This window comes from Drosophila pseudoobscura, chromosome X, assembly GCF_009870125.1.
Source record: "Drosophila pseudoobscura strain MV-25-SWS-2005 chromosome X, UCI_Dpse_MV25, whole genome shotgun sequence".
NCBI lineage: Eukaryota > Metazoa > Arthropoda > Insecta > Diptera > Drosophilidae > Drosophila > Drosophila pseudoobscura.
The window spans coordinates 10191358-10259455 of record NC_046683.1 but is presented as its reverse complement, the minus strand read 5'-3'; the positions used below and the strand labels follow the sequence as shown (position 1 = coordinate 10259455).

Here is a 68098-nt window from a genome sequence, read left to right as displayed (position 1 = left end):
TTACTGGAAAACAACCCCTAAACAAGCTTTAAAGATAATATGAATTAACCACTCCCGCACTCGCTCTCGCTCCTGCTCCCGCCAGCTTCTTTGACACGCTGTGAAGTTGCAAAAACCATCAAAAGCGCACAAATCAAATCAAAACACTAAAGAACTTTGCCTAAACAAGTTGTGGATAAGATAAGAGAGTTGGATTCTTTAATTTAGAAACTGTTTGCAGCGCACGGAAGATCGGATCTGGCCCCTGGGAGAGGGCAAAGATCAAGTGTGAGAAAAACGTCCGTGATGGATGATTGATGACGTGCATTGGGTTTAACGATGACGACCACACAGGCGCAGGAGGAGAATGCAAAAAGTCGAGATAAGATATCAAATGTATGGAGTACATGGAATGTTTGGAAGGCCAATGGCCAATGAAAATCCATCATCAGGGTATACGTATTTTTCCCGCTGAGTCAAGTGTTGTTCTGTTGGTTCTGGAAGCTTCTCGGCTTTCAGTTTTGGGCTCAGTTTTCAAATTGAATATCGTCTGTCAGAACAGAAAGAAACTCTTTTATGAAGCGGCCGGCCTTGTCTTAGACTGTCGAATTATCAGCACAATTCTATGGCCCTCTACTCTCTCCCATTACCCATAAGTGGGTTGTCGTAAAAATAACAATCTGCCGTCCATGGGCTGGCCGGGACGGGCCGGGCCGGGCCGGTCTCGTATCGGTTTCCTTTCCCATTAGCCGATAAGCCAAAGTCTGACGATCGCTGATTCCGCGCGATTCCGTCGATTGACACTTGCACCAGTGGTTCGGTGGTCGGAGACGTTGCGGATTATAAAAGTGTCAATTAAAATCATATTTGGCTTTATTGCAGAGCACATATTAGCTGCCACGAGATCTGGCCAGCACCGCCGCCTTTTTAATCTGTCTTAAAGCAGTTCAAGAAGAGTTCATAAATCGAGTTCCATTTATGGCGATTCGCCAGCCACTAAATATTTAAAGCCGAACAATCGTCTGATCAAGTAAGTTATTTAGATGGCACTTTAGTGGAATAGTTGCCCCAATTAAGGGAACGATTTCAATTGTCTTTTATTACAAATTGAAAGACTTAACTGGCAGTTAAAGTGGCAATCGATCCATGCAAATTGTTTTGTAACGATGGAAATTTGTGCAAACAAGAGACCCGGACCCTACCCGGTTAATATTTCAAGAGCTGTACGGGAGGGGGGGTGGAGCCGGAATGATAAAATAAAGACATTTCCTGGGCACTTTAATCTTACAAATGGCCAATCAATCGATGACACCTCAGCAAGGAGGTGTGCTGTGGGGAAGGGGGGGCCGTCACGCGAGGCGTTAAACATTTAATTGATTTTGTTGTTAGTTAAATATTTATAACAACACTGGCATGTCTCTTTATTTGCAGTACACCACCCATCATCGCTGTCATCATCTGAGACCCGAGAGCGATCCAGAGAAGGCTCCAGTGAAGGCAGCCTTAGAAGCATTTTCCGATACGCCACAGTCAATTAGAACAGTCGCCACCACGACGTCGCCGCCGAAAGCTTTTCTGTTGTCAGCCGAGCACTTGGACGACGCCAGCGCCGACGATCGCGGGCGTGTCTACAAGCTGAGGAAGAAGAAATACCCCAGCGGCGGGCCTCACATCACATAGATACCGAAGAGGAGATAGGAGGAGCAGAGGAGTTTGGACGCTGGAGCGAGTGGAGTGAGAAGATCGAGAGAGAGAGAGAGAACGAGAGATAGAACGAGGGAGTAAGACAGAGAGAAAGAGAAAGAGAGAGAGAGAGAGCTCTGCCAAGATGCCGGTGCAGTCCCCCATCGAGATCAGCAATCGAGCCATCGAGCATATTGATGATGTGGATCCCCTCGAATACCACGGCCATTGGGAGCCGGTGGGTGTGGCCCGTGTCCAAAACACGGGCACCTCGGCCATGGTGACTTTCAGCAAGCGAAAACAGCAGCCGTATATCATTGGCGGTGCCTTGGATACGAACATGTATGTCTTCGAGCAGTTGCACTTCCATTGGTCGGACTCGGACGAGTCGGGCTGCGAGCACACACTGGAGGGCATGAAGTACTCGATGGAAGCGCATGCCGTCCACTACAATGCCAAGTACAAGGACTTTGGCGAGGCCAAGAACAAACCGGACGGCCTCGCTGTGGTGGCCTTCTTCATTCAGGCATGCGGCGAAAAGGATTGTCCCGAATTCAAAAAGATCACCGAGGGCATACGCATTGTCCAAAAGATAAGCACGAGCGCATCGCTGGATTCCGGTGAGTCTCCACTCAATATTCCCCCCCACGATATATCGTGTAAAACTAACCAAAGATTGAATCGTTTCTACAGATTGCCTCTCGTGGATTGGTCTGCAGGAGCTGAGCAAACACTATTACACATACAAGGGCTCGCTGACAACGGCGCCGTACTTTGAGAGCGTCACATGGATTATCTACCGCACACCGATCTATGTGTCGCGGGGTCAGGTGAGTGAGGGTCTCCGTCCTGATAGTCGTATCTCTATTGTTATATGATTCCCTTCTCTGTTTCGTTTCGACAGGTGAGCGTCTTTCGCAACTTGCAATCGTGTCCCAAAGATGAATCCAAAAAGATAGTCAACAATTATCGCGAGATCCAGCGACCGCACAAGGATCCAGAGATCTTCTTTGCCCGCAACACAAACCTAAAGTCCAAATTATGATGTGCTTGCTGTGTGGCGATCGATCCGTACTCTCCGTCAAACGTCACACATTGCCACACCGAAACCCCGAAACCAAAACCGGAACCGAAACGATTCGCATTTCTGTTTTTTGTTTCTGTTTCTGTTTTTCCTCGGTCATCGGTCATTCCTTTTGTGAATCGTAATTAAACTTCAACTATATTTTATATATACATATATATGATCTATTGATGGTTGTCGTGTCTGTAAGCTGCTATATATACATATATATATATTTTTTTTTTTTGAATATTGTTTTGATTGTTATTTTGCCTCACTTGTACATAGCGTTATAAAAATAGTGGATATATATCAAGTAATTACAATTACGATACGTGTATGGATAAATCATTATAGTCGGAACACGCGGTTGCCTTGCATTAGATATTTCAGAGAAATATTTATCACACTCACACACACACACACACACACAAACACATACACAACTACTTAAGACATCTTCTATCTATCCTATTATCTACATGTATCTATCCATCTATCGATCTTCTAAAAAAGACAGAGAGATTGTGACATACGAAAATTAATATAAAACAACAAGAAACATCCTTACATTTAGGGGGAAAAACGCAAATGTCTTTTTTGTACGCAATAACTGAATTTACTAAATATCTAATTAAAAATATATATGTAGTTATATATAATTGTCATAGGATGTTAAGATCGCAAGTTTTTTCGAAGTACGTCCTCTCTTTCTTTTTTGCCACTTCTTTCTCTTTCCCTCTGGGGTTTCGGTTGCGTCATTCCAGAAGCAGCGGCACCAAATGCTCTATAAACCATGCCTTGGATATGGCCAAGTGATCGCCTTCGATGCCCAGGAACTGTAGCTTTCCCTCTCGGAGCATACGGTCCAGGCCAAGCTGAAACGAAAGAGGAGCAAATCAGTGGGAAGCAGTGGAAAAAAGATCGGCCTGAATGCCTCACATCTTGATACACTTTGCTCTCGTTGAACGGCTGGATGACCCGATCCTGTCCGGACGTATAGAACTGAAACCACTGTGACTCTTTTGGCTGGACAATCGTGTCATTGAGGAACATAACCATAACGAATCTGTGGAAGATTAGGGTTAGAATAGGGGTGCTCTCCACAGCGCTCCAGATCGATTACTCACTTTTTCAGCTTGTTTAGGTTCTCGACGTAGTTCTCGTTCAGATACAATTCGTTGTTGATGTCGGCCAGGAAGGTGCTGCCGAGACGGTACTGGTTCTCGTGCAGCGGATCGTGCCAGTAGGTGGCCTGAACCAGTTCGGCCTGCACCCATCTGCCCGGGGGGGAGTATCAAGAGATTAGCTAGAGACCACAAGTGGAGCTTCAGCACTCACTCCTCGTAGGCGGCCACATTGAGAAGGCGGCTTATGTACTCGCAGGAGGTGGCTGTCAGCGTTGGGCACATGGGCAGGCCAAAGACGCCCTGGTGCTGGCCGCCGAGCGTGATCAGCGTGCGCATGGGCGGTTCGGGGCAGCGCTGGGCGACCGCACGCAGAAATTGGCCGCCCTGCGAGAAGCCAATGGCATTGTAACCCTCGGCCAGACGCTCGTCCTGGGCCAAATGCTTGCAGACATACTCCACCTGCTCGTTGGGATGGATGAAGAACCCGCTCTCGTAGTCCAGCACCACGTTGCCGCCGATCTTCAGCGAACGGACGTACGTCCCATTCACATGCTCCTCAATCAGCGTCTTGATGGCACCCAAACTGAAGGGCAGGCAACAAGTATCGCCCATGCCGTGCCATAGCACCACGGGCAGAGTGCTCCCTGTTTTCGTCCCAAAGCCTACCACGAAATAGACAGCAGCTAAAAACACACTAAACACTGCGGCTTTTTTGAGTCCGATATTCAGCTGAATAATGTTGAAGTTTATTATTCTTGGTCGCACCATTTTGCAATTCAAAACAAAGCAAACATGAATTAGAGGTGTCAAACCATGGATTGCACTATCGATAGTATCGATGTTTTTGCTACTATTCATGATACTATCGAGCTCTTATCGGTCGTTGCCCCATCTCTACTTTGATTTTGAAAAGTGCAGTGGTGTTAACCGAAAAACTAGAATATCCCTTTATTCATTCATCAGAACATATAGCCAACTCATTGCGAAAGGTTCTGGTTAAGTGGGTGTTGTTGTAACACACAATGCGAGTGCCATGGTAAGGCATGTGACAATCTTCAAAAACGACACCTACACCTACGCCCACGTCGTAAATTTAGCGGTGTTGAACTGCTTCAGCCAAGAAAATTTGAAGTTAGGGCTGACAAAGTGCAAACGCATGATTACCTTTTTTAAAAGTAGCACGAACGCATATAAATTGTTCAAGGTTCAAAGGTTGACAGGCAGGTCTGCTCTTTTTGCAAGAGAATAAAAAGGCTTTTGATATTTGAAGATCGCTAAGCAATCAATAACCCTGCCACCATATAAGATAACCTATATAAAAAAAGGATTTATTTAATGTTGCGTGAATAAAAGCCTTTAAAAGACTTTTCTAATGAGCCCGTCACTATCGTTCGTATCGCATTTTTGTATCATTCCAAACTATCAAGTGGCGTTACTATCGATTGGTGCGCGCCAAATAGAAATTGTTTGAAATTGAATGAGCGAAAAGGATTTAAATGCAATTTATTTGCCGGTTAAAAATACAAAAATGTGTAATTTATGCTGTGTACATGTGAACGTTTGTTTTATAAAATGCCAAGGAAAAACTCCATTAAAAGTTGCCTCCGATACTTCGTGGTACGGGATCGTACTACTTTTGGGCTATCTTTAGCCGTTGCCCACACGGCTTCGTCTTTTCGTCAATGCCTTGGGCAGCTGCGTCGGTCCCAGAATCCAACAACAATAAACACAACCGTTGTCGAGGCGCAGATTAAACTTACTTTTCGGTCCAAGATTCCAATGATAAAGTATGAACACAGTCCTTGGCGACGCGCAAATGGCGGTTCTGAGAAAGCAAAAAAAAAGTCGTTGGGCATGGTAATACTGAATATATAGACGTTTTATCACTTCATGCAAGCGTGCAATTCCATCAGAATTCGCAGAGGTCTCTGGAGTCAACTTCGGCTGGGAAATCTCGTAAAAACTGTTGTTTACTATTTATAAATATTATTTTCTTTTGTGTTGGAAACCCAGGTAAAAATGCACAGGTCTCTTGTGCCTTTTGCGAAGCCCAATTTGTTGGGGCTTTTGAATGTAGGCTGCCAGGATTTGACAGGATGCTAAGGATTTCATCTACCTGAGCATAACAAAAAAATGTATGTCTATTGCAATTTCTATTGATTTCATCACTAGTCTTAGTTGGTCTTTTCCTGCGGCTTTCACATTACAATCTGTAGTCGTTTCTTGTCTTTACTTTCCCGGCCTTGCCTGGCGTTTGATGTTATTATAAAGGTGTGATTTTTAACCATTTAGTAGAACATGAACATATGTCTCTATGAATTGAGCTTTTTAGCCAAACTATTTAGTTTCTTACTCAGACTTGTTGTCCCTGGGATGTGCCACAACGTTTTTATAACAGCCCTACCATTTACAACCTTACCTCTTCAACCAGATCATAGGTATTATATCTTATCTCTTATAACTTCAGTTCGAAATACCCGTGGGATTCCCGTGGCCTATTCCGAGAATATTCCTTCACGTCCTTCACATTTGCCAATTGGTCGTACTCTCATCCGTAAGAATAAGCCACAAAGTGCATAAATAGTACTTTTGACTCTTGCATCCCTTGGATCTCTTGGGGCAGTTATATGTATCAACATTACGATCTGACGGTTGAAAGGAAACATTGCTGCCGTTCGCTTGGAGTCTTTGAATGGTCTTATACCACTATTATGGAGTCTTTGGCCTTAATACCAATACTTTGTCCTTTTAAAAAATGATTTTGATATATTTTTGGCTCTTTGATTGCAGTGGTTCGTCTGTAAGCTTTCATTTTTTGTGTACTTTGGAACGATTTAAAAGCATTAAGGAATTTTATTTAGTTGTAATTGTTAGCAATGTCTAACATGCCTTTGTTTGGGGCCATGGATATCTGCCTAGGAAAGGGATCATTAGTTTGGACTCACATTTGGGCCTCTCGTTCCATTAGGAAGGCTTTTGTCGAGATTCCCGAGCAAAACCGGATCCATATACCCATAACCGTGTGTACGTAGTACTTCAGTTTCCGGGCACGGATATACGACTTACTATAAGTATTATACATATATAGCTAGGTACATCTTTTGGGGTTTATTTTAGACTGCACTTTTATTGCAAAACAAAAACCAACGAACAAAAAATGGAAACAGATGTGAACCAGTGGATAAAATGCACATTAAATGTCCGATATATACACTGCTATACATACATATATATATATATATATGTATATATGCTTATGAGTATCTAGAGCACGCCATTGGCTGGCGCCACCCCCGCTGGCCCCACAGCCAGTCCTGCCCCCTGCTGCTGCTGTTGCTGCTGCTGCTGTTGGAGTTTACTGCTCTGCGAGAAGTCGATGCAGGCACCGGATGTGAGATCGATCTCCTCGGAGTCCGAGCCATCGGAGCCGTCGTCGGAGTTGCTGGCCAGGGCAGCCATCCCGCCCATATCCATTCCGTGCGCGGGCTCCTTGTACAGCTTCAGTTCCGTGTAGGTCTTGGATAGCTTGTCCTGGCTATGGGGATGCCCCTGCCCCTGTCCCTGCCCCGGCTGTTGCTGCTGCTGCTGATGCTGGAATGCCGGATGCATCATGGTGAAGTTGGCCGCATCCCCGCTGGCGCTTAAGTCGCTGCCCGCATGGGAGTCCTTTCCGGCTGAGAGATTCTCGGCCGTTTGGCTCGGCGGACGATTGCTGCCACCTCCTGACTGCGCTCCTGCACCGGCCAAGACGGGAGGCGTGCCCAGGCTGAGGCAGCGCATCCGCCAGGCATCCTGCAGCAGCTGCAGACGCGCCTGCTTCCGCCATTTGGCGCGACGATTCTGGAACCACACCTGAGGGATACATGGGAGGTTAAACAATAATACTTGGTAATCCTTCAATCAATTATGATTTCTACCTAATATTGTTCTCAAGGATCCTACAAAATCCCAGCATAAAAACTAGTACAATAAATCGTACAATTCCCATGAAATCTTGATATACTGAATCTGCTCTACTATTTGGAATAGTGCTAAAATAATTAACTTTTTCTTGGATCCAAAAAGACAATGTAATAAAATCCTGAATGAAGATCATTTATGGAGAAAATTGCTTTCTCGTAATCTCTATGAAAGTGAAAGGGTGCTCCCTCTCCATAAAGGCAAGTGTTTAGGGGTTCTACTGACATTTCGTAGGATAGGACAACATTATTGGGAGGTTCATTCACCTGAACACGCGCCTCGCTGAGACTGATCCTCAGGGCCACCTCCTCGCGCAGGAACACATCGGGATAGTGGGTCTTCTGGAAGAGGGCCTCCAGCTCCTGCAGCTGTTGCGGCGTGAATGTGGTTCGGTTCCGTCGCTGCCGCCTCCGTCCGAACATGTACTCTGTGAGCAGATCGCCGGGCAGCGGCGATATGAATGGTCCAGCCATAGTTTACTGATTTTTCGGAATACTTTCTTTTGGGTTTTGGACTTTTGGATTTTGGATTTTGTCTGGGGTTCCGGAGAGTCTCTTCTTGATTATCTTTTGGGTTTTTGATGGGTTTTTGGGCCCTTTTTGCACAAACGCGGCACACAGGTGAAAAAAATTTGATGCGAGGACGCACAGTAGTTCAAACTCCCGCCAGTGGGCGACACAACAACAACAACAGCAACAAAAAACGGTAACGGTAATTAATCGAGAAAGAGAGGGAGAGAGTGAGAGAGATTTGAAGGAGTCGGCTGTGTATTCTGCTGAACGTTTGGCCAGCGACTGTTGAAATGCAGTCGGTGGTCTGTGGCTTTTATGAAGCAGAGCAGCGAATGGAACCGGCAGAAGCAGAGGCAGAGGCAGCGACAGGACTCTAGCTAATCTTTCTGTGTGTGTGTGTGTTTGTGTGTGGCGGTTCGATGGTGCGCCTGCGACTCTTCGTTGCATTTGTAGTTGTGATAATTAAGAGAGCTTTCCCCCGAGCCCCCCAGCCACAACTAATTATGTTTGCCATCTCTCTCTCTCGTAAAACACTTGAAACTTCTTCAGAAAAGAAAACTAATTAGAGCGGCATCCTCTTTCTCTCTCTCTCTCTTTCTCGCTCTGGCTCTCTTTAGGTGTGCCAATTAAAATGCGTTTAACGGGATTGCTTGAATGCAATTAACATTTGGGCCTCACATCTCTCTCGCTCTCTGGCTCTCTGGCTGCCCGCCACCACCCACACCGGCATTGCTATCTCCCTCTGGCCTGGGACACGCTGCGCAGCCTCCGAACCAAAAGCTCGCTCATTCGTTCGTGTTCATTCGGCTGCTGCTCTCCTCTTGTTTCTGTGACTGCGTCGGGGGTTTATTGTTTTCTCGTTTTGACTTCGTTAAAATTACGGCACAAGCACAAAAACCTCATAAGCGTTGTTCCGCTATCTGTGTGTGTGTGTGCGTTTGTGTGTGTGTGTCTGTGTGGGAAGAGAAGGCAAGTCCTGTGTGCAGCGGACGTCGTGCTGTTTCATTAGATGAGTTCTGTGCCAGGCACCGTGTCCTTAGGATCAATGAAAAGTGGCAGCATGTCAAAGATTTCCGTCAGTTTTGGGAAACAGGAGAAATGAATGCCAGAATGTTGGAAACCTTCTGTAGAATAAGCTATATATAGGCATCCATGTGAAAGAGTGAGCGAGAAAAAAAACCGAAATTTTCGGTTCCAATACAGGACAAATGGCTATACCTGTTTGGGTCCGATACGATGTAATGAGATTGATAAATCCCAGCGAATCGATTTGGTACGATCGATCTGCAGGGCTGGACTGTCTTTGTTTTTGAACTTTAAAGCTTATCCCAGGCACAGCCGACCGTGGGCACAGATACGAGTACAGCCGAACCATAAAAGTATATTTACCCTTGCCTTGCTCCACTGTGGCGCCTCCCCACCTCCCATCCAAAGTTGTCTTTGTGTTTGGAATGTTGTACCTGTGAATAATAAAATTCAAATCACTTAATGCTACAAGCTGCGGCAGTGGCAGTGCCAGCACCAGTGCTAGAGAGAGAGAGAGAGAGAGAGAAAGAGAGAGACAGGCTTCGGCACTGACGTCGGCAGCAGAACAATAAGGCAACACCCTGTGGCACAGAGGTGGAGTGGCGATGAGAGGGTGGTATGGGGCATAAGAAAATGAGGTTGCCACCACAGCTGATGATGATTATGATGCTGATGTTGCAGCAACAGCAACAGCACCAGCAGCGGAGGGAGTAGCGAAACAATGCAAGCACATCCTTGTCTCTTTTTCTCTGTCTGCGTCTCTCTCTGTGTGTGTGTGTTAAACAAATGAAGGGATGTAATTTTCTCATTTGCATTTGCATTGTATTGTGTTGTGTTGTGTTCGGCTCCGGCACCGGCCCCCATGCCACCTGCCACCTGCCACTGCCACACGCTTTTCCGTTTTACTTTTTGCGCTGCGCTTGCGCTGGAAATTATATTTATTTATTATTTATGAAGAATAGGCGTGGCACTCCTTCCCCACCCCACCATCCACCACCACCTTCGCTTCGTTTCGCTTCGCTGTTTTTGTGTGCGCTTTATTTCATTTTCATTTTCTTCTTTTTGCGCCGAAGCCAATCATAAGCGAGACCAGATGATGTCCTTGTCTCTGTGTGTCTTTGTGTGGGTGGGTGGCTTGTCTCTGTGTGTGTGCGTGTGTGCGTGAGTGTGAGAGGGTTGACCAGGGATAACAAGCAGAACAGGAGCGGGGGCGCTGACAGCGTTGACGAGCGACGACGACTAGCCAGGGAGTGTTGACAGGTTCATTGAAATTATGAAAAAGAGATTACAAAAAAAGCCGGGTTTCTACTTTATGCAGATATCCACTACTTAGAGTTATAGAAGTGATATTTGATGATCTTGTTGCGGATATCTTAAGCGGATTTATGGTTACTGTCCAGACGGTAAGACACCAACTTGAATTGGATAACAAGGGAACTTCAACAAGGAATGGGATAACTCTAAATTTACAAAACTTCTAGGAATGTGCATCTGAAAAATATAGTTAGTACTACATACAGGGGATAGCTAATATTTTTCATACTATTCGGACGGTAAATAATATCAGCTGGCAATAAATAAGATATGTTTCCATATCCTCTCCATAATACATGTATTTTTTTTTAGTAAATTTCTAGATATACATACATATATGTATGTATCTGCATCTGTATATAGTCATTTCCCATAAACAGTACAAGTTAGTAAAAAGTATTTCCATAAATTTCTGCCTCCATATTATTACTAGACCTCGGATTTTGCATATTTTATTCATCAGCATAGTCGTGGGCTCATTATTAATTTTTGTTCAATTGATTTCCTTTGACTATATTTGAAAAGCACTTGGCTGGGGGATCGGAGGATCGGAGGTGCTGCGAGTACGAGTCATCAGAATTTTTCTATCTTAATCCTTTAAAAATATGCAAATATGCAAAATCCGAGGTCTAATTATTACTCATTTGACCGATTGACACAAGTACAATCTCATTAACTTTAAAGTGAATATCTACCAAAAAATTATGTTCTATTTTGTCGGTATTTTTCGCGCACTTTTATAGTCACATTTTCCATTACTATTATCTCCTATAAGAAACACGATACTTGATAAACTTTCTTTCAAAAAGTATCTCTAACTTATTAAACTATCTAAACAAAAGTAAAAGAATATTTTCCTAGTCATTGCAAACGGTATGATTTTTAAATTTTGATCGCAATGCAACGCCAGGAAAAAAGACAAAAGCAGGAAAGTTTTTTTATATTTAATAAATTTAATTGGAAAACTGTTAGCACAAAAACTGGGTTTTTTCGGAATATGTAGAGATTTCGAACCAATTCGCAAAGTCGTTTTTATAAGCCAAGCTCAAAGGACACTTCTGTTTGTGGCAACGTCTCGTCGCAGGTCATATTTCGGCTTGTGTCCTGAAAGACGGGGCATTTTTGTACAATGTACGATGTACAATACATAAGTTCTGCAATCAATTATTTGTTCGTATAAAGAGTCGTCGTTCGTGTCCCGCTCTAGCACTTTCTTCAGCGTGTTCCCTCCTAATAGATCACTTTTTTGGTACAGTCTCCTGCTGTTAACTAACTTGAGTACCTTTTGTAATCCCATATATGTTAATCTAAATATATTTTGGCATTATTTTTGACTGTTCTTTTAGCCCCCTCTTCTCTGTCCCTCTACTGGTCCTTGCTGTGCTTCACTGCCTCTTTGTTTCTGTATGTTTTCTCTTGTTCTTTGGTCTCGCTTCCTGGCATTCCCTCAGCGCCATTTTTAATTTTGTAATTTGATGCTGTCTCTCTGTTGTTGGAATTCATTAGGCAACGCGTTTTCCACCTGAGCATAGGAGTGGGGGAGACGGTGGTGGGGTGGAGTTATCCCCCCACACCCCAGCGGCTGCTTAAATCACCCATCTTCCACCCACTCGGTGCTCTATTCTTTTCCATTCCCATTCCTTCGTTCGCTCTCACTCGCTCGCTCGCTCGCTCGCTGTGTGCACGAGTATGTGTGGGTCCATTGTTTTGTCGCGCTGATTGGTCTTTCACTAGCTTCCTGTACATGTGTGTGTGTGTGGCTGTGACTGTGTGAGGAGTGTGGCTGTTTGTTTGTGTATGTGTGTGTGCTCCATTGTTTAAGCCCTGTCTCGCTCTAGCATTTTGCTGCCGCTGTTAATTATTTATTTTAGCGCGCTCTTCCCCTGCCTACCCCGACCCCTTCCCCCCTCCTTTCCATTGTTGCTGTTTATTTAAGATTTTTTTGATTTAATATGCCTCTCTGCGCCCGAAATACAAAACAAAATGGCGTCTACCGGGCATCATCCGGTGCATAATCATGTGCCGCCCCAAAGTAGGCAATGCTTTTTTGTCTTTTCTGCTATTGATATTACATACTGCCCATACTATCTGTGGTAAGTGTTTATTGAGTTAAGTCTGATGGCTGATGGACATCTTTTTGTGGAATACTTGTTTACGATATATTAAACAAAAAATCAAACATTCCATAGACTGCCGATTTTAGATAGATAGATAGATTTTGTAAGTCAACAAAAAGTATAGTAAAAAGTATCGTGTTACTCAGAGGCCCACCAGATCCTCGATTATCCAATTTTTATTTTTTTGTTAACAATTATTATATAGATAATAATAATATACATTATATGATAAACATAGGAGAGAGAGAGAAAAAGAAAGAAATATTAATTTTTGGGAATATTTCTTGGGGTATTTGCTGGTATATTTTCTGGTCTTCCGGAACTCGAATTTCATCGAGTTCTCCTAACAAAACAGACCTAAGATATTTCCCCGACTACCGAAAGCCTTACCATTTTGAAGATTCATTTAAAAATCTATTGGTATGATGCGGAAGCGGATAGATATCCATCCCACTGACGGACCGGCTGATGGATGTTCCCGAACTTTTACCCAGCCCTACAATCGTTCAAGCGACAAACAAAAAGCAAACAATGAAATTTTGCTGTTTCGTTGCTTCTGTGGGAGAATGATTGTCGCGTCAAAAAGATTTTTGCTCTGTGGGCAGTGGGATGTGGGCTGTGGTTCGTGAGATGTGGGAATGGTTCGGGGTTCTGGGGTTCTGGGGTTCTGATGTTGTTCTGCCGCCAAAGACGCTAGATAATTGGAATTTTTAATTATGATTTGTCAATGCAATGGGGGAAAAAAGGCGAAACAAAAACGGGAAAGGAATAGAATGGAAAGGAGAACAAAACAGAGCAAAGCCCAAGCCCAAGCCCAGAATATGCCGCATATCCTGGCACGGTGGCACGCATAAAACTAGGCGGCCGGGCCGGGCCAACCATCATTATATATTTTTTTTTTTTCATCTGCATCTCTGTTGCATTTTGTAATCATTTTAATTGCCCCAATAATGAGTACAGCTCTCCCCTGCCAGGGCCCCTGCCTCTGCCTCCAAAGGCTGCCTCTTGGCACCAGTCTCGCTTATGAAAATCATTAAGTTAATTACATTTTTTGCACGCGCCCAAATGCAACAACACGAGCGGGACAGAAACAGAAACAGAAGCAGAAGCAGAACCATAAACAGAGGCACAGAAAGAGAGGCAGATGGAGGGGCAAAGAAAAAACACAAAAATTATAATCAGCGCCACACAAAAGCACACGGTGATGCTGCCAGAGTAATGCTCGGGCTTTTTGGATGGGGCATCTGGGGTGGCAGTGGCAGTGTGGCGGTGGCGGTGGCAGTGGCAGTGGCAGTGGAGGCGTGGTCTAGGCGCCTCGAAAACGGGAAAAAATGGAAAAAGCGGAAACGGGATGAGAGAAAATGTTTCTCATAATACTAATTGCATAGTCACAATGTCATTTTCCGGAGCGGTGGGGGGAATGAGCCGCGCGCCGCCGAGCCAGGGTTGCCGCCCATGACAGCTGTCTGTCAGCGGAGACGAAAACGAAACGAAACGGAACGGAATGAAACGAAATGAGATGAGAATGAGAATGGGGGAATGGCTGGAGGAGATGTATGGCGTATAGCGTATAGCGGATGGCGGATGGGAAGATGTGCCAGCCAAAGAGGGAGATGAAAACTGAATTTATGCTGCAAATGCAGCCAAGCAAGAACAACAACAACAACTACGCTAACACGCCAGGCAAGGACTCAACTCTGAGCTGCGCTCGGTGGAGGCACGGTTGCATTTCACAAAAGAAAATGAGTTGGAAAAAAAGTAATTAAAAAAAACACACACAACAAGAGCAGCAAATGCGGCGGGAAGAAAGGCGAGATGCAGAGGGAAGCGGAAAGGACCGCCAGGGCCAAGACAAAGTCAAGATGCGCTAGCGGGAAATTATATCAGGATCAGGACGGAACAAACGGTATGGATCACTGCGAAAGCAGAATCCACCTAAAATGTGAAATTAATAAATAACGAAGTCATGAAACTATGAGCAAAATGGAACAGTTGAAATCGAATGAAAGGCAGGAAGTTGTAAACGAAAATTACGATCAAAGTGGAACGTTTGAAATGAAACAACACGAAACTAACATTGGGAAACGCAGCAATAAGTGCGGAATCATATGCAGAAAAAACCGAATCGAATGGAATGAAACAAAACTAAAGAATTTTCATGGAAATTACTTGCCCAAAAAGGAAAGCCAAATGGTACTATCAGAATAAAACAAGTTGAAAAGCTTCCCCGTTCCTTTGCTTCGCGAGGGGTCTGTCTTAATATCATTGAAAATATACGAAGCTAAAGAAAATATGAGATGATCTGTGAAATGACGCACGAGACTTATACGGAATGAGGGCTACTGTACTTTGCACAGACAATAGAGACAGCGGAATGGAACATATGATCAAGCCAAGTGAATCTTCTGTGGAATATGTAAGAATATGAACGGTGGAAGCATCCGATTGCGTTGCTAGAGAGAGTGATGTCACGGACTCAGTCAATCTAGCATGCAATACTCAACTATAAGCACTAGCTGCTAGGGCCTTCGACTTGCAAATTAGGGCTGCAGTCCCTTAATATATTGAGTTTTTCTTCTCTCATAAAGTGGCACATTTTTAAAAAATTTTGTTCTGGCCATTTCTTAGCAGTTAGAAGAGCTCTGAGATCCAAAGAGGTGGGCCCTAATGCTCTTTACTTCTCGGTAGGAGTCAAAGGGATTGCCCGCAAAGTGGACAGGGAAGCCGTGGCACACCGGTCAGTAGGTGTTGATGTGTACATTGTATTTATCGCATGTCCGTCTCCCAAGGTTAGCGGAAAGAAGGAAGCGGTTTATCTGAAGAGCCTGAAGAGTCCCCATGCTTTTTTTTTTCATTAAGTTCTAGCTGGATTTGTAGTATCAGTAGCGGCCCTGTCGGCAGCTTCGTTGCCAGGGATCCCTTGGTGGCTGGGGGCTCAGAGAATGAGCCGTGATTTGTGGTGAGCTTTGTAAAGCTGATATTGTCGAGAGACTGTCTGAGCACATTACATAAAGTCCTTTGTGGAGAGATCCTCTTTCGACAATAGTGGTTACGGCGTTGGTGGTGGTCTGGTCTGGTTAAAGGCGGGCTAGAAGCTCAGAACTGCAGGTCTCGCTTTTGCTACAACTGATCTCCTTTTATGTGGATAGGTATCAGAATTGAGCATGGTGTTGAATATTTCCTGTAGTTTTGTTTGTAGATACGTTGGGTTATGATGTTCTACGTGCACCTGGACCTTTCCCTTTTTCACTTGCAACTGCTGCTTCGATTTCTGTTCATTTCAACATCTTGCGGGTAGAAGTCCGGGAGTGTCTGATAGAAGATGTTTTGATGTAAATATTCGGCTGGAATATTTGGCCAGACTTTTGCTACACGGTGGCAACAGGTCACCAGTCCTGAGGCCGTTTGAATTTATTTTAGAGGCGTGGGTGGGAACACCCGCTAATCGCTTAATGTCGGTCCAAACTTTTTTTGAGGTAGATAATGGGTAGATTCAAGAAGTGAAGGTGAGGTGGGAAACGCATGTTCCTAGGTTTTTACAGTGCTTTTCTGTGTGGCTGTCTTGGGGAAATACATAAAAATGTTCCCTTACCTTGCCCAATTGGCTTGGTGAACTTTACAACTCCAAGGTGATCCATCGGTGATTTGGGAAAGCGGAGTGCACATTCTTGGATTTAAGTTCATCGGAGATATTGTGCACCCATATCAACAGATTGCCGTCATGGATAGTGGGGATCGGGACCATGTCGTTGTTAATTAAAGATATTTAGAGCACGATGTACAGCAAAGCACAAGATAGCAGATATGGCATTGGCATTGAGCGCTAATTTGATAAATGCCTTTTGCCTTCCGGCACACGCCTCCCTCCTCAGGCCGCACAAAGAGAGGACTGGGGGCACACACATGTCAGACGAGTGATAACAAAAAATTGGATTCGCCTGGTGGTGTATTGGTTGGAGCTTTGGAAGATAGAGAGTATGCATTTTCTTAAAGCATTCTCGAAAGCATCGACTGTGGGAGTTTTTCCCATACGCGTTTCATTTTCAGCTCTTTTCCACTCATCAATGTGTCCTGTCCAGTCCTGTCCGGCTTTTTGTTGGTGCGGAAATAACAGATTTTCAATTCATTTTGGCAAAATCAATTTTGTAAATTATAATGCACAAAAGAACACAGAAATTCGCACAAATAAATCCTATATCTACATGCATATATCTATATAAATCTCTTTACTTTTTTGCTGATGCTGCATCCTTTGTTGGCCTTTGGGGGTCTCAATGGGAATATACTCGGGGAGCGCCGCAGCGATCCAGGTCGAGAGGTGAGAGAGAGGAGGAGGAGGAGCCACAGAGAGACGCTGGATTCCATTGCTGCATCAATTATATTGATTGCATTGGCATTGCAACAGCTGCAGCCGCCCTGCTGCATCGGAAAAGTGCAATAATGCAAATGCATTTTGCTGGCAGTTTTGATTTTGATTTTGATTTTCGATTGACTGTGCCGATGTGCCGAATTTTATTGGCCAAAACAAAAATTGCCTGGCTGGCCGCTTGCCCCCAAAAAATGTTTAATTCAATTAGCAACTGGAGTCTCTGGTTCGGTCCTCACCCAAGTATTCATACTTTTTGTATCCTTGCATCATTGCATCATTGCGTTTATCCCTTTGATTTGATTTCGGTTCGACTCAACCCCACAGCGACCCCAAATGTTGCCACCGCGTCTATCTGGGGGTGAGGCAAGGCCACTGATCTGACGGAAAAGTAAGTGGCAGCTCGCTGTCCAGAATTGATAAGCTGCTGCCTTGGTTTACCCGAAAGTTCCTCTTAGATCATGCACCAGGGGGCACTCAAGGTACTTGTCTTACGATGAGGTCCTTTGCCTCTCGAAGAGCCAATGAAACCCTTAAGAAAGGGCGTTAAATGGCCAGACATTTCTGATGCTGTGTTGGCATTGGGACTCAAACGGAATGCCTTGGAAATTTCCATCCAATGCTGTAGACTCGTTTTTGACTCTTGATCCAGAATCATCAAAGCATCACAGGCGGCTACTAATTCCCCGGATTAAGATCCTCTAATAAAATTCCATTTTAGATATATCATTTCCTCTTTACTTTGGGTTTACTTAAAGGCGGACTGATCATAAGATTGGATCAACTGTGGTTCAGTTTCTCTTCTTATAGATCATTCCCCTTGGTGCGAATCTGCCAGAAATTTGTCTCATTTTCTATTTCAAAAGTAGAAAATAACTTTTACGTATATCTCCATCTACAGTAACGAAATATATGTTTGTTCCTCTTCTACTATCCCTTTCTCGAGAGACCCCCTTTCAGCTCCTTTGTCCGCCTGTCTCTTGCTCGTCTCGCAAGTTTTCGTCAGGAGACAATGAACAGCGACAGAATTTTTCATTGTTTACCGCGAGTTGAGGCCATAAAACTACTAAACAAAACAGCCACGCCTACACCACCACCACCTCAGAGCACCAACCACCAACAACCACCCATCATCAGCACCACATTTCCATTGTTGCTGCACGCGATGGCTACACGATGGGCATTCCACCGTCGACTTTTGTTTGCCATTCACACTATTTGCAGCGGTGTATTCTTCGTGTGTACGGGGCTTCTCTTTTCCCGAAGGAACCGAGAGCTTCATTTCGGTATTTCGGTGGTATGCCAGTCGTCTCGATATGCTAATATCAGTGTGATACCTGGACACCTGTGTTCTAGTGAAGCATCTGTGCAATGCCTGCCATTCGCCTAAGTACAGTGACGAACACAAGTATTAGGACGACTTTTAAGGGACAATTTATTGTATGCTTTTTTGAGCGTAATTTTATTGAGTGGGAAAGTTCTTTAGTCAGTATATATGTACATACTTATCTAATATTATGATTTATTGTAGCCTATATAATACATTTTGCACCGATGCTTAGATGGAATGCCTGTCGTCTAAAAGAAACATCGGTGGAATGCCTGTCGTGTAACGTCCTACGAGCCAGCATTTTCCACAGGCAGGCAGGCAGGCGGCTCGGAAAATGCAGTCAAGCAAATGCACGCGCCCGCCCCTCCTTCAGTGGTGGGGCGATAGTAGGTGGCTGCTCTGGTGGGATGGGGGATGCTGGGGGGAAGCTGAAGTAAGATGGCTGCGGCAAAAATTAATCAAAACATTGCATAAAGGCAGCAAAAATAATAACAATAACAATGTAGAACGTCAGAGAGAAAGAAGCCAGCGAGAGAGAGAGATGTTGACAGGCGAAAAACCCCACTGCAACACGACCCCCCGCATCCATCCCCCCGTGCAACAGCATTGTGATGATGATGATGATGCCACTGACACAAAAGCAGCAAACAACTGTCGACAAGGATCTCATTTGTTATACTGATTATGTTGGCGCCTTCCAATGAGAGACAGAGACAAAGACACAGACCGGCAGAGAGAGAGAGAGAGCGATAGAGTGAGATAGAGGGATAGTGCGTGGGAAGGGGGAGGAGTATTCACAACAGAATCAGGAATATTCCTCCACAAGCTTCCTTCCTGGCTGTCAATTCGAATCATGGGGAAAGCCGCTGCTCAAAAAGGGGAGCAAATGTTACATTTTCAATGAAAAATTATGATTTGGAAATATATATTCCTTAAATCAAAAAATTATGAAAGAGCTACCACTGATACTCGTTTCGTTCCACGTTTACAAGAGAATGTTCAGGCTTGCGTTTGAAAGTCGCTCCAGAATCTCCTTAATTTTTGTTGAAGAACCACAAGAGAGCTCTCAAAAACCCCTCCAGCCTGAGCACTCTCTTTATTTACATTGTATTTGATCCATCTTTGATCCATAAAAGGAATATTAGGTATGGCTCGTGTATAATTCTACGTTTACGGGTGAATGGCAAATGCGATCGATAGTTGCTCATCTTTGAATGGAGTACCATGGAAGCCATTCGCATGGATCATTAAATTCAAATGATGTCATTTCCATTTCTTTCCTCATATTTCTAGCAGTGTATAAGACCAGGACTGCCGGCAGGTCCCCCTTTTCCTCCTGTACCATCGGCTTGTCATCTGCTTTTGTTTCGTTTTTACTTCTTTTTTTGCCGTGTCTGTTTCAATGTTTCCTATTTCGGTCCCGGTCTCTGTTTCTGTTTTCTCCTCTCAGTGCTGTTGTTCCTTGAGAAAAATGAAATCATAATATGTAATCAGGATTCGGTCGTGTCTCTCTCTCTCTCTCTCCATCTTTCTGTGGCAGTGTGTTTTGTTGTGGGGCAAAGTCATTGTTCCGACAGCTTGGAATGCAAATTCGAAACATAATTGATTGGATAATGTTCAGACCGATGGAAGGACACAAGACACATCCCATCGGGGAACAAGGATAGCCAGCTCCCTAGGAGTATTCGAAGCCTTTTGCTTTTTTATGGATCTCATGGCTATATCTCGTTTGACTTTTAAGAGGCTTAAACCCGTTCAGGACTGGTTATTAATGACCTAATTGCCTAATGGCTCAGATGTGTCTAAAAGGTGTTACCTGGGGTCCATCGATTGCCGTTTCGCTTAAATCTAATTAGATAATTGATCCGAAAACGATGCACAGACACTCCATCGAGTGGGGGTTCTCCGACCGACCTCCATACACATACCGCTCCGATAAGAAATAAATCAAAATGAAATCAAGAAAAATACTCGTAAAGAGAATAAAAAGAAATCAAAGAGCATTCAGAGGGCCTTGAACTTGAACAACAATTGAAATTGTTGGATTATCAAATCAAAAACAAAACAGCAACAACAAACCGAACAAACAGAAATCTGAATAACAAAACACAGAAGTCAAAAAGCAAAAAAAAAACCAGAGGCATGGTAGAGCCAGAGAGGAGGAGGGGACTGAGGACAGGGGACAGGGGCCTGTGGTGGCTGTGGGCAATGTTAGTGCAATTAATTAAAAAGCTAGATTCACACACACCCCACTCATGTACATATGTATGTGTGCATCGGCAGAACAAAAAGGGGGAGAGCCACAGGGGGAACGGAAGCAACCCCTTTTTTTGAGCGAAACGAAGGCCTAGATACCCTTTCATGATACAGTAATCCCACTTTTTATCAAGCAGAAAGAGTATATGATTATAGAGAACTGATTGGTAATATTCTTCTCTCAGAAAATATGAGAATGTTCTATGATCTTTTATTCCATAAGCAGTACACATAGTTACGAGTAGATCCTTTGTATTAAACATTCCAGAGCACTAGAAAAATAATGAAATATCCTTCGACAAAATGGAAACCTTTGAATGTACCTAAAAGAAGATTATGTGGATATATTATCTATTTCTATGTATGAGGATATGTTCTTTAGGCATCCAGACCTACAACCTAATTTCTGTCTTGTGTTCCGTTGAGGAACCCTCTGCACAGGGTATACAAAGAAGAAATGCCACATGTGTGTAAAAAAAAAGGAGGAAAACTTTGCACAAATTAAAAAAAAAAAAAACAACAGCAACAACAACAAACAAGAATGGTCGACTCAACATTCGATTCTATTTTCCTCTCAGTCTCTCTCTCTTTCTCTCTATATATCTATCTCTCTTGCTCGCTTGTGCTTTTACAGTTGTTCTTGCACTGGTTGTTTTGATTCCCTGTAAACGGATGGGTATATTGAGAGAGGGGAAACCAGAGAGAGAAAATAATGTCCCCAATAGAACCCCAGAGATAATAGGACCTAGAAAACCCTATGGGATGGACCAATTTACTGACATCCTATTATTTGTATGTATATTTAGAGAAATTATCTATTTAAATACGGAGATTCATTGTGGAATGTGGACAGTAAAGCATTCCTGAAGGAAATCCCAAAAGGGGGTATTCCACAATCCGCATATACATATACCCCTGTTTTCCATACGATTCCCGACTTGTATTCTGATTGAATTGAAAACATTTTATGCATTTGATTTAATCAAAAGAAAAACAGAATGTGAAGGCCCGCTGCAGCAGTAGAAGCAGGCAGAAAGCAAAGAGCAGAATGCGGTTCGGGTACCGGTTCAGGTTCACCGGCAAAATGCTGGCTGGCTGGCCATGGTGGTGGCAGTCAGTCATTCAAATGAAATGCAAAATGGCATTCATTCATGCAATTTGCATTGTTTGACGGTTCCCGGGGACACAACGTCCGACCCGTGCCCGTGCCTCACTCATCCACTTCCGATCTGTGTGCGACATCAGTGCGACCAGCCCCCTCCTGGCTAAACGCTTCGTCGGGCCACCTGTGCCCATCTGTGCCCACAATGGGAGCACACCACACCATACTACACCACACAGCGATGTGGAGGAGAAGCAGGTGGAGGCGGCAGCGGCAGTGGCAGTGGCAGTGGCAGTGGATGATGATAAAGAAGCAGAAAGCACGCTTCAGCGATTTGGATAAACTTAATTTTTGATTTCATTCCACACAAAAGAGTTCCATCTAAAGACCAATTTATAATGAAATCTACTCTCCTTTCCCTGCAGGGATCACTGTAGGAGCATAAGTGCTCGGATCTCGGAGATCCCTGGATGCCATACCTTGGAGAGAGGTCTCCTCTCTCACCCACCGCTGGCACAATGTTAATTAACTTTTGCTTCAAGTTGGCAGTTTCCACACATATGTGCATATGTATGCTGCAGTCCCTCCCTCTCCCTCTCCGTCTCCCCCTCCCTCCTGCACCTTTCCAGTACTGAGGTCAGCGGCCCTCCACGCCCAACAGTTGGAACTTTTTTGTTAGCATTTTCCCTGCTTTTCCGCCCCTGCCCAACGTTTTTGTGTGTTTTGTGTAATTCATTTGCCGTTTTGCTTGTAATTTGTTACAGTTTTTTAATCTTGCATTGTTCCAAGCAGCAGAATCCTTCAGTCCATGCCCGTCAGACGAAGCCTGAATGAAGGACCCGGACACGGACACGGACACGAACACGGCGACTGACGGACGTGACCAGCGGGCAAGGGGGCAAGGGCAGAGCACAGCAGAGCAGAGCAGAGATGCAGATGTAATCAACATCATAATCATTGGCGACGGGGCCAGCATTTTGCATCTCTCCACATTCGCATCCTCATTGTCCGGAAGCGACAGGAGGAGCCGCCGCAGTTTGCCAGCCTCATCATGATGTTGCCACTTCTGCAGGTCCTACAGCTCCTCCTTCTGGTGTCCGGGTCCTGTCCGAGTTGGGCAAAACTCATTTGGTTCGCATGTGTGTGGAATCACATTCGATAGAGCCTAGAGATGGGTGCGTGAATCGGAATTGAAAGGAAATATAAAAAGCTAATATGTTTATACCCGAACATATAGTACCAGTGATTCATAAAATAAGATACAAATATATATATTCTATATGAAAATACATATATATATGTATATATCCTGATGGTATCTTAATGTCGAGGCCTGTGTGCCTCGAATTATAGATTTTATTTACCTTTGATGGGTTCCGCGTTCACATGTGAATGGCAATGCAACCCCCTTACGAATGATGAGAGAACTGGCAACTATCGTGCATTGTGATGGTGTGCAGCCATCTCAAATCCATATGGCTCGACATGATGTCCTCCCTCCTCTTCTTTATGTGTAATTTTTTTTTTTTTAATTATTATAATTTTACACACATAGAGAGAGAGAGAGAGATGGGGGATGGGGGATGGGGGAGAGAGAGGGGCACATGCTCATGGGCAACAACAATGGACGAAGGCGGCGCTATCGCATAATTCATTTGAAAGGCGCACAAAAGGCGCGCTTGGAAATGGAATTGGAATTCATACACCAACAGAACAGAACAGAACCCCCACAAACAATAATACATATTAATAAAAACGAAAAAAAAACACACACAAAAAACAGAGTTGGAGAGGGTTGTGAGTGATAAAACTATAGTTCTTGTGTTCTATGGCTATGGAATGTGTGAGTGCCGGAATACAATAAAATACGAATAAAAATAAAAAAAAAATAATCATCCACAAACGCAGCAACAGACGAACGAGTACGGACCACCACATTCCACAATTGTTTTTCTTCTTTAACGAGCCATTTTTTGTTCGCTCTCCACTTGTGCGGTGGTCTTATCGATATGATATGCACGGTAGTGTATGGTACAGTGCTTATGTCATATATACCCCCAAAGGCCTCCAACTAGCCCTATAGACTCTTCAATTATCAGAAAGCAATGATATCTATCGTAGGTTTGACAGTATATTTACGATCTTAAGAGCAATTTTAGGCAAGGCTCAGCATGGTCTTCTTAATGTCTATTATCTTTCCGGACAATAAGCTGTGATCATGTTAGATGTAAGCTCACATATGTTCCAATGGCACAATTGGAGCCACAATGGATTACCACCTCAGAAACTGTGGTAAAAGATGCAGAGACACCATATCTCCGATCTCATCTATGTCCAAGCATCCAGAATTCTGTGAAGAAATCTTTCCATACTATTCTGCAGCTTCCAAGCTATGTTGAATCCTGGAATCTTTCGTCGCCACTCTCTGAAGTGCCCCTCTCCGGCCACACCTCTTCGTCCTCCAAGGAACCGCCCAATGCATGCCAGAATGTAGCCACTTTCAAGTTCCTGACACGCCATACGACTGGAAGGAAAAGAAAATAAGCCTGGAGCCACACTGGTTCTTCCCCCTGTGATACTGTATGTAAATATGAAACTAAGGAGGCTACATGGAACACGACCACAGCGCATTGTCAGGAAGATAATGGCCATCACGTCCTCAGGATTTGGAGTATGTTCGACACCACGCAGAGACTCCAACAATGTCATAGGAAAGTTACCGCCAACATTGCCCCCGATTTGGAGTTCCTTCGGAATTGTCCCTTCGGCGGAATGCCCATATTTTGTACTATAGCCTCCAGCCCCCGGTATCGTCTCATATGTGGACATTAGGCCATGGATTTCCTCTCTTATTTCACCTCTTTCGGTATCCGTTTATGTGTAATAAATAATATACGGAGTCAATGAGACGTTGGGCTTTTACTTTTTGTTTTGGATACCAACGCCGAAACCGTCATTCGTTTTCAAACAAAAGATAGCCGCTTACCATATTTTTAATATATAATATTTTATTTATTTATTATGGTACATATATATTTTTATAGAATTGGTATTCTATAAATATTCTCCTGGCATTCTTATTCTTATTTGGGACTATACCATTGTGAGCATTTCGTTAAGCCACATTTTTCTATAATTAATCTACAAATTCTACAATCGATCGATGATTATTATTTTAGTTTAATCTCCGTCTGGGGATCAACAAAGTTATGTGATAAAAGTTGTAGACTAAGCTCCTCCATGGCTCTTTCAACTGAACCAACCTTATGTTCGCTGATAAGCTGAGAAAAACAACGTTTCATTCATAGTTTGTCTTCCATGCAACATTCACAAGAATAGCATTGGGACTAAAGAATTGATATGGTTTGTGGTTTTCATTTTTGTACATACCATATTCGAAATGGATATCGAAATCTGAAATGGTAACTACGGTTTATGGCATGCCAGGCACTCATGGGAATGATCGATCTGCAAGGAAGGGTAGCCCACGCTTCGGTACGTCTTCTTTTCTTTTCTCTTTTTGTTTATCGTCGCTCTCCCCTCTCAATATTTCCGTATGTATGCCTGACATACAGGATGGTGGGGGAGTGCGAGTGGGCTGTCGGCCCTCCCTCGCTGGTGCTCTCTCTCACTCTCGCTTGCTGGAGGAACTCTCTTTCACCCAGTGACCGCGACGCTTTTGTGCAGGGTGTATTTATACGAGGTGAGGCATTGCCGCTAATCGAGTCGAGTATATTTTGTCATCACTCTTTCTCTCTCGCTCTCATGTGTCACATGGCACCACCCACTCACCCAAGAGAAGGAATTTGTTCGATGGGTGAAAATCTCCCCCTACAATCATACACCATTGCTCAGACTATGCCCGTCACCAAACACTCGTGAGTGTGTGCTGCTTGCTGGCTGCTAATACTGCCGATAAGCCCGGCTTTGCAGCATTTTTATACCCGGTACTCAAAGAGTTTAGGGGTATATTTTATTTGTGGTGGAAGTCGATGTGTGTGACACCTAGAAGAAAGCGTTTACGACCCCATAAAGTATATGTATATATTCTTGATCAGCATCAATAGCCGAGTCGATATAGCCATATGTGCTTGTCCATCTGTCTCAGAGACTACAATTTAGCATTATTTCAAAATTTCGCCCCGCCCCCACAAATGACGAAAGTCTGTCGCATGTCTGTAAACCAACAACCCAGAATCGTAAAGAAAAAGCCTATCTACAAGGCTTAGATCGGATCATTATTATAACCATAAGGAACAAATGAAATTTCAGTGGCTACGTAACGCCTTCCACGCGCTTAACCAATTCCTCTCTCTCTCTCTCTAACACTCTTCCTCGTGCAGTGGGCGCCCTCTGACGGAGGGAAGCGAGATAGCAACACACACATACTGACCGAGTATCGGGTATAAATGTAGAGCCGCGGCCCTAGCCTCGGCCCACAACATTCCCGCTCGTTTTTAATTCAGTTTCCAGTCAGCATTCAGTTCTGCGCCCATTTGCTTGTGTGCCGGCCCCCCTAGTGTGTCGCTGCAGCAAGTGAAATTTCACCTACTTTTTTTTCTCTTTTTTTTTTTTGCTTTTTTTGGCTGTCACTATCTCGCTTTGGTGCATATTGTGTATAAAACGAGCAGCATAGCCAGGGAGTACAGTTAGAAAGGAAGATGCGGTTCAGCGGCCACAACCGTTATCCCTGCTCGTCGGCGACAGCGGCGCTGGCATTCTGCGTTTGCCTAGCCCTTGGCGCAGGACCGACGCAGGGCGACGACAGCGCCGAGGCGATCGCCAGCAGCAGCAGGTGTGTTCCCTTCTCCCATATCCCCAAAAATCGATTAAAAGTGCAATCCAAAATCCACATCAAATCAAGTGAAATTGAAACCAAGGCCTCGGAGGAAAAGTGGTTTTTCCAGACAGCTTTCCAGCTTTTCTCTTGTGCAAAAGTGACGATCTAACGATCCCATAAATGAAACCGAAAATGTTTAAGTTTAAAGTGAATTATTTCGGAATAGATGAAAGTGAAATTTCAATCCATTATAAAAAAGTTTGTGGTTTTTTTTGTTAAGTTTTGAAGTCTCTATGCAAACAAAAGGATAAAAAGACATTTTCTTATTGTCCTTTTTGGGTCAAACCTACAAACTCAAACGGAGATAAGGGTAAAAGAATTGAAGATTTCTAGACTTATTATTATATCATTTGACATATGTATGTACATATGTATTTGTATGGTTTGGCTGTCATTATCTCTTATTTGACGAATATGGTGTATAAACCGTTAAAACAGTTAAAAAAGAAGTTGCGGTTCAGCGGCCACAACCTTTATTGCTGCTCGACGCCGACAGCGACAGCGACGCTGGCTGTCTGCATTTGCCTAGCACTTAGCGCAGCGCCGGCGCAGTACGACGACAGCGTCGAAGCGATCGTCATCGGCAGCCGGTGTGTTCCTATTTTCTATAACCGCAAACAGCGATTAAAAGTGCAATCCAAAGTGCAATTGAAACCCAGGCCATGGAGAAAAAGTGGTTTTTCCAGACAGCTTTCCAGTTTTTCTCGTGTGCAATAGTGAAGATCTAATAATCCTATTCAATAAATATTTCATACATCATATTCATTACGTGGAATAGAGAATTCCTGACCTTGAACAAATGGAACAATTCATGCTGAAACGAACTTAAATGCAAGATAAATAAAACTGTTGTTCCCTTAACTTAAGAGATTACTGACAAGATCCCCTTTAAAAGTTGATATTTGTTTTGTATATTTTGATGGGTCTTTGGGCGGCACTACCACGTATCATTATCGAACCGCAAAAGCCATAAAGCTACTAAAAATTACTGATAGAATACAAAAAAATTTAGTAAAAAATGTTCCATTATAGGCAAATATACGATAATACGAGTAGATCCTCTGCAATCTTTGTGGGTCTTTCGAGTGGAACGGAACCGCCTCGAAGAAGCATTTGATAAACTTATCGCCAGAGTCTTCCGCCCGAGAGTACATAAACATATTTCCATATTTCAGAAAGTGGCTCTGCAGCCAAACGGACATCTGTACGTCCGAGGATGATATGGAGGATGGGGCGCAGTATCTGGAGGAGCGATTCGAGAGCCAAAGGGACTGCCGGCTGTCGTGCGGCAAGTATGGATCCATCTGGCCGATGCCAACGGGGGAGGAGTGCAGCCTGTCGCACGAGCGGGTGCACTTTGATCCGTGGAAGGTGCGCTTCCATGTGGTGGCCCCCAGCGAGGTGACCACGCAGTTCCTGCGCGAGACGAACCGCCTGTTTGTGAGCAATCTGCTCAAGGAGTGCACCCGCAACTGCACATTGGCCAGCAGCAAGCAGATCCTCGTGCGGGCCACTGTGAGCAGCGACAGTCTCGTCCTCGATTGGCGCACGGACGAGAGCTACTCGATGGTGCTCCGCACCACGGAGACGGCCACCTTCGTGGACATCCAGGCGGCGACAGTGTACGGAGCGAGGCACTCCTTCGAGACGCTCAGCAACCTGGTGGCGGGGAGCGTGACCAACGGCCTGCTCCTCGTTAGCGCCGCCCGCATCTCCGATCGTCCCGCCTTCCCGCATCGCGGCGTGCTCCTGGACACCTCGCGCAACTTCATACCGCTGCGGTATCTGCGCAGCACCCTCGACGCCATGGCCGCCTCCAAGATGAACGTCCTCCATTGGCATGTGGTGGACACGCACAGCTTCCCGCTTGAGATCACCCGTGTGCCGGAGATGCAGCGCTACGGCGCGTACTCCGCTTCGCAGACCTACTCCCGCACGGATTCCGTCAATCTGGTGAAGTATGCCCGCCTCCGGGGCATCCGCATCCTCATTGAGATCGATGGGCCTTCGCACGCGGGCAACGGGTGGCAGTGGGGCCCGGCGGCGGGCCTGGGTAACATGTCCGTGTGCCTGAATCAGTCGCCCTGGCGGCGCTTCTGCGTGCAGCCGCCGTGCGGTCAGCTGAACCCCCTGAACGATCACATGTACGCGGTGCTGAAGGAGATCCTCGAGGATGTGGCCGAGGTGGGGGCACCAGAGGAGACCGTGCACATGGGCGGCGACGAGGTGTTTCTCCCGTGCTGGAACAACACGGAGGAGATCGTGACGAAGATGCGGGCCCAGGGCTACGATCTCAGCGAGCAGAGCTTCCTCCGGCTGTGGTCGCAATTCCATCAGCGGAATCTTAACGCCTGGGACGACATCAACGAGCGCATGTATCCCAGCATCAAAGAGCCCAAGCCAGTGATCCTCTGGTCCAGCCACCTCACCGTTCCGAAGTACATTGAGACCTTCCTGCCCAAGGAGCGGTTCATCATCCAGACGTGGGTCGACTCCCAGGACCCCCTCAACCGGGACCTGCTGCAACGCGGCTACCGCCTGATTGTTTCCACCAAGAACGCCTGGTATCTGGACCACGGCTTCTGGGGCAGCACCAGCTACTACAACTGGCGCACAGTCTACGCCAGCGGCATGCCGATGGGCAATCACGGCAACCAGGTCCTCGGCGGAGAGGTGTGCATGTGGAGCGAGTTTGTCGATCACAACTCCTTGGGTAAGTGAATGCCCTTAGCGAATCTCCCCCTCAGATCATTCATTTATCCGATCCTTTAGAGTCCCGCATCTGGCCACGAGCTGGTGCGGCCGCCGAACGCCTCTGGTCGAATCCAAAGTCCTCGGCTCTGGTGGCCCAGCGTCGCTTCTATCGCTATCGAGAGCGGCTCCTGGCACGTGGCATCCATGCGGACGCCGTCATCCCCCGCTGGTGTGTCCTACACGAGGGCAGGTGTCTCTAGACAGAGGTCCGGACATGGCCGAACAGCACTGTGTATATATGTTTTCAGTCTACTATCAGTTATGTTATCTCCATCGTTAATTATCCATACAACAACAAAATTCATTCTTAACTAACAAGAATCGAAGTTTTAGATTGATTGTTCGAAGAGGAATCACAATACTCGATATGGGATGCATTAGATCTTAACTTCCTCGTATCTGTATCCAATCTTGGTGTTTCACGCGTCATACGGAGGGGCCCCTCGTTGACGTTATATGCTGCTTTTAATATTTGTCCATTCTTAACCATTTGGAGGGTTGTTATAAATTGAATCCAATGTTTTCCATATCCATTTGTTGGGTTTCATCTTTAAACTCTCCTCTTTGAATTTCCTTTGCGATCTTCTATGATATATTTCTGCGTTTCGGCCAATTCTAATGCTGGTCTTAAAAGCTTGGGATATCAAATGTTTTCATGTTGCAACTTCATTGTTTTGAAAATGGTGCTGGCAATCCACAAACAATTATCCGAATAATCCGAAAATAGGATGATCCCAAGAGATTATTGTCGTATTGTCCGAAACAGCATCAACCATATCAGTGATCAATCGAGAGAGACCCGCTGTAAAAGTAAAATATTCTACAACATGACTTCCACATGCGATTACACTATAGTCCATATAATGGGACACTCTATTTCGTAAAAAAATAATTACATTATATTAGATAGGATATACGATGTGCGATATGATGTGGGGTAGAATATGTAGCCAATAATACTGGGGCCCTTTTTCATTGTCCTCCACCGCCTTTAATCTTTTTGGTGCTCCTTACAATCGAGGCGCTCTATTTAATGTAGTTCTGGTCGATGGCGTGCTTGAAGATGTCGGCCAGACGCTGCTGCTTGGCGGGATCCTTGAAGGGCGTAATGTTCCAGATGTCGGTGAGAATGGCATTCTCCTTGATGGCATCCAGGTCGGCGACCTCTTCGTCCTCCATCATGGTCATGGGCAGCGATTCAATGCCCATGCCGCAGCCGAAGCGTCCAAACTGAACGAGCTCCGCCTTTAGCGAATCCCATGAGATGATCGACTCGGCATTGCCGCCCAGGTCGGTGATCAGGCTCTGGGCACTGTCCAGATATGCACGCAGCAGTTCCTCATAGTGCTTCTCGCGCAGCTCCTGGCTGGTGCACGAGTAGATGAAGAAGCTTAGGTCGAGGGCCAGTGAGGAGCAGCGTGCTAGCTGGAAATCGATGATGATAATGCTCAGTGGCTGGCCCTTATCCCCGTAGCTGGTGAGGAAGTTGGGCGTCCAGCAGTCGCCGTGCCCGAACACGCTCAGCTTCGAGCGCGTGGACACGAGGTCTATCAAATCGTCGAAGAGCGACGGCTGCAGAAAGTTGTTGCCAATCGTCTCGTACTTGGTGTTGGGATAGGTCTTGGAAATGGCGTCCTTGGCGACGTTCTCGGCCAGCCCCAAGAAGCCGGTGTACCACTCGCGGGTGTGCTCCCCGTAGTAGGTCTCTTCCAAAGCCGAGGCGGCCTTCTCGAAGTTCTTCGGGTCCAAGGCATTGAAGGCCAGGGCCACGCCATGATAGCGCCCCAGAGTGCGCATCGTGAGCAGGGCATCCGGCAGAGCAATGTAGTCCTGGCTGCAAGAGATTCTTTCAGTCATCGCTTTAGGCTGCCGGAATGGATGAGACTCACCGAACAGGGGCTTTATAGCCGCGTTGTCCCACATCCTCCAGAACAATGAAATCGTTGATGCCATCGCACAAAGAGGCATAGCACTTGGCGTACTCCACAAAGGGATTATTCGGTTTAGGCTGCCTGGCTTCCTGGAAGGCCTCAATGGCTGGAATGACCTTTGTGTAGAAATGGATCTCGTTCCGGAAGAATATCACAGACCGGAACAGACGACGCCTGTGCAGATTGTCCGGCATGGCCTTGACGATAGTATTCACCTCCAGCTCCACATCCTTGCCATCTGGGCCTGCCTTAACGCCAAAGATGGTGATGCGAAAGACGCGGCTCAAGTAGGCATCGCCCTTCTTGCCGCTGGGACCGAACTTGTACGAGGTGTACTTGGTGCCACCTGCCTTCTGGAAGATTTCGTCCAGCGTCGCCTCCGAGAACTTGGCGGAAATGTCTCCCAATTTCACAGTTGAGCTCATCTTGCCGGCTGATGGGTTAATGTTTCCGCTCCGGGATCTTTATCTGGTATTTGTAGCAAACAATCTGCTCGAAAATGAGATAATATTCAATTGATAAGCGGACAGCACTTGACATTCAGCTTTAATCAGTGAAAAACATCTTCGGCAGCGACGCCTATTCTGGCTGGGTTTGTGTTTGGACACGTCAGTAGTTCCCGATTTACACTCGCAGGCTGCGCCTCTGCCCTCAGCCACTGTGAGCGCTGGCGGAGCGTCGGCGCGGCGTTAACTTACCGGCTTTTATTCAGCGGCTGCTACTGGTTGTTGCTCTCGCGCTGCTTCTGTGTTGTATGGAGTGTTTTTATTCGGAATTCCGTATTTATTGCTCGCCCTTTTGCTTCTGTGGATTGCCTGAGCGAGTGGCTTTCTTTTAAATTGAGCCCAAAATTTGATACGGCTGAATGGAAACCCACCAAATTACGCACGTTGATGCAAATTTTTGTTCAACTGACACTTGTTGGATATAGAGATGCAATTCGTTAGCTACATGCCAGAGTTACTTTCAGCTATTTAGCTATTTAAGATAGCTTCGTTACTGTACGATTGCACATATTTATTGTACATACTGCAAAGATTCACTGTTTATAAGTTGAGTTTGTTTACCCTGTTGCTGATCTATTTTTCAGCTATTTCAATTATGTACCATACCATATCTAGCTTTTTTAAGTATACCTGTATATTTAATATAAATTTTTAGCTCTTTATAGCAACTGTTGCTCTCCTCGCAAAATATTATTATTATATTATTGTTTGGTGCTCAAATCAATAATATATGTTTCATTTAGCTTGCAAATCGTGTTGTTGCTTAGTCATTTTTGTATTTTTTAGCTGTGATAAGCAGTTATTATTGCCCATCACTGCCGAGGGCACTATCGAGCTGATACCATCAATGTCATCCTATTAAATTTTATTTTCAACGGCATATAGAAATCCAATAAAAGCAAGTATTTAGAATAAGCCATTTTAAGTAAAAAATGGATTCATAAATCGTATAAAATTATGTGGGCATGGCAAAATGTTTTACCTAGCTAATAATATTCGACGGAATATCAAAATTGAACAATAGGAACGACTATCCTCTTCCGTTTTTTTTGTTTGACCATTTTCACTAAAACCTTTTTTTACGCAAAATGCAATAAAAACAAGTGTTTAAAACAAACCAGTCAATTAGAAAATAGGTTCATTAATTGGATAAAATTACGTGGGCAAGGCTAAATGTTCTATCTAGCTAAAAATATTCCACGGAATATCAAAATCGAGGAATATGTATAGAACTTAGTAGTAGAACTTAGTCAGTATATTTACGGTATATTTCTGAGGGTAGGACGGTATATTTTAACGATAAATCTGCGGTCACACTGCTCCCTCTCCCCATATTCATATTGCACGTGTGCCGCTCTGGCACTTCAATTTGTTTTCGTTTTTAAAAATCTTTAACCATGACTGCCATGGAGCCTGGAACGAAAAAGAAGCGCATTTCGAAGAAAAACAAATCCGCCTGGCGCAAGACAGACATTCAAGATGTAGAGCAGTTCCTTGAGGATCAGCGCCAAGAGGAGCGCATTGGGTGGGTTCTTGCAGCCCCGAATCTTGGAGTTTTCTTAACTTTTTCCACACAGCACGTTCACAGAAAAGCAGGATGAGGATCTATTCGTGCTGGACTCCACGCCGCTGAAGGCGAAGCCCACTGTGCTGAGCATCAAGCAGAAGCGGAAGCTGAATGCCAAGAAGCCTATGCGCACATTCCAACCCATGGAGAACACATCCAAAGTGCAGGATCCCATTGTCAAGCGGTAGGTGGTGCACCTTTGTTTTGATCCTCCAAATGCAAGTGCGTTCTTTCAGCAATCATGTGAAGCAAAAGAAGAACGGACGCAATATTGAAATGGAGGTGTGTAATCCCACCAAGCCGCGCCATCGACAGGCCAACAGCGATCGGGGCCAGTACTATGTAAAGATGGAGCAGCGCCTGGCCGACAAGAAGAGCAAGAAGACCAACTTTGACAGCGACATTTGGCAGGATGTGGACTTTCGTGACAAGATTCCGGGCCTGAAAGACGAAAAGGGTTGGATCAGCCGCGATCTGGCCCTCCACATAGCCGGCAACGTGGGTAAAAAGTTGGTCAAGACTCATGCCAGTATGCACCACAAGACCATCAAGGGCAAGAAGTTCGTCCCTCCACATCCCGGCATGAGCTACAATCCACCACTGGATGCGCACAAGCAGTTGTTGTCGGAGGTCGTGGAGCGTGAGGAGGGCATCATCAAGAAGGAGCAGCATCTGAAGCGCGTCACCACCAGTATGTTCAGCAAAGTCACACCCGAGCAGCGCGACGAGCGTCGTCTGATGGAGATGAGCGAGGGAGTGGATGAAGATGCGGATGAGAAAGAGGAGGAATCCGAGCAGGAGGAGGATGACCCAAACGATTCGTCGGATAAGGCCTATCGCACAATCAATGCCGCCGTGGAGCGAGACTCAAAGAAGAGCAAACAGGCTCGCCGCAAGGAGCTCAAGCAGAAGGAGCTGCAGCGCAAAACGGAGCTCAAAAAGAAGCTCAAGCAACAGACAGCCGATCTGATCCGGTAAGCCATCTCTCCCCATCCTTTCGCCTTATCTGTTACTAAGTTTAGGCTCCACTCCTCTTTAAGCATAAAATCGATTCGCCATGAACTGGATGACGAGGCCGAGGACCTGAACGACCTAAAGAAGCGTCGCAAGCAGCGGGCGGAGAAGAAGAAGTTCGAGCCGAAGCGCCTGGGGCGACACAAGTTCGAAGAGCCCGATGTGGATGTCAATATGCCCGAGGATCTGGCCGGCAATCTGCGCAACGTGAAACCGGAGAGCAATCTGCTGAAGGACCGCTTCCATCTTCTGCAGAAGAACAACATGCTGCCCACAACGGTGGCCGTCACCCGCAAGAAGGCCAAGGTGAAGCGTTTCGAGCGCAACTCGCACAAGGATCCCGGAACCAGCTACCAAGATCTGGCCGATCGTCGTCGTGCCGCCGCCAAGGCGGCCAAGCAGACCCAGGATACCATTCAAATATAAGGCCTTAAATCTTCGATTATATATATTCGGTTTTTTTTCCTCGTTTAACAAAAATGTAATTAATTTTCTACAGAAATTAAAATCCACCCACACTTAGGGTGGATCCTCCTAGATCAAGGACTTGCCCAGACTGCGTTTCTGTTTCGGATTGCTCTTCTTTTTCTTCTTGGCCTGCGGTCCAGCCAGCTCCCTATCCTCGATCGGCTCGAAGGGACCACTTCTCAGGTGTCCACTGGGTAAAAGAGAGATAGAGAGATGAATGAGATGGCCATTGAAATGAGGGGAATGCTGCTGCACGCGCACCTACCTCTTGACGGAGATGAGTCCGCTGCCGCCGCCACTTCCGTTCGTTTCCAGGGCCTTAGACCAGTCCTCTTCGGTGCCCTTGATCAGGAACTCGTCCAGCTGCTCGGCCTTGAGGCGCTTCAGCTCCTTGCGCTGCTGCTTGCTCAGCTTCTGGGCAGTCTGGTCGAGCTCCTGGTCGAGCGAGAGGCTGATCGGCTGGAGGTCCTCGCCGCGCGGCAGATCCGCCTCCTGCAGCATGCCGCCCTCGATGTGCTCCTCGATGATGGAGCGGAAGCACTGATTGCACTTCTTCATGGCATCAAAGAACTTGGCCAGCAGCTGGTTTCCCGGCATATTCAGCTCCTGCCCGAGGGTGTCCACCGTCTTGCCCTGCACACCCAATGCCAGGAGAATGCCCTGCTGCACCAGGTCCAGCTGCAGGGACTCGAACCGGCCCTGGAAGTACAGCTGGGCGATGTCTGTGAGGAGGTCGAGGATTAGGCGGAACTCTGACTGCTGGCGCGCGTAGCTCTCGAGGCGTTCCAGGTCGTGCGGCAAAAAGAACACGTCCAGTGTGTTCTTGTCCAGGGGTTTGCTGCTGCTCCCAGACTCCGCCGCGGTCTTGTTCTTGAGTAGCGCCAGGCAGAGTTTTGTCTCAAACTCTCGGAACGTCTTTCCCATCAGCTTGAGGACACGCCGCCTAAAGTCCTGGTAGTAGAGCCCCAACCACGGAGTAGTTTCGGGCGTGTGGAGCATGATGCAGCTGTGCTCGGCGGTCAGTTCGTTGGCCTTCTGGCTGAGGTACACGGGCACGAAGCCGGCGCTCTTCCAGAATTTCAGCAGCTCCGGCGTCAGGCCATACGAGGTGCCAATGTAGTCCACAGGCTCCGGTGTGCGCTCGTGCAGGCGTTGCAGGAGTGTGGGAATGTTTTTCCTCGGCCGGATCTGCTCTTTCAGGAGACTCAGTTGCTCCTCCTCCACCTCTTCTATGCCTGCAGGGGATGCGGAATGAAATGTTATTTCGGGAGTACTTTTGCGGAGGGTAGAATTCTCACCATTTTGGCCACCATCCTTGGAGGCAGTGGGTCTATCCAGGTCCAGGTTTGTGTGCCGTCCGGCATAGTAGTCCTTGAGCAACTGAATCGCCCGCTTGCCATAGCCCATCCTCTGGTAATTGGGATGTGTGGCCACGCGCACAATCCGAACGCCACAGAGCTTGGGAAAGTCCACATCTCCATACTGCTCTGCAATGTTCCAGGGTATGAGGTCGCCGGCGGCCTTCTTGCCGCGTCCCAACGATTCGCTGATGCTCTTCGAGGAGATCTGTCCTTCCAGGGACACTTGGATGACGACAAGGATTTCGGGAAGCTGATCGAGACGCTGGACGGGACCCAGCAGACAGAATAAATGATGCGCTGGGGCGTCGCTCATCATCTGGAGGTCGTTGGGAGTGTTCTTGTAGTGGGAGGAAACGTAGATGGAGACGAGGCGATGCAGGAACGACTCGGCTGCCTTGTGGTAGGAGAAGAGAGCGTCGCGATCAATGTAGTACAGCTCGCAGACATCGGGTGTGGGGCAGCCGGAGCTGATGGACGGCACAGTGCTGGCATCCAGACAGAGCAGATTGATCAGCCAGCGCTCGATGTCGTCGTTCTCCTGGTACCGAATCGATTCATCCAGCTTCAGCGGCGGCCGGGCATTGTTCTCCTTCTGCAGCTGCGAGATGAGCTTCAGGCTGAGGGAGCGTCCTGTGCCCTCGTAGCCATTGATGGTGCTGGCCATGAACACCAGATAGGGGCCGATCATCTTCTTTACCAGCGGCAGCGGAATGGCGGCCGCCTCGTCGATCAGCAGCAGATCGGCGGCATTCAGCAGATGCGTGTCGCTGGGCGCTATATACTGGATGGTCTGCCGGCTGCTCCTCGTTATATTGATCCGGATGATGGCCTTTTTGTAGTCAGCATTTGTCGACCGGATTATGGTGTAGTCCGCATGCTCCTGATACTCGAGCGCATCGAATCCCTTCAGCACAAACTCGAACAGCGTGATCAGATTCTCGGGATGCGGCGAGGTCACGTAAACATTCACATATCCAAAGGCCACGGCCGCGGCTATCGAGAGACCCAGGGCGGCCGATTTGCCGCGACCACGTGCCGCTGTCAGAGACATGGGCGGCTTCAGCTGCTTGTCCACCAGCGCCTCAATGAACTGGGCCACAGCATTGGCCTGGTCGTAGGTCTTGCAGAGGTTAACTAAGGCCCCCGCCGGCTGTACATTCATCAGGCTCTCCTTCAGATCCTTTAGGCTGCTCTCGTTCTCAGAGCGCCCCGCTCCTGCAGGCTATAATAAAAGCACTGGAATGATATTACCACACAACCACTGATCGAATCGGTTCTTACGTTCACTGGGTCCACATTGATGGTCTTTGAACTGAGGGGGAGCACTGTCAGGTCATCGTTGACAACCAGACAGCGCTTGCAGTCGGCCAGCGACAGAATCAGACGCTCGTTGAAGCGGCAGGTGACTGTCTGATGGGCCTCAGTGCGGAATCGCTTGTGCACATCCATGCTCATCGTGTAGAGCTGCTTCAGGGACTGTAGGGTCTTCAGCAGCAGAATGATAAGGCCGCCGCCCTCGACGGTTTCCACTGTGCGAGCCAGCAGGTTCGGCGTCAGAGCCTCAAAGTCCTGCAGCACGCACACACCATATGTGCGGCCAAGGACGGCATGTGTCTCCGAGTAGTAACGTCCATGGATGGTGGTGGCAACACGGAAGGAATCGAACAAATCCGCCTCATTCACGTCCACCTTGCCCACGGCAATCTTCTTGGCCCGCTTTTTGCCATGGCTGAAGGAAAGGAAGGGAATTACGTGAAAGTTGGGCATTTGCCAGAGAATAACTGATCCCCCACTCACTTGGATATGGCCTCGTCTTTGTTCTTGTAGCACCACAGCACTGTGGGGCGCGCCTTCACCGTGGACTTGGTGAGGATATCGTAGAGTATGGGCACTTGGTCGCGCGCCTTGTCGCCAATGATGATGAACATGGTCCGATGGCCCAGCTTGACGCCATTCTCAATCATCACGCGTATGCGATTGTCAATTTTCTTCTTGACCATCTTGGCTAACTCTTGTACTAAGCTCTAAATCTAATAAATAAAAGAATTATCTGCGAGAGCCGCAGAAGTTCAAAATGCACGTGTGCGCTCTAGTCTCGATACGCATCTCTATGTGCGATAGTTGTTCCTCTTCACAAGTATTCCGTGACAATTTTCATATTTGTTTATATATATCGTTGGGATCGCTGGGATCTAATTCTGGCATAGCTATATACTGTATGGTTAGGACAGCAAAAATCAATCGTAGTAATTTGAATACATATTGCTCACAATTTACTAGAATGTTAAAGCTTTAAGGTAGAAATCTCATAATTACTTGCGGTTGTCGCGGTATGGAAATATCGCCCATCCCCAGATAGCCAGCGATAGCAGCTCTAAACTAAGTTCCATTCTGAACGAACTAAATGGTTCAGAGGGAATCAAATGTTGAATACCAATGCAACGCGTATATTCAAAATGTAGTGATTTTTGAACTCCAAAAAATGATCATAATTCAATTATATATATAATCATGACTTGGAGTAATTAAGTAGGCATGCAAGTATGTAATACATAGATCTATTATATGTCTTTTATTAAGAGCAGAATGAACTAGTTCCGTTTAGACGCTTTACAGCACTTGAATGTCTTGTCTTTTCCAGCACTCCATTTGTTGCTCGCACGTTTTTGTGTAAACAAATGCTTTTCGAGTCTTAAACATTAGTTAAACACTGTAGAAGACATATATAAATCGGAGCCATGTCCTCGTGGAAGAAGGCCAACAAGAGCAACCAGAAGGTGCATCGCGAGCGCCACCAGCCAGATGCGCGTCAGCATCTGGGGCTGCTCGAGAAGAAGAAGGATTACAAGAAGCGCGCACTCGACGCCCAACGCAAGGAGAAGACCCTGAAGCTGCTGTACAAGCGGGCACAGAACAAGAACCCTGACGAGTTTTACCACCACATGATCAACTCGAAGCTCTCGGACGATGTTCACCACGAGAAGCAGGCCAAAGACGAGCACACACCCGAACAGCTGTCCCTGATGCAGACCCAGGATCTCAAGTATGTGGTGATGAAGCGTACCATAGAGCGTCGCAAAATCGACCGCCTGAAGGTCGAGCTCATGGACATCGATGCGGGTAAGGCCAACAAGCACTACACCTTCGATGAGCAGGGCAGAAAACAGCAAGCTACCCTGGGCGAGCGTCTCAAGCAGACGGAGGCCACAAAGGTAAGTTTTCACCCTCGATTGAGTAGCAAATGTACACTAATGTACCATCTCTCCACCCCAACACCAGGAGCCCCTCGCACCCAATAGCACTAAGCAACAGCGCATCAACGAGCTGAAAAAACGCGTGCAGCGCGAACGGGAGCTGAGCATTGTACAGCAGAAGCTGCTGCTGAAGAAGCAGCTCAAGCAACCGCGTCTAATCAAGCCACAAAAGCTGAAGCCCGCCACAGCGGATAGGGCACCGGTCTATGAGTTCCGCTATGAGCGCAAAAAGTGAGGGATTACCAAAAGTTCCTCTTTTTTTTCTTCTTTGAATAAAGCGATTAAGTGTTACTGGCATACGTGTCCAATTACTGAACGGTCGAGGAATATAGACAGGATTCTTGCCTCCGAATAACAAGAATAGTGATCCCAAACAAGGAAAGAAATTCGACTTAATCCCGCTGGATGGTGATGGCGATCACCTAGTTTACCTGGATTTTAAGCCGAAGTGTTTGAGGGGCTAGGATACTAATACATAATAATATTAATAATTACTCTTGTTGCTTCATCCTATCCTTCATCTTTGCTCAAAAAAAACACGATGTCTTTCACAGAACCTGTGTTGAAATTCTTCAAGATTCATCATTTTCGTGGAGTGTGGAGTGGACAATCGCTCTCTCTCCATGATCGTGAGGGTCCAGACTGTCGACTGGCATCAAAATCTCGACTACGGAAATGAGGCCGATTTTTTGAAAATTTAATGATGGTTACATCATGATTTTTTGCGAAAATCGCGAAAATATGGATGTCCTTTTTTCCGATGGCAGTCGATTGGCAGGACTCTGCCGATCACAAAAAGACATGCCGCACCCCGATCGGCTGCCGTATTGCAGAGATATAGCGTACAGAAGAAACCAGTATTCTACAGATACGCCAATCCCAGTCTTCGGAAGGCTATATCTCAGACAAATAGGGCCAGATCGAAGAGGGACCCACTCTCCCAGGATCGCGAGACACCAGACTGTCGACTGGCATCAAAATCTCGACTACGAAAATGAGGCCGATTTTTTGAAAATTTAATGATGGTTACATCATGATTTTTTGCGAAAATCGCGAAAATATGGATGTCCTTTTTTCCGATGGCAGTCGATTGGCAGGACTCTGCCGATCACAAAAAGACATGCCGCACCCCGATCGGCTGCCGTATTGCAGAGATATAGCGTACAGAAGAAACCAGTATTCTACAGATACGCCAATCCAAGTCCTCGGAAGGCTATATCTCAGACAAATAGGGCCAGATCGAAGAAGGACCCACTCTCCCAGGACCGTGAGGGTCCAGACTGTCGACTGACATTCCGTAAAGCAGAGATAAAGCGTACAGAAGAAACCAGTATTCTACAGATACGCCAATCCAAGTCCTCGGAAGGCTATATCTCAGACAAATAGGGCCAGATCGAAGAAGGACCCACTCTCCCAGGACCGTGAGGGTCCAGACTGTCGACTGACATTCCGTAAAGCAGAGATAAAGCGTACAGAGGAAACCAGTATTCTACAGATACGCCAATCCAAGTCCTCGGAAGGCTATATCTCAGACAAATAGGGCCAGATCGAAGAAGGACCCACTCTCCCAGGACCGTGAGGGTCCAGACTGTCGACTGACATTCCGTAAAGCAGAGATAAAGCGTACAGAGGAAACCAGTATTCTACAGATACGCCAATCCCAGTCTTCGGAAGGCTATATCTCAGACAAATAGGGCCAGATCGAAGAGGGACCCACTCTCCCAGGATCGTGAGGGTCCAGACTGTCGACTGGCATCAAAATCTCGACTACGAAAATGAGGCCGATTTTTCGAAAATTTAATGATGGTTACATCATGATTTTTTGCGAAAATCGCGAAAATATGGATGTCCTTTTTTCCGATGGCAGTCGATTGGAAGGACTCTCGTGATAATGGAGAGACATGCCGCGCCAAGATCGGCTGCCGTAAAGCAGAGATAAAGCCTACAGAAGAAACCAGTATTCTACAGATACGCCAATCCCAGCCTTCGGAAGGCTATATCTCAGACAAATAGGGCCAGATCGAAGAGGGACCCACTCTCCCAGGACCGTGAGGGTCCAGACTGTCGACTGGCATCAAAATCTCGACTGCGAAAATGAGGCCGATTTTTTGAAAATTTAATGATGGTTACATCATGATTTTTTGCGAAAATCGCGAAAATATGGATGTCCTTTTTTCCGATGGCAGTCGATTGGCAGGACTCTGCCGATCACAAAAAGACATGCCGCACCCCGATCGGCTGCCGTATTGCAGAGATATAGCGTACAGAAGAAACCAGTATTCTACAGATACGCCAATCCCAGTCTTCGGAAGGCTATATCTCAGACAAATAGGGCCAGATCGAAGAGGGACCCACTCTCCCAGGATCGCGAGACACCAGACTGTCGACTGGCATCAAAATCTCGACTACGAAAATGAGGCCGATTTTTTGAAAATTTAATGATGGTTACATCATGATTTTTTGCGAAAATCGCGAAAATATGGATGTCCTTTTTTCCGATGGCAGTCGATTGGCAGGACTCTGCCGATCACAAAAAGACATGCCGCACCCCGATCGGCTGCCGTATTGCAGAGATATAGCGTACAGAAGAAACCAGTATTCTACAGATACGCCAATCCAAGTCCTCGGAAGGCTATATCTCAGACAAATAGGGCCAGATCGAAGAAGGACCCACTCTCCCAGGACCGTGAGGGTCCAGACTGTCGACTGACATTCCGTAAAGCAGAGATAAAGCGTACAGAAGAAACCAGTATTCTACAGATACGCCAATCCAAGTCCTCGGAAGGCTATATCTCAGACAAATAGGGCCAGATCGAAGAAGGACCCACTCTCCCAGGACCGTGAGGGTCCAGACTGTCGACTGACATTCCGTAAAGCAGAGATAAAGCGTACAGAGGAAACCAGTATTCTACAGATACGCCAATCCAAGTCCTCGGAAGGCTATATCTCAGACAAATAGGGCCAGATCGAAGAAGGACCCACTCTCCCAGGACCGTGAGGGTCCAGACTGTCGACTGACATTCCGTAAAGCAGAGATAAAGCGTACAGAGGAAACCAGTATTCTACAGATACGCCAATCCCAGTCTTCGGAAGGCTATATCTCAGACAAATAGGGCCAGATCGAAGAGGGACCCACTCTCCCAGGATCGTGAGGGTCCAGACTGTCGACTGGCATCAAAATCTCGACTACGAAAATGAGGCCGATTTTTTGAAAATTTAATGATGGTTACATCATGATTTTTTGCGAAAATCGCGAAAATATGGATGTCCTTTTTTCCGATGGCAGTCGATTGGCAGGACTCTGCCGATCACAAAAAGACATGCCGCACCCCGATCGGCTGCCGTATTGCAGAGATATAGCGTACAGAAGAAACCAGTATTCTACAGATACGCCAATCCCAGTCTTCGGAAGGCTATATCTCAGACAAATAGGGCCAGATCGAAGAGGGACCCACTCTCCCAGGATCGCGAGACACCAGACTGTCGACTGGCATCAAAATCTCGACTACGAAAATGAGGCCGATTTTTTGAAAATTTAATGATGGTTACATCATGATTTTTTGCGAAAATCGCGAAAATATGGATGTCCTTTTTTCCGATGGCAGTCGATTGGCAGGACTCTGCCGATCACAAAAAGACATGCCGCACCCCGATCGGCTGCCGTATTGCAGAGATATAGCGTACAGAAGAAACCAGTATTCTACAGATACGCCAATCCAAGTCCTCGGAAGGCTATATCTCAGACAAATAGGGCCAGATCGAAGAAGGACCCACTCTCCCAGGACCGTGAGGGTCCAGACTGTCGACTGACATTCCGTAAAGCAGAGATAAAGCGTACAGAAGAAACCAGTATTCTACAGATACGCCAATCCAAGTCCTCGGAAGGCTATATCTCAGACAAATAGGGCCAGATCGAAGAAGGACCCACTCTCCCAGGACCGTGAGGGTCCAGACTGTCGACTGACATTCCGTAAAGCAGAGATAAAGCGTACAGAGGAAACCAGTATTCTACAGATACGCCAATCCAAGTCCTCGGAAGGCTATATCTCAGACAAATAGGGCCAGATCGAAGAAGGACCCACTCTCCCAGGACCGTGAGGGTCCAGACTGTCGACTGACATTCCGTAAAGCAGAGATAAAGCGTACAGAGGAAACCAGTATTCTACAGATACGCCAATCCCAGTCTTCGGAAGGCTATATCTCAGACAAATAGGGCCAGATCGAAGAGGGACCCACTCTCCCAGGATCGTGAGGGTCCAGACTGTCGACTGGCATCAAAATCTCGACTACGAAAATGAGGCCGATTTTTCGAAAATTTAATGATGGTTACATCATGATTTTTTGCGAAAATCGCGAAAATATGGATGTCCTTTTTTCCGATGGCAGTCGATTGGCAGGACTCTGCCGATCACAAAAAGACATGCCGCACCCCGATCGGCTGCCGTATTGCAGAGATATAGCGTACAGAAGAAACCAGTAGTCAGATACGCCAATCTAAATCGGCAAGTTTTGTCGCAACTTGAAGATTGTTGTTGCACCATAACAAAAATCGGTAGATTTTTGTTGTAGAACAATTAACAACAACAACAGACTACAACAAGCCAGGTTTGTTTTATTGTTTTCTCCGCTATTTGTGGCCCGATCAGTATGATACCTTCCTGTGATCGAATAAGTGCACCCGATCTAATGGAGCCCTTATCACGGATCCAGAATATTTTTCCCAATCAAACATAATAGTATTTATCTATTTATTTTATTATTCGACAACGGGTTCAAAATAATCCTTAACTAACTTATTACTATCTGAAATAATAGCAAACAATTAAAAAATCATACATGAAATAGGAAAACATCTATAAACAACCGTCTGATGGCTTCTTTCCTCTCGCATCCCAGTTGGCAACGCATTGTGCTGGCGAAGAGCCCAACAGATGGGCTCGTTATTGCCATAGTTGGTCCGGTGGAGATCAACTTTAAAGGGTGCTTGGGTCCTTGGGCTCCTTGCAGGCGTACTCAAGCCAATCCTACCAAGCAGGTCAGGGCAACCGATGTTACCCACTTAGAGTTTATTGATAAAGATCTGAGCATCAATGGTCCTTGCATCCTAGCGCGAGGAGAGCTGCACGAGGCGAAATCTGCGAACTTTCTGGATGCCAGGATGGGCTACAGCTTCAAAACGCGTAAGTGAATCAGTATATAATTGTGTACATATTAAAATATATTTTCTTTCACAGAGGACTTATGTAACCAACATTTTGCCACAAGCCGAGCCGAGTCTCCAGACATAGACCCATTCAAGCACCGAAGCGTGTTCGAGACAAACGGAGTCCTATCCCCGACAGAGATAATCGTATCCCAGCAGGACAGAGGCGCACCCCTTGCAAGATCCGCACCTTACAAACCATCGGCATCCTTCGAACTGGGCATCGATAACAAGGAGTTTGACTATGGCAACCAGGGGAGGAGCTACGAGGGCTACTAGACTCTAGATAGATCTCGTTGCTGTTAGGTTTAAGGATATATATTAGATAGTCCATATATTTAGATAGTAGATAAAAATGTTTTGCACTTGTTTATTTATTTATCCTACGCTAAGTTATGATGAATAAAACTATTGAAAAATAATCCTTGCTGTATCCTGTTTCGGGGAAACTATCCCGATTAAAAACGGGAGTGGCACACTCAGATCGGTTCGCAAATAGCGCAGAAAACAAAATATTTTTATTAGGAGAATGTCCTTGGTCCTTGATAAGGACTCCATAAATTCAGGGATACTTTTACGACCACAGGAAGCCGTCTCATGCCCAGATCGGCTCACAAATAGCCGAGAAACTAATTATTTAGGGTTGGGGTTGTTGAAGACCTTGCCGAAGGATCAAGGATATTTTTCTGATCACGGTGGGCCATGGCACCTTCCGCTTAGGACACAAATAAGGGAGAAACAAGATATTTATGTCTGGAGAAAATATCCTTGATCCTTGGTCCTTGATAAGGCCTCCATCAAATCAGGGACATTTTTTTGAACACAGGATGCCATCGCACGTCCTGATCGGGTGACAAATAATGGAGAAAACAAGATTTATATGTCTGGAGGAGACATCCTTGATCCTTGGTCCTTGATAGGGACTCCATTAAATCAAGGATGTTATTCCGAACACACGAAGCCGTCGCATGTCCCGATCGTTTAACAAATAACGGAGAAAACAAAAGTGGCTCATAACTGGCTTTGAAAATGTAGTTCAAGAAATCACCGATAGGTGCGCCACTAAACACAAAAAGAAAACTTGCGTCAAATGGCTGGGATACCAGGCGAACAGAAATCAACAGAAGGTAGCTGAATTTTTTTAATTTGCGGGCCCCGAAAAGTATGCAACAATATTTTTTGCATTTGCTACAGTTACCTTCTGCTGATTTCTGTTCGCCTGGTATCCCAGCCATTTGACGCAAGTTTTCTTTTCGGTGATATCTTGAACTACATTTTTAAAACCAGTTACGAGCCAGTTTTGTTTTCTCCGTTATTTGTGGCCCGATCGGGACATGCGACGGCTTCGTGTGTTCGGAATAACATCCTTGATTTAATGGAGTCCCTATCAAGGACCAAGGATCAAGGATGTTTCCTCCAGACATATAAATCTTGTTTTCTCCATTATTTGTCACCCGATCAGGACGTGTGATGGCATCCTGTGTTCAGAAAAATGTCCCTGATTTGATGGACGCCTTATCAAGGACCAAGGATCAAGGATATTTTCTCCAGACATAAATATCTTGTTTCTCCCGTATTTGTGTCCTAAGCGGAAGGTGCCATGGCCCACCGTGATCAGACATATGTCCTTGATCCTTCGGTAAGAACTCCAACGACCCTAACAATACATATTTAGTTTTCTCGGCTATTTGGGGCCCGATCGGGACGTGGGACAGCTTCCTGTGTTCGGAAGAGCATCCTTGATGTAATGCAGTCCTTATCAAGGACTAAGGATCAAGGATATTTTCTCCAGAAACATATATCTTGTTTTCTCTCTTATTTGTGGCCTGAGAGGAAGGTCCCATGGCCCACCGTGATCAGAAATATTTCCTTGATCCTTCGGCAAGGACTTCAACAACTCCAACTATACATATTTAGTTTTCTGGGCTGTTTGTGGGTTGATCTGGGCGTGCGATGGCTTCCTGTGATTGAAAAAATGTCCCTTATTTGATAAAGTCCTTATCAAGGATCAAGGACCTTTTCCCCAATCAACAAATTTTGTTTTCTCCGCTGTTTGTGAACCGATCTGGGCGTGCCCCGCCATTTTATAATCGGGATAGTTTCCCCAATACAGAATACAACAAGGATGTTTTTCAATAACTTTATTGATCAAAACTTAGCTTAGTACAAATAAATAAACAAGTGCAAAACATTTGTATCTATCTTAAACGTAACAACAACGATATCTTTCTAAAATCTAGTAGCTCGCGTACCCTCTCCCTTGTTGTCGATGGCCAGTTCGAAGGATGACGATGGCTTCTTACGTTCGGATATTGCAGGGGGGCCCTCTGTCCTGCTGGGATACGATTCTGTCTGGCTGGGACTGGACTCGGTCTATCTCGAATTACGCCTCAGCAATGCTTGGATAGGACTCCTTTTGGCGGAGTAAGTCGGATACGACTCGGTTTGTGGCAAAGCGAAGGGTACATAAGCCCTCTGTGAATCAAGATATACATATTTTAAAATATGTCCACAATTGTACACTGATTCACTTACCCGCTTTGAAGCTGTAGCCCATCGTTTGATTCGGCGGGGTATGAATGGACGTCGGACCTAGCTTAGAGCCGAAGAGCCTGGGATCTAGTCCAGAAAGTTCGCAGATTTCGCGTCGTGCATATCTCCTCCCTCTAGGATGGAAGGACCACAGCTGCTCAGATCTTTATTATTTAAGATAGCAATAAGTTAGATAAGGATTATTCTGGTTTCGTTGTCGAATAATAAAATAAATAGCTAAATACTATTATGTTTGATTGGGAATAAGGGATAGGGGCTCCATTAATTCGGGTACACTTAATCGATCACAGGAAGCCATCATACTGATCGGGCAACAAATAGCGGGGAAAACAGTAAAACAAACCTGGCTTGTTGTAGTCTGTTGTTGTTGTTAATTGTTCTACAACAAAAATCTACCGATTTTTGTTATGGTGCAACAAAAGTCTTCAAGTTGCGACAAAACTTGCCGATTTAGATTGGCGTATCTGTAGACTACTGGTTTCTTCTGTACGCTATATCTCTGCAATACGGCAGCCGATCGGGGTGCGGCATGTCTCTCCATGATCGGGAGAGTCCTGCCAATCGACTGCCAACGGAAAAAAGGACATCCATATTTGCGGGATTTTCGAAAAAAATCTTGATGTAACTAGTCGAGATTTTGATGCCAGTCGACAGTCTGGACCCTCACGATCCTGGGAGAGTGGGTCCCTTTTCGATCTGGCCCTATTTGACTGAGATATAGCCTTCCGAGGACTTGGATTGGCGTATCTGTAGAATACTGGTTTCTTCTGTACGCTTTATCTCTGCATTACGGAATGTCAGTCGACAGTCTGGAACCTCACGGTCCTGGGAGAGTGGGTCCTTCTTCGATCTGGCCCTATTTGACTGAGATATAGCCTTCCGAAGACTGGGATTGGCGTATCTGTAGAATACTGGTTTCTCCTGCACGCTTTATCTCTGCATTACGGAATGTCAGTCGACAGTCTGGACCCTCACGGTCCTGGGAGTGTGGGTCCTTCTTCGATCTGGCCCTATTTGACTGAGATATAGCCTTCCGAGGACTTGGATTGGCGTATCTGTAGAATACTGGTTTCTCCTGCACGCTTTATCTCTGCATTACGGAATGTCAGTCGACAGTCTGGACCCTCACGGTCCTGGGAGTGTGGGTCCTTCTTCGATCTGGCCCTATTTGACTGAGATATAGCCTTCCGAAGACTGGGATTGGCGTATCTGTAGAATACTGGTTTCCTCTGTACGCTATATCTCTGCAATACGGCAGCCGATCGGGGTGCGGCATGTCTTTTTGTGATCGGGAGAGTCCTGCCAATCGACTGCCATCGGAAAAAAGGACATCCATATTTTCGCGATTTTCGCAAAAAATCATGATGTAACCATCATTAAATTTTCGAAAAATCGGCCTCATTTTCGTAGTCGAGATTTTGATGCCAGTCGACAGTCTGGACCCTCACGGTCCTGGGAGAGTGGGTCCTTCTTCAATCTGGCCCTATTTGTCTGAGATATAGCCTTCCGAGGACTTGGATTGGCGTATCTGTAGAATACTGGTTTCTCCTGCACGCTTTATCTCTGCATTACGGAATGTCAGTCGACAGTCTGGACCCTCACGGTCCTGGGAGTGTGGGTCCTTCTTCGATCTGGCCCTATTTGACTGAGATATAGCCTTCCGAAGACTGGGATTGGCGTATCTGTAGAATACTGGTTTCCTCTGTACGCTATATCTCTGCAATACGGCAGCCGATCGGGGTGCGGCATGTCTTTTTGTGATCGGGAGAGTCCTGCCAATCGACTGCCATCGGAAAAAAGGACATCCATATTTTCGCGATTTTCGCAAAAAATCATGATGTAACCATCATTAAATTTTCGAAAAATCGGCCTCATTTTCGTAGTCGAGATTTTGATGCCAGTCGACAGTCTGGACCCTCACGATCCTGGGAGAGTGGGTCCCTTTTCGATCTGGCCCTATTTGACTGAGATATAGCCTTCCGAGGACTTGGATTGGCGTATCTGTAGAATACTGGTTTCTTCTGTACGCTTTATCTCTGCATTACGGAATGTCAGTCGACAGTCTGGAACCTCACGGTCCTGGGAGAGTGGGTCCTTCTTCGATCTGGCCCTATTTGTCTGAGATATAGCCTTCCGAGGACTTGGATTGGCGTATCTGTAGAATACTGGTTTCTCCTGCACGCTTTATCTCTGCTTTACGGAATGTCAGTCGACAGTCTGGACCCTCACGATCCTGGGAGAGTGGGTCCTTCTTCGATCTGGCCCTATTTGTCTGAGATATAGCCTTCCGACGACTGGGATTGGCGTATCTGTAGAATACTGGTTTCTTCTGTACGCTATATCTCTGCAATGCGGCAGCCGATCGGGGTGCGGCATGTCTTTCCATGATCGGCAGAGTCCTGCCAATCGACTGCCATCGGAAAAAAGGACATCCATATTTTCGCGATTTTCGCAAAAAATCATGATGTAACCATCATTAAATTTTCGAAAAATCGGCCTCATTTTCGTAGTCGAGATTTTGATGCCAGTCGACAGTTTGGACCCTCACGGTCCTGGGAGAGTGGGTCCTTTTTCAATCTGGCCCTATTTGACTGAGATATAGCCTTCCGTGGACTTGGATTGGCGTATCTGTAGAATACTGGTTTCGTCTGTACGCTTTATCTCTGCATTACGGAATGTCAGTCGACAGTCTGGACCCTCACGATTCTGGGAGAGTGGGTCCTTCTTCGATCTGGCCCTATTTGTCTGAGATATAGCCTTCCGACGACTGGGATTGGCGTATCTGTAGAATACTGGTTTCTTCTGTACGCTATATCTCTGCAATGCGGCAGCCGATCGGGGTGCGGCATGTCTCTCCATGATCGGGAGAGTCCTGCCAATCGACTGCCAACGGAAAAAAGGACATCCATATTTGCGGGATTTTCGAAAAAAATCTTGATGTAACTAGTCGAGATTTTGATGCCAGTCGACAGTCTGGACCCTCACGATCCTGGGAGAGTGGGTCCCTTTTCGATCTGGCCCTATTTGACTGAGATATAGCCTTCCGAGGACTTGGATTGGCGTATCTGTAGAATACTGGTTTCTTCTGTACGCTTTATCTCTGCATTACGGAATGTCAGTCGACAGTCTGGAACCTCACGGTCCTGGGAGAGTGGGTCCTTCTTCGATCTGGCCCTATTTGTCTGAGATATAGCCTTCCGAGGACTTGGATTGGCGTATCTGTAGAATACTGGTTTCTTCTGTACGCTTTATCTCTGCATTACGGAATGTCAGTCGACAGTCTGGAACCTCACGATCCTGGGAGAGTGGGCCCCTCTTCGATCTGGCCCTATTTGACTGAGATATAGCCTTCCGAAGACTGGGATTGGCGTATCTGTAGAATACTGGTTTCCTCTGTACGCTATATCTCTGCAATACGGCAGCCGATCGGGGTGCGGCATGTCTTTTTGTGATCGGGAGAGTCCTGCCAATCGACTGCCATCGGAAAAAAGGACATCCATATTTTCGCGATTTTCGCAAAAAATCATGATGTAACCATCATTAAATTTTCGAAAAATCGGCCTCATTTTCGTAGTCGAGATTTTGATGCCAGTCGACAGTTTGGACCCTCACGGTCCTGGGAGAGTGGGTCCTTTTTCAATCTGGCCCTATTTGACTGAGATATAGCCTTCCGTGGACTTGGATTGGCGTATCTGTAGAATACTGGTTTCGTCTGTACGCTTTATCTCTGCATTACGGAATGTCAGTCGACAGTCTGGACCCTCACGATTCTGGGAGAGTGGGTCCTTCTTCGATCTGGCCCTATTTGTCTGAGATATAGCCTTCCGACGACTGGGATTGGCGTATCTGTAGAATACTGGTTTCTTCTGTACGCTATATCTCTGCAATGCGGCAGCCGATCGGGGTGCGGCATGTCTCTCCATGATCGGGAGAGTCCTGCCAATCGACTGCCAACGGAAAAAAGGACATCCATATTTGCGGGATTTTCGAAAAAAATCTTGATGTAACTAGTCGAGATTTTGATGCCAGTCGACAGTCTGGACCCTCACGATCCTGGGAGAGTGGGTCCCTTTTCGATCTGGCCCTATTTGACTGAGATATAGCCTTCCGAGGACTTGGATTGGCGTATCTGTAGAATACTGGTTTCTTCTGTACGCTTTATCTCTGCATTACGGAATGTCAGTCGACAGTCTGGAACCTCACGGTCCTGGGAGAGTGGGTCCTTCTTCGATCTGGCCCTATTTGTCTGAGATATAGCCTTCCGAGGACTTGGATTGGCGTATCTGTAGAATACTGGTTTCTTCTGTACGCTTTATCTCTGCATTACGGAATGTCAGTCGACAGTCTGGAACCTCACGATCCTGGGAGAGTGGGCCCCTCTTCGATCTGGCCCTATTTGACTGAGATATAGCCTTCCGAAGACTGGGATTGGCGTATCTGTAGAATACTGGTTTCCTCTGTACGCTATATCTCTGCAATACGGCAGCCGATCGGGGTGCGGCATGTCTTTTTGTGATCGGGAGAGTCCTGCCAATCGACTGCCATCGGAAAAAAGGACATCCATATTTTCGCGATTTTCGCAAAAAATCATGATGTAACCATCATTAAATTTTCGAAAAATCGGCCTCATTTTCGTAGTCGAGATTTTGATGCCAGTCGACAGTCTGGACCCTCACGGTCCTGGGAGAGTGGGTCCTTCTTCAATCTGGCCCTATTTGTCTGAGATATAGCCTTCCGAGGACTTGGATTGGCGTATCTGTAGAATACTGGTTTCTCCTGCACGCTTTATCTCTGCATTACGGAATGTCAGTCGACAGTCTGGACCCTCACGGTCCTGGGAGTGTGGGTCCTTCTTCAATCTGGCCCTATTTGACTGAGATATAGCCTTCCGAGGACTTGGATTGGCGTATCTGTAGAATACTGGTTTCTTCTGTACGCTTTATCTCTGCTTTACGGAATGTCAGTCGACAGTCTGGACCCTCACGGTCCTGGGAGAGTGGGTCCTTCTTCGATCTGGCCCTATTTGTCTGAGATATAGCCTTCCGAGGACTTGGATTGGCGTATCTGTAGAATACTGGTTTCGTCTGTACGCTTTATCTCTGCTTTACGGAATGTCAGTCGACAGTCTGGACCCTCACGGTCCTGGGAGAGTGGGTCCTTCTTCGATCTGGCCCTATTTGTCTGAGATATAGCCTTCCGACGACTGGGATTGGCGTATCTGTAGAATACTGGTTTCTTCTGTACGCTATATCTCTGCAATGCGGCAGCCGATCGGGGTGCGGCATGTCTCTCCATGATCGGCAGAGTCCTGCCAATCGACTGCCATCGGAAAAAAGGACATCCATATTTTCGCGATTTTCGCAAAAAATCATGATGTAACCATCATTAAATTTTCGAAAAATCGGCCTCATTTTCGTAGTCGAGATTTTGATGCCAGTCGACAGTTTGGACCCTCACGGTCCTGGGAGAGTGGGTCCTTTTTCAATCTGGCCCTATTTGACTGAGATATAGCCTTCCGAGGACTTGGATTGGCGTATCTGTAGAATACTGGTTTCGTCTGTACGCTTTATCTCTGCTTTACGGAATGTCAGTCGACAGTCTGGACCCTCACGGTCCTGGGAGAGTGGGTCCTTCTTCGATCTGGCCCTATTTGTCTGAGATATAGCCTTCCGAGGACTTGGATTGGCGTATCTGTAGAATACTGGTTTCGTCTGTACGCTTTATCTCTGCATTAGGGAATGTCAGTCGACAGTCTGGACCCTCACGGTCCTGGGAGAGTGGGTCCTTCTTCAATCTGGCCCTATTTGACTGAGATATAGCCTTCCGAGGACTTGGATTGGCGTATCTGTAGAATACTGGTTTCGTCTATACGCTTTATCTCTGCATTACGGAATGTCAGTCGACAGTCTGGACCCTCACGGTCCTGGGAGAGTGGGTCCTTCTTCAATCTGGCCCTATTTGACTGAGATATAGCCTTCCGAGGACTTGGATTGGCGTATCTGTAGAATACTGGTTTCTTCAGTACGCTTTATCTCTGCTTTACGGAATGTCAGTCGACAGTCTGGACCCTCACGGTCCTGGGAGAGTGGGTCCTTCTTCAATCTGGCCCTATTTGACTGAGATATAGCCTTCCGAGGACTTGGATTGGCGTATCTGTAGAATACTGGTTTCGTCTGTACGCTTTATCTCTGCTTTACGGAATGTCAGTCGACAGTCTGGACCCTCACGATCCTGGGAGAGTGGGTCCTTCTTCGATCTGGCCCTATTTGTCTGAGATATAGCCTTCCGAGGACTTGGATTGGCGTATCTGTAGAATACTGGTTTCGTCTGTACGCTTTATCTCTGCTTTACGGAATGTCAGTCGACAGTCTGGACCCTCACGATCCTGGGAGAGTGGGTCCTTCTTCGATCTGGCCCTATTTGTCTGAGATATAGCCTTCCGACGACTGGGATTGGCGTATCTGTAGAATACTGGTTTCTTCTGTACGCTATATCTCTGCAATACGGCAGCCGATCGGGGTGCGGCATGTCTTTTTGTGATCGGCAGAGTCCTGCCAATCGACTGCCATCGGAAAAAAGGACATCCATATTTTCGCGATTTTCGCGAAAAATCATGATGTAACCATCATTAAATTTTCGAAAAATCGGCCTCATTTTCGTAGTCGAGATTTTGATGCCAGTCGACAGTCTGGACCCTCACGATCCTGGGAGAGTGGGTCCCTCTTCGATCTGGTCCTATTTGTCCGAGACATAGCCTTCCGAGGACTTGGATTGGCGTATCTGTAGAATACTGGTTTCCTCTGTACGCTTTATCTCTGCTTTACGGAATGTCAGTCGACAGTCTGGACCCTCACGGTCCTGGGAGAGTGGGTCCTTCTTCGATCTGGCCCTATTTGTCTGAGATATAGCCTTCCGAGGACTTGGATTGGCGTATCTGTAGAATACTGGTTTCGTCTGTACGCTTTATCTCTGCATTACGGAATGTCAGTCGACAGTCTGGACCCTCACGGTCCTGGGAGAGTTGGTCCTTCTTCAATCTGGCCCTATTTGACTGAGATATAGCCTTCCGAGGACTTGGATTGGCGTATCTGTAGAATACTGGTTTCTTCAGTACGCTTTATCTCTGCATTACGGAATGTCAGTCGACAGTCTGGACCCTCACGGTCCTGGGAGAGTTGGTCCTTCTTCAATCTGGCCCTATTTGACTGAGATATAGCCTTCCGAGGACTTGGATTGGCGTATCTGTAGAATACTGGTTTCTTCAGTACGCTTTATCTCTGCTTTACGGAATGTCAGTCGACAGTCTGGACCCTCACGGTCCTGGGAGAGTGGGTCCTTCTTCGATCTGGCCTTATTTGTCTGAGATATAGCCTTCCGAGGACTTGGATTGGCGTATCTGTAGAATACTGGTTTCTTCAGTACGCTTTATCTCTGCTTTGCGGAATGTCAGTCGACAGTCTGGACCCTCACGGTCCTGGGAGAGTGGGTCCTTCTTCGATCTGGCCTTATTTGTCTGAGATATAGCCTTCCGAGGACTTGGATTGGCGTATCTGTAGAATACTGGTTTCTTCTGTACGCTTTATCTCTGCTTTACGGAATGTCAGTCGACAGTCTGGACCCTCACGGTCCTGGGAGAGTGGGTCCTTCTTCGATCTGGCCCTATTTGTCTGAGATATAGCCTTCCGAGGACTTGGATTGGCGTATCTGTAGAATACTGGTTTCTTCTGTACGCTATATCTCTGCAATACGGCAGCCGATCGGGGTGCGGCATGTCTTTTTGTGATCGGCAGAGTCCTGCCAATCGACTGCCATCGGAAAAAAGGACATCCATATTTTCGCGATTTTCGCAAAAAATCATGATGTAACCATCATTAAATTTTCAAAAAATCGGCCTCATTTTCGTAGTCGAGATTTTGATGCCAGTCGACAGTCTGGTGTCTCGCGATCCTGGGAGAGTGGGTCCCTCTTCGATCTGGCCCTATTTGTCTGAGATATAGCCTTCCGAAGACTGGGATTGGCGTATCTGTAGAATACTGGTTTCTTCTGTACGCTATATCTCTGCAATACGGCAGCCGATCGGGGTGCGGCATGTCTTTTTGTGATCGGCAGAGTCCTGCCAATCGACTGCCATCGGAAAAAAGGACATCCATATTTTCGCGATTTTCGCAAAAAATCATGATGTAACCATCATTAAATTTTCAAAAAATCGGCCTCATTTTCGCAGTCGAGATTTTGATGCCAGTGGACAGTCTGGACCCTCACGGTCCTGGGAGAGTGGGTCCCTCTTCGATCTGGCCCTATTTGTCTGAGATATAGCCTTCCGAAGACTGGGATTGGCGTATCTGTAGAATACTGGTTTCCTCTGTACGCTTTATCTCTGCTTTACGGCAGCCGATCTTGGCGCGGCATGTCTCTCCATTATCACGAGAGTCCTTCCAATCGACTGCCATCGGAAAAAAGGACATCCATATTTTCGCGATTTTCGCAAAAAATCATGATGTAACCATCATTAAATTTTCGAAAAATCGGCCTCATTTTCGTAGTCGAGATTTTGATGCCAGTCGACAGTCTGGACCCGCACGATCCTGGGAGAGTGGGTCCCTCTACGATCTGGCCCTATTTGTCTGAGATATAGCCTTCCGAAGACTGGGATTGGCGTATCTGTAGAATACTGGTTTCCTCTGTACGCTATATCTCTGCAATACGGCAGCCGATCGGGGTGCGGCATGTCTTTTTGTGATCGGCAGAGTCCTGCCAATCGACTGCCATCGGAAAAAAGGACATCCATATTTTCGCGATTTTCGCAAAAAATCATGATGTAACCATCATTAAATTTTCGAAAAATCGGCCTCATTTTCGTAGTCGAGATTTTGATGCCAGTCGACAGTTTGGACCCTCACGGTCCTGGGAGAGTGGGTCCTTTTTCAATCTGGCCCTATTTGACTGAGATATAGCCTTCCGAGGACTTGGATTGGCGTATCTGTAGAATACTGGTTTCGTCTGTACGCTTTATCTCTGCTTTACGGAATGTCAGTCGACAGTCTGGACCCTCACGGTCCTGGGAGAGTGGGTCCTTCTTCGATCTGGCCCTATTTGTCTGAGATATAGCCTTCCGACGACTGGGATTGGCGTATCTGTAGAATACTGGTTTCCTCTGTACGCTATATCTCTGCAATACGGCAGCCGATCGGGGTGCGGCATGTCTTTTTGTGATCGGCAGAGTCCTGCCAATCGACTGCCATCGGAAAAAAGGACATCCATATTTTCGCGATTTTCGCAAAAAATCATGATGTAACCATCATTAAATTTTCGAAAAATCGGCCTCATTTTCGTAGTCGAGATTTTGATGCCAGTCGACAGTCTGGACCCGCACGATCCTGGGAGAGTGGGTCCCTCTACGATCTGGCCCTATTTGTCTGAGATATAGCCTTCCGAAGACTGGGATTGGCGTATCTGTAGAATACTGGTTTCCTCTGTACGCTATATCTCTGCAATACGGCAGCCGATCGGGGTGCGGCATGTCTTTTTGTGATCGGCAGAGTCCTGCCAATCGACTGCCATCGGAAAAAAGGACATCCATATTTTCGCGATTTTCGCAAAAAATCATGATGTAACCATCATTAAATTTTCGAAAAATCGGCCTCATTTTCGTAGTCGAGATTTTGATGCCAGTCGACAGTCTGGACCCGCACGATCCTGGGAGAGTGGGTCCCTCTTCGATCTGGCCCTATTTGTCTGAGATATAGCCTTCCGAAGACTGGGATTGGCGTATCTGTAGAATACTGGTTTCCTCTGTACGCTTTATCTCTGCTTTACGGAATGTCAGTCGACAGTCTGAACCCTCACGATCCTGGGAGAGTGGGTCCCTCTTCGATCTGGTCCTATTTGTCCGAGCCATAGCCTTCCGAGGACTTGGATTGGCGTATCTGTAGAATACTGGTTTCCTCTGTACGCTTTATCTCTGCTTTACGGAATGTCAGTCGACAGTCTGGACCCTCACGGTCCTGGGAGAGTGGGTCCTTCTTCGATCTGGCCCTATTTGTCTGAGATATAGCCTTCCGAGGACTTGGATTGGCGTATCTGTAGAATACTGGTTTCGTCTGTACGCTTTATCTCTGCATTACGGAATGTCAGTCGACAGTCTGGACCCTCACGGTCCTGGGAGAGTGGGTCCTTCTTCAATCTGGCCCTATTTGACTGAGATATAGCCTTCCGAGGACTTGGATTGGCGTATCTGTAGAATACTGGTTTCTTCAGTACGCTTTATCTCTGCTTTACGGAATGTCAGTCGACAGTCTGGACCCTCACGGTCCTGGGAGAGTGGGTCCTTCTTCAATCTGGCCCTATTTGACTGAGATATAGCCTTCCGAGGACTTGGATTGGCGTATCTGTAGAATACTGGTTTCGTCTGTACGCTTTATCTCTGCATTACGGAATGTCAGTCGACAGTCTGGACCCTCACGGTCCTGGGAGAGTGGGTCCTTCTTCAATCTGGCCCTATTTGACTGAGATATAGCCTTCCGAGGACTTGGATTGGCGTATCTGTAGAATACTGGTTTCGTCTGTACGCTTTATCTCTGCTTTACGGAATGTCAGTCGACAGTCTGGACCCTCACGGTCCTGGGAGAGTGGGTCCTTCTTCGATCTGGCCCTATTTGACTGAGATATAGCCTTCCGAGGACTTGGATTGGCGTATCTGTAGAATACTGGTTTCGTCTGTACGCTTTATCTCTGCTTTACGGAATGTCAGTCGACAGTCTGGACCCTCACGGTCCTGGGAGAGTGGGTCCTTCTTCGATCTGGCCCTATTTGTCTGAGATATAGCCTTCCGAAGACTGGGATTGGCGTATCTGTAGAATACTGGTTTCTTCAGTACGCTTTATCTCTGCATTACGGAATGTCAGTCGACAGTCTGGACCCTCACGGTCCTGGGAGAGTGGGTCCCTCTTCGATCTGGCCTTATTTGTCTGAGATATAGCCTTCCGAGGGCTTGGATTGGCGTATCTGTAGAATACTGGTTTCTTCTGTACGCTATATCTCTGCAATACGGCAGCCGATCGGGGTGCGGCATGTCTTTTTGTGATCGGCAGAGTCCTGCCAATCGACTGCCATCGGAAAAAAGGACATCCATATTTTCGCGATTTTCGCAAAAAATCATCATTAAATTTTCGAAAAATCGGCCTCATTTTCGTAGTCGAGATTTTGATGCCAGTCGACAGTCTGGACCCTCACGATCCTGGGAGAGTGGGTCCTTTTTCAATCTGGCCCTATTTGACTGAGATATAGCCTTCCGAGGACTTGGATTGGCGTATCTGTAGAATACTGGTTTCGTCTGTACGCTTTATCTCTGCTTTACGGAATGTCAGTCGACAGTCTGGACCCTCACGGTCCTGGGAGAGTGGGTCCTTCTTCGATCTGGCCCTATTTGTCTGAGATATAGCCTTCCGAGGACTTGGATTGGCGTATCTGTAGAATACTGGTTTCGTCTGTACGCTTTATCTCTGCATTACGGAATGTCAGTCGACAGTCTGGACCCTCACGATTCTGGGAGAGTGGGTCCTTCTTCGATCTGGCCCTATTTGTCTGAGATATAGCCTTCCGAGGACTTGGATTGGCGTATCTGTAGAATACTGGTTTCGTCTGTACGCTTTATCTCTGCTTTACGGAATGTCAGTCGACAGTCTGGACCCTCACGGTCCTGGGAGAGTGGGTCCTTCTTCGATCTGGCCCTAATTTGTCTGAGATATAGCCTTCCGACGACTGGGATTGGCGTATCTGTAGAATACTGGTTTCATCTGTACGCTATATCTCTGCAATGCGGCAGCCGATCGGGGTGCGGCATGTCTCTCCATGATCGGCAGAGTCCTGCCAATCGACTGCCATCGGAAAAAAGGACATCCATATTTTCGCGATTTTCGCAAAAAATCATGATGTAACCATCATTAAATTTTCGAAAAATCGGCCTCATTTTCGTAGTCGAGATTTTGATGCCAGTCGACAGTCTGGACCCGCACGATCCTGGGAGAGTGGGTCCCTCTTCGATCTGGCCTTATTTGTCTGAGATATAGCCTTCCGAAGACTGGGATTGGCGTATCTGTAGAATACTGGTTTCTTCAGTACGCTTTATCTCTGCATTACGGAATGTCAGTCGACAGTCTGGACCCTCACGGTCCTGGGAGAGTGGGTCCTTCTTCAATCTGGCCCTATTTGACTGAGATATAGCCTTCCGAGGGCTTGGATTGGCGTATCTGTAGAATACTGGTTTCTTCTGTACGCTATATCTCTGCAATACGGCAGCCGATCGGGGTGCGGCATGTCTTTTTGTGATCGGCAGAGTCCTGCCAATCGACTGCCATCGGAAAAAAGGACATCCATATTTTCGCGATTTTCGCAAAAAATCATCATTAAATTTTCGAAAAATCGGCCTCATTTTCGTAGTCGAGATTTTGATGCCAGTCGACAGTCTGGACCCTCACGATCCTGGGAGAGTGGGTCCTTTTTCAATCTGGCCCTATTTGACTGAGATATAGCCTTCCGAGGACTTGGATTGGCGTATCTGTAGAATACTGGTTTCGTCTGTACGCTTTATCTCTGCTTTACGGAATGTCAGTCGACAGTCTGGACCCTCACGGTCCTGGGAGAGTGGGTCCTTCTTCGATCTGGCCCTATTTGTCTGAGATATAGCCTTCCGAGGACTTGGATTGGCGTATCTGTAGAATACTGGTTTCGTCTGTACGCTTTATCTCTGCATTACGGAATGTCAGTCGACAGTCTGGACCCTCACGATTCTGGGAGAGTGGGTCCTTCTTCGATCTGGCCCTATTTGTCTGAGATATAGCCTTCCGAGGACTTGGATTGGCGTATCTGTAGAATACTGGTTTCGTCTGTACGCTTTATCTCTGCTTTACGGAATGTCAGTCGACAGTCTGGACCCTCACGGTCCTGGGAGAGTGGGTCCTTCTTCGATCTGGCCCTAATTTGTCTGAGATATAGCCTTCCGACGACTGGGATTGGCGTATCTGTAGAATACTGGTTTCATCTGTACGCTATATCTCTGCAATGCGGCAGCCGATCGGGGTGCGGCATGTCTCTCCATGATCGGCAGAGTCCTGCCAATCGACTGCCATCGGAAAAAAGGACATCCATATTTTCGCGATTTTCGCAAAAAATCATGATGTAACCATCATTAAATTTTCGAAAAATCGGCCTCATTTTCGTAGTCGAGATTTTGATGCCAGTCGACAGTTTGGACCCTCACGGTCCTGGGAGAGTGGGTCCTTTTTCAATCTGGCCCTATTTGACTGAGATATAGCCTTCCGAGGACTTGGATTGGCGTATCTGTAGAATACTGGTTTCGTCTGTACGCTTTATCTCTGCTTTACGGAATGTCAGTCGACAGTCTGGACCCTCACGATCCTGGGAGAGTGGGTCCTTCTTCGATCTGGCCCTATTTGTCTGAGATATAGCCTTCCGAGGACTTGGATTGGCGTATCTGTAGAATACTGGTTTCGTCTGTACGCTTTATCTCTGCATTACGGAATGTCAGTCGACAGTCTGGACCCTCACGGTCCTGGGAGAGTTGGTCCTTCTTCAATCTGGCCCTATTTGACTGAGATATAGCCTTCCGAGGACTTGGATTGGCGTATCTGTAGAATACTGGTTTCTTCAGTACGCTTTATCTCTGCATTACGGAATGTCAGTCGACAGTCTGGACCCTCACGGTCCTGGGAGAGTTGGTCCTTCTTCAATCTGGCCCTATTTGACTGAGATATAGCCTTCTGAGGACTTGGATTGGCGTATCTGTAGAATACTGGTTTCTTCAGTACGCTTTATCTCTGCTTTACGGAATGTCAGCCGACAGTCTGGAACCTCACGGTCCTGGGAGAGTGGGTCCTTCTTCGATCTGGCCTTATTTGTCTGAGATATAGCCTTCCGAGGACTTGGATTGGCGTATCTGTAGAATACTGGTTTCTTCAGTACGCTTTATCTCTGCTTTGCGGAATGTCAGTCGACAGTCTGGACCCTCACGGTCCTGGGAGAGTGGGTCCTTCTTCGATCTGGCCCTATTTGTCTGAGATATAGCCTTCCGAGGACTTGGATTGGCGTATCTGTAGAATACTGGTTTCTTCTGTACGCTATATCTCTGCAATACGGCAGCCGATCGGGGTGCGGCATGTCTTTTTGTGATCGGCAGAGTCCTGCCAATCGACTGCCATCGGAAAAAAGGACATCCATATTTTCGCGATTTTCGCAAAAAATCATGATGTAACCATCATTAAATTTTCAAAAAATCGGCCTCATTTTCGTAGTCGAGATTTTGATGCCAGTCGACAGTCTGGACCCTCACGATCCTGGGAGTGTGGGTCCCTCTTCGATCTGGTCCTATTTGTCCGAGATATAGCCTTCCGAGGACTTGGATTGGCGTATCTGTAGAATACTGGTTTCGTCTGTACGCTTTATCTCTGCATTACGGAATGTCAGTCGACAGTCTGGACCCTCACGGTCCTGGGAGAGTGGGTCCTTCTTTAATCTGGCCCTATTTGTCTGAGATATAGCCTTCCGAAGACTTGGATTGGCGTATCTGTAGAATACTGGTTTCGTCTGTACGCTTTATCTCTGCATTACGGAATGTCAGTCGACAGTCTGGACCCTCACGGTCCTGGGAGAGTGGGTCCTTCTTCGATCTGGTCCTATTTGTCTGAGATATAGCCTTCCGAGGTCTTGGATTGGCGTATCTGTAGAATACTTGTTTCGTCTGTACGCTTTATCTCTGCATTACGGAATGTCAGTCGACAGTCTGGACCCTCACGGTCCTGGGAGAGTGGGTCCTTCTTCAATCTGGCCCTATTTGACTGAGATATAGCCTTCCGTGGACTTGGATTGGCGTATCTGTAGAATACTGTTTTCGTCTGTACGCTTTATCTCTGCTTTACGGAATGTCAGTCGACAGTCTGGACCCTCACGATCCTGGGAGTGTGGGTCCCTCTTCGATCTGGTCCTATTTGTCTGAGATATAGCCTTCCGACGACTGGGATTGGCGTATCTGTAGAATACTGGTTTCCTCTGTACGCTTTATCTCTGCTTTACGGAATGTCAGTCGACAGTCTGGACCCTCACGGTCCTGGGAGAGTGGGTCCTTCTTCGATCTGGCCCTATTTGTCTGAGATATAGCCTTCCGAGGACTTGGATTGGCGTATCTGTAGAATACTGGTTTCTTCAGTACGCTTTATCTCTGCTTTACGGAATGTCAGTCGACAGTCTGGACCCTCACGGTCCTGGGAGAGTGGGTCCTTCTTTGATCTGGCCCTATTTGTCGGAGATATAGCCTTCCGAAGACTGGGATTGGCGTATCTGTAGAATACTGGTTTCCTCTGTACGCTTTATCTCTGCTTTACGGAATGTCAGTCGACAGTCTGGACCCTCACGATCCTGGGAGTGTGGGTCCCTCTTCGATCTGGTCCTATTTGTCCGAGACATAGCCTTCCGAGGACTTGGATTGGCGTATCTGTAGAATACTGGTTTCTTCTGTACGCTTTATCTCTGCTTTGCGGAATGTCAGTCGACAGTCTGGACCCTCACGGTTCTGGGAGAGTGTCTGAGATATAGCCTTCCGAGGACTTGGATTGGCGTATCTGTAGAATACTGGTTTCTTCAGTACGCTTTATCTCTGCTTTGCGGAATGTCAGTCGACAGTCTGGACCCTCACGGTCCTGGGAGAGTGGGTCCTTCTTCGATCTGGTCCTATTTGTCTGAGATATAGCCTTCCGAGGACTTGGATTGGCGTATCTGTAGAATACTTGTTTCGTCTGTACGCTTTATCTCTGCATTACGGAATGTCAGTCGACAGTCTGGACCCTCACGGTCCTGGGAGAGTGGGTCCTTCTTCGATCTGGCCCTATTTGTCTGAGATATAGCCTTCCGAGGACTTGGATTGGCGTATCTGTAGAATACTGGTTTCTTCAGTACGCTTTATCTCTGCTTTACGGAATGTCAGTCGACAGTCTGGACCCTCACGGTCCTGGGAGAGTGGGTCCTTCTTTGATCTGGCCCTATTTGTCGGAGATATAGCCTTCCGAAGACTGGGATTGGCGTATCTGTAGAATACTGGTTTCCTCTGTACGCTTTATCTCTGCTTTACGGAATGTCAGTCGACAGTCTGGACCCTCACGATCCTGGGATAGTGGGTCCCTCTTCGATCTGGCCCTATTTGTCTGAGATATAGCCTTCCGAGGACTTGGATTGGCGTATCTGTAGAATACTGGTTTCTTCAGTACGCTTTATCTCTGCTTTACGGAATGTCAGTCGACAGTCTGGACCCTCACGGTCCTGGGAGAGTGGGTCCTTCTTTGATCTGGCCCTATTTGTCTGAGATATAGCCTTCCGACGACTGGGATTGGCGTATCTGTAGAATACTGGTTTCTTCTGTACGCTTTATCTCTGCAATACGGCAGCCGATCGGGTTGACGGATGTCTTTTCGTGATCGGGAGAGTCCTGCCAATCGACTGCCATCGGAAAAAAACGATATCCTACACCTAAACTGTGTGGAAATTCTTCAAGATTCATTATGAATCGTCGATGTTTTTTTTTGAAAAACTAGCCGGCGCTGCGAGCTAGGGCTGTAGAATCGAAATATCGTTTTAATCGAACTATAGATATGTACATATGTATGTCACCTCTCGACATGGCTATGGCTGCAATCGATAATTTCATTACAATTTTACATATAACATCCCTAAAGCTTTCCCATCATCACAGACACGAACCTTGCTCTAATGATGTTCTAAAGTGAACGAACCCACGAGAGGGCGTTGTGTGTGCCTAGCCAATACCTAAACCAGTCCTGGGGGCTGCATTGCTAAGAGTTCCCTTTTCTACCGGACCACTTTCTAAGGATGGGACTATAGGATATCCTAATGGTCCCATGTGCCTGCACTACAATGTGTCTGCGGCTTGTTTCTCCTCATCCAGTACCACACTTTTCTGAGACTGATAGTTAACATTTAACACAAAAACAATTTAGCTTTGAATGAATAACAAAAAAAAAAAAACAGAACAGCACGCAGAAGTGCAATGGAAGGTTTTAGACCGCAAAGAGCTATGGAAATATGTAATCCCATACTTCTTAAAAAAAAAGAGGAAAAGCGAAACTGTCGCGGATCACTCGAGCTTGTTGCCAGTCAACTAATTTCATGTGAAACCCTGACCTAGGGCCAAGGGTGGTGGCACTCCCTCGTCCTCATACAATCTCTGCCGCATGCTGCACCGCAATCGCCTTTTTGCACGACCACCACCCTTCGTTCCCGTTCCCGTTGGGGGTAGGGGGCACAAAGCTAGGTCTCAAATTACAAACCCAATTGATGCTAGTTAAAAAATTTGTGGAAGGCTTTCTTTCAGTCGCGTATTTTTGGCTTTGTTCGCGGGTTGTCCCACCCCTGGGCCCGACTCGACCCGACCTCTGTGATTGCTGTTGTGATGCGCACATGACAAGTCCGATTAGGGCCGCCGGCTCTGGTCCTGGTCCTGTATCTGGCTCTGGCTCTCGCCCTCTCCCTCTCGCTCTCGCTCTCGCTGCGGCGCTGTCAGCGAGTCCATCCTCCCGTGTGTAAACCGTATCCCGTACCTCCCGTGTAGTGTGGGTCGTGTGCCCTGGAAAGTGTCAACACAGCCATCTATTTTGTGCATAATTTGGCGTGCCAAAACGCGCGACGCGACTCATCAGAATATGGTGTCATATGTTTTTATGGTGGCTTTCTGTCTGTCTGTCTGTTTGTCTCTCTGGCTGTCGCCTGCGGTCTCTGATTTTTACCCTAACAAGCCCTAACCGAAATTATGGAAACCCGAATCTGTTTGCATTCCATGATTGAGTGTCTCTCTGAGCCTTTGAGCATGGGGCGCAGGGATCTGATATCCACGGTTCTTAAGATACAAAAGAAGCTGTATCGAAAGATGAGAGGAGATGATCGCATCCCCATACTAAGAACATGCAATTTCGGCATTTCCAGCGCCAAAACGATTGATGGGTTGAAAAGCGATGGATGGTCGTGTAATAGATTATTTTGGGGATAATTTACCCAGCATTTTGCATCTTCCACCAGTCCCACAGCGAGGGATATCCATGAAATGGGAAGCTACTTTACTGTGGGGGTAGTCTGTCCTCCCTATGATTTGGTTTTCTCTCGTAGGCAAGGACCAACGCCAAAGTCCACTATCAAAAATTCTTTGTCGCAACTCTAGAATATCCCAAAATATATATATAAATCCGCACAATACCTTCAATGATGAACAGTTCTATAATTCTCAAACATTGTTTGCGGATTTCCTTACTTCCTTCTTCGATCAATGCTAGAAACAGAGCACTAATAGTAGGAGATCGCATTACATCTGAAATGCAAGAGGGAAATGCCTATGTGAGTCTTTGAATAATGCAGCGAACTCCCCAGATCAGAGGATCATTCACTGATCCTTTCTATGGGGTATCCACTGGTATGTTACCGAGATGCCGAATCTTACGCCCCTCTAGAATCACCTCTGGAATCTGGAAATTGGCTTGCGAATGACATCTCTGGGCATTACCCCGCTTCCCCGGTTCCTCGAGTAAACGCTGAGCAAGTGCCACGCCCACAGCCACATCCTCGTCCTCATCCTCAGTCATATCCTCATTCAAAAACCATGACATTGGATGGGTGTGGGATGTGGGCTGTGGGCTGTGGGACGTGGAACGTTCTGGGGGCACGTGTAAAGTTTTTAGCCCCGGTCACGTGGCCGCACGTGGCACGTGGGACATTCGTCCCGTGGCAAGACCCCGTCCCCCGGCCACAGTTGTCGCCTGTTCTGCTGTGATAAGCGCAACCTGGCAACTCTACACGCGTGTTCCTGAAGAGATGTCAGAGACCAGGTCTCGCGTTTCCGTTTTCGCAGCAGCTTGGGTTGCAGCCCCGCCCTCTAGACGTCCCGCTTATCATGATGCAGCAGCAGCAGTACCGGCAGCATCAGCGGAAGAGGCAAGGTACAGCGTAGACCGGGGGACCGCTGCCTGCTGCCTGCTGTCTGCTGCCTGTGTCAATGGTTTTGTTCCCGTAAATATCTTAATTCGCCGCTTCACCGCCCCCGACACGCGTGAATCGTGTGCATTTGACATGAGAAAAACGCTTCGGCTCGGGATAGCAAAAGAAAAGCGCGGAAAAGGCCGAAAAGCGTTTTCCCCCAACCATTCCCATTCCCATTCCCATGCCCATTCACACGCAGCGGCGACCTAACGAGCTTACAACAGAATGTATAATCCCATTTTGGGAACATTATAATCATACAAATTCATAGAAAGAGTGCTTTAGACGTGGGAAGCTGTCTGAGAGGTCGCTTCAATTGGGAGATCGAAAGGATTTGATTTGGTTAAGGCCCTTAGGTGGCACTTGCGACTCCTAATTGTACGAATCCAACATCATTCTCAAAGGAAGAGCATGCTCTCATCTATAATAATATGATAGACCATAACTGGAAGAATGGAAAGCAAGGGAAGATGGATAGGAAAGGACTTTTTGTATGTACAATTAATAATAGTCAAATACCATATCTATTTTCAGAAAAGATTAGATCTTGGAAACATTGGGAAAGTATTACTATCGTTCAGGGAGTACTGCGTCATATGTGTGTTTATCTATTGTCAGAGCGTTCCTTTGGCACTTCACAAAATTGTCAGTACAAAATTTAATAATTTTGGGTTCAGGTTTTGGCGTTTCTCAAGATGTTGTTCAACAAGGATGAAGTGTATACGAACATGTTTCTCATGGCCGACGACGTGTACAACTTGGTTGAGATCTTCAATGAGGCAGCCAGCCTGGAGGCCAGGATTATCAAACGCGTCGAGGCTATGCTCGTCGTCTGGGACGTGGCGGTTTCCTTGTTGGTGCTCATCACATTGACTCTTACTTTCTATAAAATATTGCGTCGGAATTTCGTCAAAAGTGGGAGCTCGGATCCTCCACAAAATCAGGCGATGGATCGAGGCAGCAAAGAAAACTTCAGGGACCCCGAAGAGGAAGTCCAGGATATCCAGGACCAGACAGTACCGATACCCAGGAACAGTGAATCGGAGAGCAAAAGCACTGAGGACGAGGTCACCGTGATGTCGCCGGAAGAGGAAAACTACTCAGCCAATATGATCGGAACAGCAGAGTGGGCTGCCAAGTATTTGGCCACCGGCGGACCGAGACACAGTCAGCTCCAACCAAGGTGCATTTAGCAGATACCTCCCCGTATCCCTCAATTTATTGAGGCACCATGATAGGCTTGCGGCTGTGATTCAATTCGGATGCTCAAAACGAATTTAATCCCATATCTTACCAATCGAATTATCCCAAATAATAGGCAATAAATAATAATAATGGGTAAATACTTGCCGTGTGGATTTACCTGTCCTGCTACCATCCCCATCCCCAACGCCAACCCCAACCCTAACTCCAGCCCCGCATATCCCTGGACAGGCACGCGTCAGGAGCTAACAATCCAAAGGGGAACGAGGGAGAACGAGTGCAAGTAGAACTCGAGCCCGAACCATTAATATAAATGCCAACTAGGAAGTCAACAGGCGCCGCACTAGACAACAAATCCCATAAGCAAATTCGGGACAGCACTCCACGACACGCCACTCCACAGCACTGCACACCACTCCTTGCCCCTTGGATCGCTCAAGTGCAACCCCGCTGTTGCGACATTCGCCATTCGACACTCAAAACGCTTGGAAAACACCAGGAACCAGGCAGCAGGCACCAGGCACCAGGCACCAAGCACCAGACACCAGGAGGAACTCAA

The 68098-nt window shown here is 46.6% G+C and overlaps 10 protein-coding genes across 14 annotated transcripts in view; 6 read left to right on the top strand and 4 right to left on the bottom strand.

Annotated features, from left to right (window-relative positions):
• The window catches only part of CAH3 (Carbonic anhydrase 3), a 5683-nt gene extending 2366 nt beyond the window's left edge, over positions 1-3317 (top strand). Inside the window, exons 1-4 of one of the 3 annotated variants that reach the window (XM_001354940.4) lie at positions 862-1009; positions 1411-2282; positions 2356-2492; positions 2567-3317. In XM_001354940.4, the coding sequence (XP_001354976.1) occupies positions 1808-2282; positions 2356-2492; positions 2567-2707 (753 nt within the window). In that variant the 5' untranslated portion in view covers positions 862-1009; positions 1411-1807 and the 3' untranslated portion in view covers positions 2708-3317. Of the gene's footprint in view, positions 1-861; positions 1010-1410; positions 2283-2337; positions 2493-2566 lie in introns of those variants that run through there. The other 2 variants (XM_015186365.2, XM_015186366.2) reach the window with 2 other exon arrangements.
• Positions 2961-4667, bottom strand: Ppt1 (Palmitoyl-protein thioesterase 1). Its single transcript, XM_001354941.3, has 4 exons — positions 4067-4667; positions 3856-4005; positions 3668-3794; positions 2961-3603 (listed from the first exon to the last, which is right to left on the bottom strand). The coding sequence occupies exons 1-4, from the start codon at positions 4621-4623 to the stop codon at positions 3484-3486; spliced, it is 954 nt and encodes a 317-aa protein (XP_001354977.1). The 5' UTR covers positions 4624-4667; the 3' UTR covers positions 2961-3483.
• Positions 4668-5407: 740 nt separating this feature from the next.
• LOC4815010 (diencephalon/mesencephalon homeobox protein 1-A) lies at positions 5408-8631 on the bottom strand. The gene is made up of 2 exons (XM_001354942.4): positions 8082-8631; positions 5408-7707 (listed from the first exon to the last, which is right to left on the bottom strand). Exons 1-2 carry the CDS (start codon positions 8286-8288, stop codon positions 7120-7122), a joined length of 795 nt encoding a protein of 264 aa, XP_001354978.2. The 5' UTR covers positions 8289-8631; the 3' UTR covers positions 5408-7119.
• Positions 8632-26329: 17698 nt separating this feature from the next.
• Positions 26330-29961, top strand: Hexo2 (Hexosaminidase 2). Of its 2 annotated transcripts, none has more exons than XM_001354943.4 (3): positions 26330-26633; positions 27854-29391; positions 29451-29961. In XM_001354943.4, exons 1-3 carry the CDS (start codon positions 26500-26502, stop codon positions 29630-29632), a joined length of 1854 nt encoding a protein of 617 aa, XP_001354979.1. In that variant the 5' UTR covers positions 26330-26499; the 3' UTR covers positions 29633-29961. The 2 variants fall into 2 exon arrangements, with proteins under 2 accessions (XP_001354979.1, XP_033238536.1); XM_033382645.1 differs by lacking the exon at positions 26330-26633 and adding an exon at positions 27078-27268.
• Positions 29962-30276: 315 nt separating this feature from the next.
• Positions 30277-32411, bottom strand: LOC4814711 (uncharacterized). Its single transcript, XM_015186367.2, has 3 exons — positions 32062-32411; positions 31322-31852; positions 30277-31266 (listed from the first exon to the last, which is right to left on the bottom strand). The coding sequence occupies exons 2-3, from the start codon at positions 31786-31788 to the stop codon at positions 30459-30461; spliced, it is 1275 nt and encodes a 424-aa protein (XP_015041853.1). The 5' UTR covers positions 31789-31852; positions 32062-32411; the 3' UTR covers positions 30277-30458.
• A 763-nt stretch (positions 32412-33174) lies between these two features.
• LOC4815331 (ribosome biogenesis protein NOP53) lies at positions 33175-34996 on the top strand. The gene is made up of 4 exons (XM_001354945.4): positions 33175-33394; positions 33447-33620; positions 33673-34410; positions 34477-34996. Exons 1-4 carry the CDS (start codon positions 33267-33269, stop codon positions 34874-34876), a joined length of 1440 nt encoding a protein of 479 aa, XP_001354981.3. The 5' UTR covers positions 33175-33266; the 3' UTR covers positions 34877-34996.
• l(1)G0020 (RNA cytidine acetyltransferase l(1)G0020) lies at positions 34881-38418 on the bottom strand. 2 transcript variants are annotated; one of them, XM_001354946.4, is made up of 5 exons: positions 38077-38418; positions 37561-38008; positions 36217-37501; positions 35184-36153; positions 34881-35108 (listed from the first exon to the last, which is right to left on the bottom strand). In XM_001354946.4, the coding sequence occupies exons 1-5, from the start codon at positions 38277-38279 to the stop codon at positions 34985-34987; spliced, it is 3030 nt and encodes a 1009-aa protein (XP_001354982.3). In that variant the 5' UTR covers positions 38280-38418; the 3' UTR covers positions 34881-34984. The 2 variants fall into 2 exon arrangements, with proteins under 2 accessions (XP_001354982.3, XP_015041854.2); XM_015186368.2 differs by having other exon boundaries at positions 34984-35108; positions 35180-36153.
• Positions 38419-38889: 471 nt separating this feature from the next.
• LOC4815075 (probable U3 small nucleolar RNA-associated protein 11) lies at positions 38890-39830 on the top strand. The gene is made up of 2 exons (XM_001354947.4): positions 38890-39491; positions 39559-39830. Exons 1-2 carry the CDS (start codon positions 39018-39020, stop codon positions 39766-39768), a joined length of 684 nt encoding a protein of 227 aa, XP_001354983.1. The 5' UTR covers positions 38890-39017; the 3' UTR covers positions 39769-39830.
• A 4302-nt stretch (positions 39831-44132) lies between these two features.
• LOC117184617 (uncharacterized) lies at positions 44133-45043 on the top strand. The gene is made up of 2 exons (XM_033383092.1): positions 44133-44713; positions 44768-45043. Exons 1-2 carry the CDS (start codon positions 44404-44406, stop codon positions 45013-45015), a joined length of 558 nt encoding a protein of 185 aa, XP_033238983.1. The 5' UTR covers positions 44133-44403; the 3' UTR covers positions 45016-45043.
• A 21882-nt stretch (positions 45044-66925) lies between these two features.
• On the top strand, positions 66926-67679 carry LOC6901596 (uncharacterized). Its single transcript, XM_002134231.3, has one exon. The coding sequence runs from the start codon at positions 67032-67034 to the stop codon at positions 67527-67529; it is 498 nt and encodes a 165-aa protein (XP_002134267.1). The 5' UTR covers positions 66926-67031; the 3' UTR covers positions 67530-67679.
• Positions 67680-68098: the final 419 nt, after the last annotated feature.

Bases quoted from the DNA above. Each gene is read 5' to 3' on its own strand.
- LOC4814711 (XM_015186367.2), bottom strand. From the start codon at position 31,788: ATGAGCTCAACTGTGAAATTGGGAGACATTTCCGCCAAGTTCTCGGAG. The intron at 31,267-31,321 runs GTGAGTCTCATC...AATCTCTTGCAG, and splicing joins GGCTATAAAGCCCCTGTTCG to CCAGGACTACATTGCTCTGC.
- LOC117184617 (XM_033383092.1), top strand. From the start codon at position 44,404: ATGGCTTCTTTCCTCTCGCATCCCAGTTGGCAACGCATTGTGCTGGCG. The intron at 44,714-44,767 runs GTAAGTGAATCA...TTTCTTTCACAG, and splicing joins GGGCTACAGCTTCAAAACGC to AGGACTTATGTAACCAACAT.
- LOC6901596 (XM_002134231.3), top strand. From the start codon at position 67,032: ATGTTGTTCAACAAGGATGAAGTGTATACGAACATGTTTCTCATGGCC.
- LOC4815331 (XM_001354945.4), top strand. From the start codon at position 33,267: ATGACTGCCATGGAGCCTGGAACGAAAAAGAAGCGCATTTCGAAGAAA. The intron at 33,395-33,446 runs GTGGGTTCTTGC...TTTTCCACACAG, and splicing joins CGCCAAGAGGAGCGCATTGG to CACGTTCACAGAAAAGCAGG. The intron at 34,411-34,476 runs GTAAGCCATCTC...CTCCTCTTTAAG, and splicing joins CAGACAGCCGATCTGATCCG to CATAAAATCGATTCGCCATG.
- Hexo2 (XM_033382645.1), top strand. From the start codon at position 27,093: ATGGTGTATAAACCGTTAAAACAGTTAAAAAAGAAGTTGCGGTTCAGC. The intron at 27,269-27,853 runs GTGTGTTCCTAT...TCCATATTTCAG, and splicing joins GCGATCGTCATCGGCAGCCG to AAAGTGGCTCTGCAGCCAAA. The intron at 29,392-29,450 runs GTAAGTGAATGC...CCGATCCTTTAG, and splicing joins TGTCGATCACAACTCCTTGG to AGTCCCGCATCTGGCCACGA.
- Ppt1 (XM_001354941.3), bottom strand. From the start codon at position 4,623: ATGGTGCGACCAAGAATAATAAACTTCAACATTATTCAGCTGAATATC. The intron at 3,795-3,855 runs GTGAGTAATCGA...AATCTTCCACAG, and splicing joins AACCTAAACAAGCTGAAAAA to ATTCGTTATGGTTATGTTCC. The intron at 3,604-3,667 runs GTGAGGCATTCA...CTTTCGTTTCAG, and splicing joins AGAGCAAAGTGTATCAAGAT to CTTGGCCTGGACCGTATGCT.
- LOC4815075 (XM_001354947.4), top strand. From the start codon at position 39,018: ATGTCCTCGTGGAAGAAGGCCAACAAGAGCAACCAGAAGGTGCATCGC. The intron at 39,492-39,558 runs GTAAGTTTTCAC...CCCCAACACCAG, and splicing joins AGCAGACGGAGGCCACAAAG to GAGCCCCTCGCACCCAATAG.
- LOC4815010 (XM_001354942.4), bottom strand. From the start codon at position 8,288: ATGGCTGGACCATTCATATCGCCGCTGCCCGGCGATCTGCTCACAGAG. The intron at 7,708-8,081 runs GTGAATGAACCT...TGTATCCCTCAG, and splicing joins TCAGCGAGGCGCGTGTTCAG to GTGTGGTTCCAGAATCGTCG.